General features: G+C 32.2%; 2 protein-coding genes and 1 long non-coding RNA gene across 4 annotated transcripts; all 3 read right to left on the bottom strand.

Annotated features, from left to right (window-relative positions):
• Nucleotides 1-7,442: 7,442 nt before the first annotated feature.
• On the bottom strand, nt 7,443-14,522 carry LOC143080590 (uncharacterized). The gene is made up of 2 exons (XR_012979742.1): nt 14,450-14,522; nt 7,443-7,905 (listed from the first exon to the last, which is right to left on the bottom strand). It is a non-coding gene; the product is annotated as an uncharacterized LOC143080590 (long non-coding RNA).
• Nucleotides 14,523-18,335: 3,813 nt separating this feature from the next.
• On the bottom strand, nt 18,336-22,488 carry LOC143080589 (uncharacterized). The gene has a single exon (XM_076256500.1). It carries the CDS (start codon nt 22,435-22,437, stop codon nt 18,931-18,933), a length of 3,507 nt encoding a protein of 1,168 aa, XP_076112615.1. The 5' UTR covers nt 22,438-22,488; the 3' UTR covers nt 18,336-18,930.
• Nucleotides 22,489-30,925: 8,437 nt separating this feature from the next.
• On the bottom strand, nt 30,926-69,340 carry LOC143080588 (uncharacterized). 2 transcript variants are annotated; one of them, XM_076256498.1, is made up of 14 exons: nt 68,727-69,340; nt 63,282-63,381; nt 59,494-59,582; nt 54,698-54,769; nt 52,703-52,763; nt 52,422-52,482; nt 48,072-48,217; nt 46,805-46,879; nt 44,557-44,626; nt 44,016-44,175; nt 41,898-42,001; nt 40,963-41,219; nt 38,125-39,204; nt 30,926-37,302 (listed from the first exon to the last, which is right to left on the bottom strand). In XM_076256498.1, the coding sequence occupies exons 1-14, from the start codon at nt 69,219-69,221 to the stop codon at nt 37,259-37,261; spliced, it is 2,814 nt and encodes a 937-aa protein (XP_076112613.1). In that variant the 5' UTR covers nt 69,222-69,340; the 3' UTR covers nt 30,926-37,258. The 2 variants fall into 2 exon arrangements, with proteins under 2 accessions (XP_076112613.1, XP_076112614.1); XM_076256499.1 differs by lacking the exon at nt 46,805-46,879.
• Between the last annotated feature and the right edge of the window lie 2,749 nt (nt 69,341-72,089).

The following is a 72,089-nucleotide window of genomic DNA, read 5'->3' as shown; positions in this document are numbered from 1 at the left end:
ATCCATATAAGGTCAATATTGGCTGAAGGAGTTATACCTTAAATAAAGAAGAAATCGATGAACAATTTGAGAAAGGTTTGTTTTAAATGAAGTCTTTTTCGAATTACTGACTTCTGAGCTGATGATACTCTCAAGGACTGTAGTCTACCAGCAGATGTATGATGTGATGTATAAATTGAAAACAGCACGTTATAAATTTAATGGGTTTGAGGCGCTTTTCTGGATTTTCCTCCAACGGGAATGCTAAAAGCAGTTTGAAAGCCAAGGATGTTTAAAAACCGAAACAATTTAAGAGCTATATAACCGAACAGACCTGAAAAAAATAATTAGCCAAATCAATCTACGGTCAACATTGGCTGAGGGAGTTGACAACTTAGTTTCTTTATAATGTCAAAATTTATCAAAAAACAATTTTAGTAAGGTTTGTTATAAATCATGTCAGTTTCGAGGTACAATAATACAATATCGTATAACATATGATAGACATATACACTATCCCAATTAAGTACAATTAACGGTATTCAAAATGAAAACAACTCTTTAAAAGTCACATGCGTTCGAATTTTACGTCTGGACAAATCTGCACCAGTAACGCTCAAGGACTTAAATGAACTAAACCTTAATATACAAATACCGAGCCGTGTCAAAAGTCATGCAACCAAAAGAAACGTTATGACATATAAAAGGAAAACAGTTAAATAAAATGATTTAAAATGTCAGCACCTACAATTTGAATACTAAAAGTCTATCCTGTATGATTTGTGAAGTTGACACTGAATATTTATCAACTTGGTACTTTCTAATGAACTTTTTTGTTTAAAGGACAGACGTTCAGGAATGTTTACTCGATAAATATGTGAATGTTTTATATAGCTGCTTAGGTCAGGAAAATGTATTATTCTAAAATTGAAATCGTCTATTGTCATAGACCCTATAATTGAGATGACCACAGGATTCACATGTATATGCCTTAAAATGAGGCGGAGGAAGATGTGTCCCTTTTTCGTTTGGATATTTCAGGAGGATATATGAATAGGAGCACATAAAAAAAGTTTTGATTGTTAACGGACAGAAAATCATAAACATACCATTATGTGAAATTAAAAGACCTAGCTTCGTTGTATTTTATAAGTGTCTGAAAATAATATGAGTCTTATAAAAATCAGAAATGTTGGCAAAGAAACGCACAGTTCATTCCAATAGGAATGATGACATCTTGGTGAAAACTAAATATGTTGTCCAGCAGAAAGCTCCAGGATATTGATCACTTGGTCTTCTATGTAACATGTTATATTCTTTTTGGAAAACACAAACAATCAATTTCTAGCATTATGTACACTTTGCATGTCGATATGTATGGTGGATTATCTTTTATTAGATACTACTGGTCCTAAAAGGTATTTGTATATATCAATAATTACTTTTTTTGCAGCTGCATACTTTATATTTAGGGATTTGAGTATGTACTTCAGTGGAGAGGGCTTACATAGGCTATGCCTGTTGCCCAATCCAAACAGGGGGGATCCAGCCATTTTAAAAAGGGGGGGTTCCTAACCCAGGACAAAGGGGGGGGGGGGTTCCAATTACATGTCCCCATTCAAATGCATTGATCGTTCAAAAAAAAGGGGATTCCAACCCCCGGAACCCCCCCCCCCTCTGGATCCGCGCCTGCCAAATATATTTATTTACGACAGGCGTATGAATTTTCCAGTTCAGGTAGCGGACTAATTGTAATAACAATAGAGTAAGAAGTTCTGTTAGTATTTAAAGTCGTGCGTGCACGAAAAAATATCAATATAATAATAATAGAAAAGTTATCGACAAGGGTGGAGACAATCTAACGAGTAGTGTATTTGTGTATAGGAAGATCAATCTTCAGTATAACAGTTCATGCATTATATATATGTAGAGTTCATATTTTAATTATGCGCTTTTCTTTTGTAGATCGTATGTTAATTGAATGAACTGATGCCATTGTGTATCATTTGAATGAACTGTCTGATACCATTAGTTGGGAAAACTATTTGAGGACATTTGTCTTGTGTTTTATGTGTTTAATAAATTATGAAGATGGTCACCGCACCTGACAGTCTCTATATGGTGTTTTTCTTTATTAATACAGAAACAATTTCACTGCAAATAATTGAGACGTGGGTATTGTTTTTTGTCGTTGGTATTAGGGTGTCGTTAGAAAATAAGGAGCCTAGAGTATATAAATAATTTATTTTCGGTTGAACAGAGTGAATTGAGAAATAATTCAATTTATTTGAATAAAATATTGTTTAAACTAACTGTACTTCAGTTCACCTATGATTATAATGGAAACGATAAGAAAGGATATGACCATGCGTAACTGTTTGTACCCTTAGTTCACGCTTTTAATTCATTTACTCGACAAAAAAAAATGGTTTTCATATTTTCATTCTAAGAATGAGGGTATATTGCATTCACTTGTCTGTTCGGTCGTCTTTTTGATTTAACAGATACCTTCTTCTTGTTAGCCGATATAATATGTTGAATGAACTTATAATATTTCATCACACCTTTTTTCAAATATAAATTAAATAATAGAATTAAATTTATTTTATATCAAAAGGTGAGTAAACGTTGTAAGTGGTGACCACTTTTTTAATCTGTCTAACACAGGTCTGCCTTCTGTGTTTTAAAACTTTGACTTTTTAAATCTGTGGAATGAAGTGTAATCTTTTCTGGACGCATGATTAAACGCACCTCATTCTGTATGTGTTTATTCAATTTTAACCAATTTCTCTGACGTCAGTCTATTGTTCTAACAGTGGATTATTTTTTAAGAATCCACTGACCACCATGTTAACTTAAGATAATTTATGTCATAACTTTAAGCTTTTAACTTACGAAATGTAATCCTCTCAAAAACGAGTGACAGATGAAAGGTTCGAACCCGAGCGTATTTTCGTCAGTGAAGATTGTAGTCTATGCATGATACCACTAGACCACGAGCGCTTATATAAAATAATATTTTAATAACACTCTTAAAGCGTATATTGGTCAATACATGTCAATAAACTGTATTTATGTCTTTTTGATATATAATAAAATAAATAACACCATACAATCAAGGAATTGTAAGTATTACTTATTAGAACAGTTCCTTTATAAAATAAACATCCATGAACACATTACACTTATCACTTTTAACGTACAAGGTCTTCCCCTTTTCATCATAACAATTTTTTACTTTTGGAATTAGTATTATAATGCTATCATACCATCACTTTTTTTTTGTTTGATTATAAATGGTCCAAATATACATCAACATTTAACTGTCTCTAATGTGAATAAATTGTGATAAGCTACAACTGTAAAACTACTTCTTTGACTCTAAAACCAGAAACAAAATCGTCAACTTGTTATGAAAAATGAAACATAAATACCTCTCAGATTAAAAAAGTATTTTGGTAGAGAAAAAAAGTAAAATGAAAAAATAAAATATTCCCGGTCCTAGGTTTGAACTTGGTACTGTTGGTATCCAAGTTGTTTCTTTCTGTGCCAACGACTAGCTGATCTTGGCTATGAACAGATTACATGACATCTATTAAAATTGACATACTTATATATTGTACATTTGTAGCATGAGCAATTCTGATTGGGTTGCAGAATGCGTACCACAAATATTACTAGTTTATTTACTGATTGAAGAGGGATGCCAAATGTAATAACGTTGAAATAATTTAAACATAATGAAAGCGAACCAGTTTACACAATATTTATATATTATTGTTCAATGAAGACCAATCAATGTATTTATTTTGTCATCAACTGTGAGGTGGTTTTATTGTGGCATTTATACTTCATTCAGATTTTAAATAATCTTAGTCCGTTTGTAAATATATTGTAAATCCCAACAAATGAATTGTATTAATACAATTGACTTGCTCATTTGGTTGCTAAATACTATATATGTAAATATTCAAGGTTTTCAAATGTTGGTAACTATTTTTTTTAAACTTTCCAAACAAGATTACAAAAAAATCCGTATAATAATTATATATCTTTTTGAATGAATTATGAATACTAAAATATATTCAATATAAAAAATTTGTAATGATTAAACATTGAATGAAATAATTATTTACAAATATACAATCTGGAATTAATAAGGGTACTAGATAACAATCGATTTAAGTTAAATTAAACTTATATTAAGTTAAATATAAATGTAAACCGTGTGGATCTAACCATTTCCAGCTATTAGAGAATAAAAAAGACAAAATAGAAAATTATTTTCATGAAATTTCGTTGATTCATTGTCAGATGATGAAACAGATAGTCGTTTTACTAGAAATGGGTTAAGCTAGAGAATTGATAAGAAGTAGTAGATTCGAAAACGATAATCAACGTTGATTATCGTTTACGAATCCACTACTTCTTATCAATTCTCTAATACTGAAAGTCAAGAGCTTGTAATTCAGTGATTGTCATTGGTTGCTGTCTGTCTTATTTGGGTTTTTGTTTTTGTTCATTGTTATAACCTTTGCCAGGTCGTTTATGGGTCATTGTTTAAGGGCATATGATACAGTTTTGATCCCATAATGAAATTTTTATGAACATTTGCGAATAGTCTATTTTTTACCTGAGGTAAAATGAGGTAGAAATTTCAGATATATATTTTCTCAAAATTCGGATTTGTAGATCTATGTATTTTTCCTTCCGACAGAAATGCATAACTTTTTTGGTTTAAAAGATAAACACAAGCTGTGTTTAATCAAATCATTTGTTATTTCTGTTTTATATAACTGTCTCATAAATTTATGATTTGTTTTGTTTTAGAAATAACTCAAATTTATCAAATGGTCATGAATGTAGAAAAAACATAATTTTTTGCTGTATATTTATCAAATTTTAAAAAATTGCATTCTTGACTTATTCATGAAAATTGGTACAAATAATCTTCATACGTAATCAAACCGAATATCATTTTAAAAAAGAGGGGTTCATGAACTCGCTTTCAAGATAAATCAGTTTGGGTGATAAAAATCAGTCGAAAAATGCATCTTTTTCCCGATATGTCACAGTTTGACGTCGCGAAAATAACACTTTACGTTAGCAAAGTCATTACTTCCCCTGTAACTGTAGAATAGTTGAACTTGTTACATTGGTATTCATATGATCTCCGTTAAGAATGTTCATGACATTATTACATTTTAAAAGATTTAAAGTTGAATTTCTTCTTATTTTATTTTTGAAAAGTTCAAATAATTAAAAGAATCATATTTCATTTAAGAATATATCATTTTGCTTTTTAAAAACTGTTTAAAGAACATGTTGAACTGTTTGCTGTTTTCCAATTTAGGTCAATTTGAAAATCATTGTACATTCGAATCTCTTAACTCATGATTTTGTAGTCTTTCCTGTTGCAGTGCGCGGCCTTTCTGCTATGAGCCTGTCTCTTAATTGTACCGGTGAGCATTACGGTTGTTGTGTAAAAAAATTTAACATCCAGAATCAACATAATGGAAACTGATTTTTTTCCAATGAATAAACTAATCTATTAAGGTTTTGGATATTTAACATACTAGTTTTATAAGAAATTATTTTGATTCTCGATACAACCCTATTTCTTTCACTGCATGTGAACGACGATTTTCTCTCATCCTGATTCCACACCGTGCATGGTGTACTAATCTAACACAAACAATCTTTTATTAAAATTGAAACATAATGTTATCATCACGCTCTCAGCACGTTAAAGAGCCATTGCAATTATTTGGGGTCCGTAGATGACCAGTTGCATGGCAAAATTTTCGCACGTATTCAGCAAACCCTACTTCCAATGGTAGCTATTCCGCCAGGTTGGCCTACTTCACTTTGCAGTATTAGGATCATGCATGAAATATTCGCCATTGGACGTTTAACAAAAAGAAAAATATCAAACAACAAATTGTTATCTAAATATGGTTCTCGTATTATGAATCATGATTTATGTGAACAGTAAACCATTTCAAATCGTCCACAGATGTTTAGTCTCAAAATGGTAAAGAATATTTAAAAAGAGTATGACATTGCAACTTTGAAAAATGATATTCAAAATTAGTTAATTGCATAACTTTTCAAATATACATAGAGACATGTGCATTATAAGCAAATAAGATAGCAACCCAATGAGACTTCAAGCTAAACGACATTTACTTTACAGACCAGTATCATGTTTATGAACCAAAGCTTGTTCAATGTATACTATCCAAACACATTTGCAAACTTGTGTTTATAATTTACCATGCCATGGTTAAAATCTACTAGAATGAAATTAAGGTATTAGCTAGCGGGAATATTTGAGAGCAAAATCGTACATAATTTTTTTTTTTAATATCTCATAAACAACAAAAATGCTAAGCAAAAACGTACATCACTTGAGAGTTTGGTAGTCATAAATTCTTAAGCTTTTAGAATCAGCTATCCATAATTGACCCTCTCTATATGCAATGGCTGCAGGTGAACTAAGACCATCATTTTTATCTAGTAGTATTTTTTTAAACTGTAACTTTCCATCCAATTGATATATTGTATTAAACTGCATATCGCTCACCAATACGTTGCCGTCGTTATCGTAGCAAAGTCCTTTGCAGACGTATTGTAAGTACGGGCTTTGTCCAGACTTACCCGAGAAGGAATACGAATTTTTCGGTTCGAGGCTATAGGAATAAACATAGTTCCGTATTCCAGTTGTTTGTTCTACGTCATATATTATGCTAAAGTTGTTACTCGAGTGCACCGACATGCAACAACTCTCGCTCTTACTATTTACCAGCGTAAATGATTTCTTTTTTATTCCGTTGGTCTCAAAGACGGTCATTTGTCTTGAATCCTTATTACTCATCCATATGAAAACAGAGTTGTCTGACTTCACGTAATCCATGCATAACGGCATGTACGGATCGGTACTTGTGAAGGGCGTCACATTACCTCTTGCGTCAATTTGATTAATAAAGCTTTTTGTTCGATTAAGGACTAACAAATCTCCATTTTTCAGAACAGCAATGTCGTCCGCTTCTTCAGAATAAGCCGCCTTCTGTATTCCAGAGAAGTTAAGACGGAATAATTTCCTATCTGAAATGAACCATGCGTCAGATGTGTTAACTGGGATAATTTTCGTGACCGGAACTACCAGATCTGCAAGTGGAATCATTGTCACGAGACCTTTCTTATCTACTTCAGTCATAGTGTTGTCGTCTGATAAAAGCTCATGTGAATTGTATGTTTGTGTAGATATATCATTTGTATTTCTCGTGCCACAATCTTCTCCAATACAACCTAATAATGTGTCACCAGACGGCGCATTCAACTGTAACAACGGCCCTACCTTGTCATAGTTTAATTTTAAACATTCTTCGTTAATAGAACATTTTTTTAAGCTACAGTAAAGCCTTGTAAGTGAGTCCCCTGATGCAGGATTTTCCATTTCATTTTCACAAAACTTAACCTCATCCAGAAGGCTATGAACCTGATTCCTGCTTACCTCAAATACTTCCTTTGAAGCTTTTAATAGATTCTTTACCTCTATTTCAATTTTATTCTTCCACTGCAATTCACACTTGTGAATATCCTCTTCTACTTTTGCCTCGTCTTGAACATTTTTTTCATTCGCTTCTTCTAACAGCTTTTTAGTTTCTGCAAGATCATGTTGAGTTGCTGATTTATTATCTGAGCACCAATAATTCACCTTGTTCCTAATAATGTCATTTGATTCGGATAATCCTTTGACCTTATGCTGTTGATGATTCTCTAACAAACACTGAACACATATGATATCTTCACATTCTTTACAAAAGAGGCGCATTTGTTCATGTTGGTGTTGTGAGCAGTTCATTTTTATTTAAATGAATAACTTCTTTATGCAGGCATTGGTTTGCCTCCAGTATCTTGAATCTTAAAATAGAAAAATAATATCCTGTATACACAAAATATAAGACAATTTCAAAACAGTGATCTTGAAACGTAAGAAATAATGTAGATTTGTGATGGAAGACCACCTCATATCTTCTGAAAGTCTTTACTGTCGGCTGTAAAACCGTTACCAGGAGTGAAACCGTACTTTACAATTTCATAACAACTTCCATGCCATATTTTGACACAGATGTTTACACATGTTCTAAGCATCTGCATCATTTAATTTATGTAGTAATCATTCGTGAATTTGGTATCAGGTCGATTCGCCGAGATTACATGTTCGCCCTTGGTCCGTTCGCCCCGAGTTCGTTCGCCCAAAGGTTTGCCCACAGGCGCTTGGGTATACGATACAGATAATTTTTTTATGTTTTTTGATGTTGATTAAAATGTTCAATTTTCTTTATTTATCCAACATATCTATCACTTCTGCAGCATGTCTCACCTAGTTTTGAGTGATTTTACCAACCGTGATAAACTCCCCATTTTACAGTCCACACTTTTGTTGCTTGGTGGCCAGTTTTTTTTAACTATCTACATTTGACAGAAAACTTTCAAGGCGAAGTTGCATTGCACCAAGTTGACCAAACTTAAATAATGAGTGTATAAAATTAATGGCTTGGTACAGGACATTTTAATAAATTGGAGGGTTGAACCTGGTTTTGTGGCTAGCCAAAACCTCCCGCTTTTATGTCAATGTTAAATATAACATTAAAATGACAACTTTACATGACAGGACTCAACTAAAAATAAATGGGAAAACATACATGACAGCGAAACACACAAATGAAAGCTATCAAAAGGTACAAGGCTTATAATTTAATACGCCAGACGTGGGTTTCATATGCATAAAACTCATCAGTGACGCTCGGATAAAAAAAAAACTAGAGGCTCTAAAGAGCCTGTGTCGCTCACCTTGGTCTATGTGAATATTAAACAAAGGAAGCAGATGGATTCATGACAAAATTGTGTTTTGGTGATGGTGATGTGTTTGTACCTCTTACTTTACTAAACAGTCTAACTCTTGCAGCTTACAATTATCTCTATCTATAATGAACTTGGCCCAGTAGTTTCAATGGAAAATATTAATAAAAATTTACAAATTTTATGAAAATTGTTAAAAATTGACTATAAAGGACAATAACTCCTTAGAGGGTCAATTGACCATTTCGGTCAAGTTGACTTATTTGTAAATCTTACTTTGCTGAACATTATTGCTGTTTACAGTTTATCTCTATCTATAATAATATTCAAGATGATAACTAAAACAGCAAAATTTCCTTAAAAAATACTGATTCAGGGGCAGCAACCCAACAACGGGTTGTCCGATTCATCTGAAAATTTCAGGGCAGATAGATCTTGACCTGATAAACAATTTTACTTGGTCAGATTTCCTCTAAATGCTTTGGTTTTTGAGTTATAAGCCAAAAGCTGCATTTTACCCCTATGTTCTATTTTTAGCCATGGCGGCCATCTTGGTTGGTTGGCCGGGTGACCGGACACATTTTTTAAACTAGATAACCCAATGATGATTGTGGCCAAGTTTGGATTAAGGGTGCCCAGTAGTTTCAGAGGAGAAGATTTTTGTAAAAGTTAACGACGACGGACGACGAGCGACGGGCGCAAAGTGATGGGAAAAGCTCACTTGGCCCTTCGGGCCAGGTGAAAAAAAGGCCGAAAGCTAAAACAAGTACATTTTTAAAGTTAGAGCATTGAGGACCAAAATTCCAAAAAGTTGTGCCAAATACGGCTGCGGTTATCTGCCTGGGGTAAGAAAAACCTTAGTATTTATAATAATTCATACTTTACAGTAAAAATGGCTATATAATAGATATACATGTTAGATATACCGAAGTGGTGACTAATAACTACAGAATAAAAATGAATACGTAAAACAACCTTAATCAGCACATAAAATAAAACTCCAAAAGGGGAGAGGGGTTATGATTTTGTTTTCTAAAATATGTTCTGATCCCCAATTTGATTTTTTAAAAATGTTCTGGTCAAACTTATGATTGATAGCGTTGAAAAACTAAATAAATCGATCGCGCTATGCAAAAAAAAGTTTCCGATAGAAACAAAAAAATATTATACACCCCCCCCCCCCTTCCTCCCCGGCCAACCATCAATCACATCCCCACAGTTAATGCTTTTCAAACGAGAAGTCTTTAAAGGCGGGATTGGAGAGTAAAATAACAAAAAAAAATGTCAGTTAACACACTCCACTAAAAATAGATGAAGTTAACTCACTAGAAGAATAAAGGAATATTTACCATTCATACAATGATTATGATATACACTGGTGTAATTCGGTTTAACGAGAGAAATGATCGTGAAAGAATATCTAACGGTGGTCAAGTATTGCTAGACGATCGTGAAAGCTCTGGTACTGGATCGTGAAAGACATTTAATCAAGAAGACATATGAAAGGTCACTAAATAATCTAATTTATGTATTTACACAGACTTTACAACAAAATAAAAATGTCTGTCAAAATGGTTCAACATTATGATCAGTATGTATGTGAGGAAATCCAGTTTTAAAAGTACAATAGTTTTTACAAAACAACAAAAGGCAGATCGCTTCTCGACATTTCAATGACATAAAAAATGTATACAAACATGATTTGTTCACAAATTCGAATAAAATAAACTACTGTTCTCCGAATAAGGGCATTCTTTTTGAATGAATCAAATGGTTATCATAGTTATCTTGTATAAGCATAATCTGAAACTTGGTAAAAAAAGGAAATATTTAAACAAAATTGATTTTTCGGATCGTGAAAAATCCCGTACCGCTTTTTGAAGATCGTGAAAAGGATCGTGAAATATATGATGCTACGAAGACGTTCAAATTATTCTTCAATTATATGATAATTAATATTTCATGGAGGAAAGTTTAGTTTTGTGGTCAAGTCCGTATCGCGGTTTCGCTAAGCTATAGGATAACTGTCTTTTGTGTTGATTGTAAGGTGTACATTTTCTACTTCTGCAAGGTTTCAAATAACTTTGACCCTATTATCATGCATCATTTGGTCGTGTTCGTTTTATGTTGTTTGACCTTTCGCTTATATACCTGTATGATATAGCACCACGACATTTGGTGTATGGTGTACATGTCTGCCTGCATGTTTTATATATATGACGTCATTTGAAATGAAAGTAAGATGTCTATGTCTGGCTGTCGTCAGGGTTCATATACTTTCGAACTTATGTTCCGAATTAATTTACCAAACACACCTTTTACATTTGTCAGTTTCTAAGGTACTGTAAGTATCGGCACACCTATATTTGGTGTACGGTATGTTTGAAGAGATCTGTTTGGCATGGTTCATCTGACTTTGACCTCGTTTTATGAATCAGTGACAATCTTAAAGTGTATTTGACAATTCTAGTAAAATATGTTCCGAATTAATTGACCAAACATACCTTTTACATTTGTCAGTTTCTAAGGTACCGTAAGTATCGGTACACCTATATTTGGTGTACGGTATGTTTAGAGATCTGCTTGGCATGATTCATCTGACCTTGACCTCTTTTTATGAATCATTGACAATCTTAAGTGTATTTGACAATTCTTGTAAAACCTTTAATTTTACAGACGTTCAACAAAATATATACTATCATAAGTAAAGCAGACGAGAAAGATCAGCATTTGCGCTCTGGTATTCTTTAGTCTGTAGTATATAGTTACCTCATTGGAAATCAACCCACATCTGCTACGTTGTATACATGTATAAAGATACATAGAATTTAAGAAAGTACTGTTGCACAAAACGAACAAAATGTTGTTATCGTTTATTCTCAAATTGTTCATGAAAGCTGCTGTGTTTGTTATAATTTTTGGTTGATGGTTAACATTTTGGTGTAAACGTTGCATACCCATTTTATTGGCTAAATAGTGGAGGTCTGCCTGAATTGTACTTGACCGATTCTCAAAGCTGTATTTTTCGCACTGATTAAGGCACGTTTTTAGTTGGGCTTTTTTTTGTTAACTTTCGAGGTTAAGTGTTGTATTTGAAAAAAAAGAAGCTTTAATGTTCATTCTTATCTAGATAGTTACAGGCTTCAACCAGTTGTAGGTATATAAAGTGGTAATAGAAATATTGATTTCTGATTACTAGTATTAAGTCTGATCACGCATTATCTTTCATGATAAAAAAAAATGCGTTGCTTGATCTTTCACGATCAAGTTTGGTGAACATTCAACAAAATTCAAGAATTTCATTAGCAAATTAATAGTTTTAAGGGACGAGCATACTTCTAGTTTACTGTACTATCAGATACACCAAAGATTAAATTTCAAAAATATCATGATATATTGAAATATGACCATTATAGATACAAATAGCGTGTTTTTTTTTAAATTAATAGACATGCATTGCGCCTTTTGTGTTTTTTCATAAAGTACTGCATATTTTCTTTATCTTATTGCACAGTAATTTTAATTAAATTTTAAAAAAATCATGATACATTGAAATATGACCATTATAGATACAAATAGCGTATTTTTGTGGGTTTTTTTTTTAGATTAATAGACATCCATTGCTCCTTTTGTGTTTTTTCATAAAGTACTGCATATTTTCTTTATCTTATTGCACAGTAATTTTAAGAAACTTGAACCATTTTTGACAGACATATTTTTTGTTCGGATTTGTTCCGCGTTTTGAAAATAATGCGACACGGAAATGAATGGCAAAATGCATAAAAGTCAGAAATCGCTAACAAAATACTTGGGAATGAACGAAGAGTTAGACTTAATTTTAAATTATTGTTATCATTTTAACGCAGCTGTTTTTATGTTGAATGTTCGTTAAACCTAATACAGATGGTATCAATTACTCCTTTATACATGTTTTAAAAAAAAAGCATTATTGAGGGCTTACCAAGAAGGGCTGGACAGGGGTAAGGCAAAATCGAAATGAGGAGCAGGAAGCGGAAGGCAAAGGGGAAGGAAGCGAGAGCCAGGGTGCGGGACACCAGAGGAAGTGGGGGATACAAATAGGGATATTCCTGGAAAAAGAATTGAATGACTTTTGTATGGGTTTAAGGGGAAGAGAAGAGGAAGTAGGGGGAAAAGGGATTAAGGGGTTTTGTGAATGGTTTTCTGCATGTATGTCATTGTGTTATATTCCTTGTATAAATCGTGTAAAAAGATGTCTTTAAATTCGATGTCAATTTTAAAACTTTCTGAAAATACTCAAAATAGTAAGGTACATGTATCATATATATTGAATTGTGCTTTAAAAATCTTTAAAGCATAATATTTATGAAACGATTATTAGTTATCACTAGTTAGGCTTAAAATTTAAGTGAATTTTGGGGGCAGGGAGGGTTAGGAATGAAAAGTGAAAAGTGAATAGCGAGACTAAAAAAAGAAATTGCAATTACAGATACGTTATATTTTTTAAACAAACATGTATTTATCATCAATTGCACTTTAGGGTCTACGGGTTAATATTTCAAACGTATAAAGGGCTCATTTCAAAGTGATACAAGTCAATGCAGTTGGTGTTCTGGGTATGAGAAGTGTTGATCTTTTTATTATAGATTTTAGTCCGAAACAATACTTTCGTCTTTTCAATTTTGATCAATAGTTGTCACACTAAATCATCCGGCATTCGTGGAAAATACCGCCAATAAATCTCAGTCAATATTGATTAAAATACAAGAAGCAGAACAAAGTCTTTTTAACATACCGCGACTTTTCAATTTGTAAAATAAAAGGAGGGGACATTTGTAATACTCAACATTGGTGGATTGTTGACCCCCTTTTATTCGATTTTTTATATATTTTATTTTCTTTTTCTTTTTAATTATGTTAACGTTTCATGGTGCTTTTTTGAAATGGCTTGATCGGACGCTGTTAAAGAAATTATGCGTTATGGGCTATGCTCATTGTTGAAGGCCGTACGGTGACCTATAGCTGCCGGTTAATTTCTGTGTCGTTTTGTCACTTGTGAAGAGTTGTCTAAGGGAGCTACCATTTGATTTTTATGGGGGGGGGGGGGGGGGGGGCTAGGATGAAATTTGAAAAAAATAGGCAGGACAGGAGTTTTGAGTAAAAAAATAAGGCAGGATGAGACACTTTGCAAAAAAAAAGGCAGGATGACAATTTAGGTTAAAAAAAGTCAGGATAAACTAATAAAAAAAAGGCAGGACCGAATAGAGTGAAAAATAAAAAGGCAGGACAGAGATTACAACTAAAAAAAAAGGCAGGACAACATTTTTCATCCTAGCCCCCCATAAAAATCAAATGGTAGCTCCCTAATTGGCAATCATACCACATCTTCTTTTTTTATATGTACATAACACTATTGGTAGAAGTGAAGGCGTGCTTTCCAAATACGGTAGATTAACACCCAACACCCCCTCCCCCGCTTTGTTGACAATGATCAGTGACATCAGTGTGGAACTAATTTTATCTGTCAAACAATCTGTTGTCACTTTTTACTGATAAACATGAATCAATAAAGTGAATAAAAAGTCTGTTAAAGTAGTCTATATAATTTTACATGTGTACTTACGTGGACGCGTGGCCGTTTATGACGAATTACCTTATTTCAATTTTTCCCTACATGTCGTAAATGACGGTTCAAGGTTAAATCGATGTTTTCCGGAAATATTCAGCATGTTATCTTTTATCAATCAGTTACAAAAGTGATTAAATATTTTACAATGTTATGATTTGTTATGGATGACAAAATGTAAATGTAAGATAAATCGGTTGTATAATAGGACTCATTGTTCAACGTAAAAATTCTAAAATTAATAGCTAGCTTATCACTTTTTCGTTTTCTCATGTTTTTATTTATAGTGTGATAATAACTTTTTGCACATGTCATATTTAGTAGATCTTAGTATATAATTGATAAAAAAAAATGCATGTAGATAAAGCGGGGTTGAATTTGGCATATTGATCCATATCATATTATATATATGTGAATTCCAAACCATATAAGGGTCTAGATGAGGTAGAAAAAAATGGAGAATAATGGGGGGTGGGGGGGTATCTAGAACAATGAATGATTGTCCACAAATATAATATATAGAAATATGAATGAATGGCCACAATTATATAATATAGACACCTCACCCCTCCTCCCTAGCCCCCACCCTCATAATATGAAAAAAATGAATGTAAAAATTCCCAATGTAAGAAACATTTGTAATTATATTTTGTAAATTATTGTAAATTGTTTCGATTTTCCGCATTGTTAAACATCTCTACTCGTGTTCAACATGTACTTTTTGGTTAAATGTACAAACTTTGACACCTCAAAAAATGTCCGTGCACCTTAAATGATTTGCATTTATGATCAACGCCCGGGGATCAACCACAAAATAATACATGTTTGGAGAAAATAGTTGTACTCTTATTTAAATCTATATACATTCATTGATAACGGTTCAACCGTTGAAACTAAAGGATTTAGATACAAATGGGGGGTAAAAATAAAGGAGACGGGAAATAACATTTGAAGATGTAGAATATTACATTTTTAGCTTTTAAATAGCTTACTACGTTAACAAAATTGTGTTTGATGAAGTTGCAGTAGAAGCATGAAATAAATTCGGTAATATGTTTTTCAATCGTGAAATTTACCAGTAATTTCCTCTTTATGAGTAAATGGTATGAACTATTCTCATTGTTGAAGGCCTTACGATTGCCTATAACTGTTTACGTCCACTTAATTTGAGCTGTGATGGATAGTTGTCTCACTGGCAATCATATCACATCTCCTAGTTTTTATTGAAAAAAGATCCAATTATTATATTATTACCTACACAGCTACTTTTGCATAGGTACTATTTATGTACTAAAAAAATGCAGTACTGGAAATTTACTTTTAATATTTAGTACTATTTCTTTACTTTAAAACTAATGTAATATTTAGGTACTTGTATTTTACAGTACTTGATTTGTACTAAATATTTTGGTACAGAAATAATACAATATTCCATGTTTGAAAATCATAACTTTAAGAGATTTGAAATAGAAAAACTTTCAAAATGCTGAAAATGTAACGATAGTAACCAAAAATCTATAGTACCTAAATTTCAAGTACAAATAAAGTACTGTCAAATACAGGTACCTAAATATTACAATAATTTTAGAGTAACAAAATAGTACTGAATATTAAAAGTAGATTTCCAGTACTACAAATTTTTAGAAATAGTACCTATGCAAAAGTAGCTGTGTAAATGAGCTTATGGGATGAACTATCGCGTTTATATATTCCAAAACCTAAACCAGTGATTCCTAATTTCAAGTACTAGCAGAATTTTGTTAACGTTTTATTTCGACAACTGTTTAACATTTTATTGATATCATATTCCATAGGTTTGTATATGACAAAATTAAATTATGTTGATCGACCGTCCAATCATATTTAGAGAAAAAAATCTATTAATGATCAATTGAAAGACTGACTTCAACATTCTGATTCTCATCGAGCAAAGCTTTTTCTAAAATAGGAATCGTAGATACAAATGTCTTGTTTTGGTTTATTATAATTCTTATTTTGTGGAGAACCACAATGATTCTACCAGAAAATATACCGCAGATGAAGTTATCAAAATGCTGGACTTTTTGATCGACAATATATTTGTTGAGTTTGATGGAATTATATTGTAATAGACGTTCGGTATTCCAATGGGTACTAATTGTGCACCCCTACTGACCGATTTGCTTTTGTACTTAATTTAAGCAAAATTCATTCAGAACGTTCTAAAAGACAAAAAGAAAAAGCACCTTGCAAAAATCACTGAATTACCCATATTTCAGCCAATACTTACATCTCATTAATCCCAGTGAATTTGAAATTAAGTATACTATTGATACAAGAAGGACTGCTTTCATACCATGATCTCTTCATCGAAATTGACACAGATGGACGACTTTACGCTAAAATCTATGAAAAAAGGGACGGTTTTAACTTCTAAATTATCAATTTCCCATTTCTCAGCAGTAACATACTCACTGCCCAATCGTATGGTGATTACATATCTCGTGCATGTTCACACTATAATATACGGACTTAATATACAGGAGTGTGCTCCTTTCGCAGAAACTGCACCAGCAATGAACAATTGCTTACAAATTGATCAATATTCACACCAATCAGGTCGCTGTTGATTTTTTCCGCTTGAATTATTTTACATTTTGCGCGTAAGGGCAATTGATAGCTTGCTACATGGTATGGTTTTTGTTCACAGTTGGAAGTCGTAAGGTTATTATTTTGTTTTGTTCACACATCGTTGTCAATATAATGGGATTTGATGCGACTGTCATACAAGTGAGAGGTTTAACGCTTTAAAACCAGGTTTAATCCACTATTTTCTACAAACGAAAATGTCTGTTCCAAGTCAGGAATATGACAGTTGTTCGCCATTCGTTTGGATTGTTTGAGCTTTTGATTTTGTCGTTAATTAGGGACTTTCTATTTTGAATTTTCCTCGGAGTTCAGTATTTTTTTGTGATTTTACTTCTTTTTTTTTTTAACCTTGAGCATCACTGATAGAAAGAGATTGCACAAAAAGTGCAAAAAATGATATTTGCATGTTGTCATATTATTTTTGCTCAATCGTTTGAACCACGAAGTTATCTTATCGATAGTTGATACCAGTATCTTCAATCAAAAGCTTGCATTGTATTGAATCATAGCTGGAAAAATATCTTTTACAATACATAAAAGGGGAGGCAACGAGCGATGGTGCTGACTGTCGCCAGTAGAGTAACACATAGAATACGGCTTAGAAACACATATTTATTTTTGTGCAGAAGCTGATGGTTTGTTTATTCAATTATAATTCGACTGTGTACACAATGACATACTTCATTGTGTTGACTATATAGGATATTGTCTCTGAATGTAAGTGTTCCCCCTAATTTGTATGTGATTGTTTTCCCCTATATGCCTTGATATAAAGGTATGTAGGGGAAACACATTTCAGAGACAAGTGCTTGTCGTTGACTGGCGTTTTGGTTGAGGTATTACACTTCTCTTGTATTCTATGGAGAGTTTTCTTTTAACGTGTAACGCCATAATACCCCCAAATTGTTCTTACTACCCAGTTTAAGTCAATTATGCAAAACAAAAGTGACGGAAATCTTACAAAAGAGGGGCGAAAAATACTTAAGGAACAGTCAAACTCATAAATCGAAAATAAACTGACAACGCCATGGTTAAAAAAGGAAACGATAAACAGACTAATAATAGTACAGAAGACACACCATAGAAAACTAAAGACTAAGAACTACGAACCCCATCAAAACCTTGGGGTGATCTCAGGTGCTCCGGGAGGGTAAGCAGATCCTGCTCCACGTGCGGCACCCGTTGTGTTGCTCATGTTATTAAAAATCCGGTAAATAGTCTTAGTTTTCTTAGAGAATTAAAATTCGTTTTTTAATCCTTTTATTATGCACGTCTTTTAAACAGATTAAAATCCTGAAGATACACATACAGTGGTCACATTATAAATCAATAAGTAAAATCACAAAAATACTAAACTCCGAGGAAAATTCAAAACTGCAATTCCCTAATCCATACTCTTACTTCAATGAATGAAGTACTAGTAGCAAATTAATAATGTTAAAAACAAAAATCGAAATTTAGAAGAAAAAAGTAGTTATCAAAATACGTCACTGGTAACTATTTCTAACAAAATACACAATGAGCATGGATTAACGTCAGATTTTTTCAAATCTTCGGAAAAAACAAATCTGTTATTCGTCTTTTGTTGTCGGATATGTGCAAATTAAATACTCCTCATAAAATAGCATGGAACGTTATGGTTTTAAAAAATCAAATTTCTGGAACTATATAGAAATTATTAATCAGCTACAAATACATCCAGAAAGGAAACTATTTATTTTTCTTAAATATACAAAAATGAAAATATGTGCAATTTGGGTACCCTGACACTAATATGTAAAGACTATACGTTACACTTGAAACAAAAATCTTACTTTACTTTGAAATATATGAAAACAAGCAAAGAGGAACTAATTAGAACTTTGTTGTCTTTGAGAGAGAATTCCAAGAATAACCTTACAAAATGTTTCAATTCTTGCACAATGTTTTTGAAGTTCTCTTTCTGCTTTACTTGAAGACACTTCGCGAATATGTGTATCAACATAGGAGAAATTATCAATATATGGCATAAAGTATGATGGCAATTGCTTTGACTTTGCTGCTTTCAAAAGGGTGTCATATATCATTGTTGTGACTTTAATGTGACTCAAGTCCTTCAAATTATTTTGTCGAATTAGTACGATTGTATAAAACAAACAGTTTTTCAACATATAGCTTGAAATTTCGTCCTTTGCTTGAACAACATCTCCTCCAACAAAATCATCGTCAAACGTCGTTGAACTTTCATCTTGTGAAATTTCTGATTCTGAACAATTTTCACCCTTTCTTGAACTTTCTTCTTCGTATTCGAAATCTATTGAATGAACGTTATAATCACTCCGAGTATCATTGCTTCTTTCTATCATTTGCAATGACATGCTATCAGATTTTAAGACACCATTTTCTTTTGTTTCTCGTGATTCTAACGTGTTCTCTGTGTTCTCTGTGTTGGTTATATTGCTGTAAACTTGCTGTTCGCAATTTTTTGAACTCGTGCAAGGTGTAAAAGCTGTGTTTTTACTCAAATGTTCTGCTATATTTGTGATTTGTTCGTTACAATCAACATTTCTCCTGCTTGTTGAAGGTTGGTCCTCTTTCGATACAAACAACGTGCGACTGTCAATATTATTATCAACAGTCATTTCAGTAAAGGGTTCTTTAGCATATTTTCCGATAAATTTTTCCATAGGCTCAGCTTTGTTTTCCTTTGGTAAAAATATTTTTCTGATAACATGTGTTTCATCAAGAGCTACTATCCATCCAGCTGCTTTCTGAATTTCTAGTAAATTTTCACTGTTGATAGAATTATCTGAAGATTTTTCACTATCGCCAATTTGATCTTCACCCATTTGGGATATTATACAGGGTTGTAGCTGTTTAATGGTCTTTGTTGTAGTTTTTAACTTACCACTTTTATCGGGATCATCGTCGTTATCATTATTTTCGTCCTCAAAAGATTCTGTGTCAGTAGAACTGTCATTTTCGTCATCACTAAATTGAACAAGTGGACAGAAGTGCCAACTTTTTAAAATCTTAGAAAGAGAAAAACTCTCTCTTAACAAGTCTGGCATCATCTTGATAATCTGAATTTCAGCTGGAGCACTCGATATCCTAACATAACATGACTTCAAAGACGTGGTTGTATGAGGTAAATGAAACAATAGAAAGAATCCTGCCTCCTTTACCTTCGGAGTAAGCAGCTCCATAAAACTATGATCGATATCTCGTGGAATCCAGTTTGGTTTATGAATTGCAGGAACAATATCGATGCTTATGCTGACGCATTTAGCCAACGCTCCATACCACTGAATTCTGAGATTGATTATTGGTTTGTCGTCTGGAAATCCTAGAAGTCCGTCGAAATAAATGTCCTCGGAAGACCAAATGTCCGCCCTATTCACTGCACTGGTTGTTAGATCTTGAAATCTCTCGCGAACAATGTCTGACTGTAATACATCGCTTTGATCAACAAACGATACCAAATCGTGACTTTTGTGGTAATTTTTTAATTTCAAAATTGCAAATCCAGTTTCTAGAAGATCATCTGTTTGAATAACCTCGCATTGGCTGTTAAAGTATGATAAACAAAAAACAAAATCCATTTCGACTGGATCCCCTATTTGAGTACATTCTGCTGAACTTCCGGTTGGGAAAATAGTGCATTGAAATCGACTATCCATTTCACCAATAACATTAGCGATTCTGGTCATGAGTTCATGGACATCAGACTTTATTTTCGATGTATCACTTAAATTATCGGTAAAGCCTGTTTTTGGTGACGATATCAACAATTGTAATAAATCTTCAGCATTATCATCTATTCCAACACTACTCAATGTTTCCTGCATATTGTTTGCATTCTGATGATTAATCATAGACCGAACATAGATAGCGCTCTTCTCATATATTTTTCGTTTTTCTGTAGTAGCCATATTAACGCCATGATTATGATCATTTTCTAACAGTTGGAATACGTCACAGTTACCATGATGAATGGCAAGATCATATGGTGTGTATCCATGTTGGTCGACTAGATCTTTCCTTGCGCTGTTTTCAAGCAAAACTTTTATCATATTGAGATCCGAATGCCACGCCCCATAATGCAACAGTGAGGATCCATATCTGTCTACAACATTTACATCTACTCCGTGATCAAGAAAAAGTGTTGCCAATGGGGGATGTATTGATAAACTAGATTGCAACGTCATTCCCATAGGTGGAAATTCTAATGGAGTATACAAACAGTTGTTTGTTAGAGGAGAACGACCAAACTTATCTTTCACGTTAAGTTGTACGCCATATTCACATAGGCTTTTAAATGAGTGTATGGTTCGTACTCTAAACAAAACAGTTTGCCCAAAGATGTCTGTTATGTTCACATCTGCGCCTGCTCTTAAAAAGACGTCAACAAGTTCGTCGCGTTCTCTGAGAGCACCTTTCGCGAGTGGAGTGATGCCAAGACTATCCTTGTTATTTACATCAGCCCCTCTCTCGATCATGCAATTAATGGTTTCCATTTTAAATTGTTCGCCATCTGCATAAGTTTCGAATGCAGAATTGCCATTGTTATTTAGTTCGTTTAAAAGACGAACCAATACAACAGGCTCAACCGCAGTTAATCTACCAATCAAGTAGTCTCTAATCATTTTGTCCTTGGCTTCAATTATATCGGCAAAGTTTGTCTGTTCCTTTATGCTTTCGTTTGTGTTTGAAACCATAATATGGAAAACTGTAAATCCATCGTTGTCTTTCAGTTCATGATTAATATCCTTTCCATTTTGAAGCAAGAATGCCAGAATTTCTGGAATAAGATTACAGTAATTTTGGAAAACTTTATGAAGAGGCGTCTCCCCCATTTGGTCTTGTGCATTAATGTTAACATCTCTCTCAATTAGTAGCATGGCACATCTTTTAAACTGATCCATATTGTCAAAGCATGTTGTTTCAATCAAATGATGTAGTGCATTCCTACCAGAATGGTCCACTTCGTTTGTACCCAAACGCTGACTCTGTAATAGAACCTCCAGCTTTTTTTCAAAATTAAACTGTGCTGCCATATGTAAAGCATTCATGCCATGCGAATCTTTAGCATTGATATCAAGATCTGCATGAATTAATGCTTCCAGCACATCCACATTTACAGCTGAATTTCGGGTAGCATGAATAACTGGATCAATTTGAAAGTTTTTAGTGTCAATATGTAATTTAGGGTCTATTAGGAGCTGGACCATATCAACGTCGTTGTTATCAATTGCCATGACTAAAGGATATTCGCTGGACACTTCCAATTTATCAACGTGTACTCTTTCTAACAATTGTTTAACTTTTTCGTAATTGCCTTCTTTTACGAACATCGATAATGATTTAGTCCAATCCATTGCTCACCGGCATATACAAAAATTTAAGTCATATAAAAAGTAGCTGATGAAGGTCTGCAAAGATAATATTTCATCGTCATAAAAAAAAAATACATATAGAAGGTAAAGCTATCATGAAAAGTAGAAAAGTTGATATTATTTACGATTATCCAGGTCTTATTTATATAGATTAATAAGTATACTGTTGTAATAACCTTCATTAGTCTGCTATTGAGGTGAATTAATATCGATGAAATTTGTTTTATTATTTGTTAAAATGTTGCTAAATTGTAATTTTATACTTCTATGAAAATTAGACAATCTCTCTCAGTATTAGATTGATTTTTTTTTTATACTGAGTATTAGTTAGTTTTGGTAAGGGTATCTTAATTCTTGGACAATAAAATGTCTCATTGGATAAATTCAGTTTGCGATCTATGAGTTTGATATAATAAAATTAACGGTACCAATTTTCTTGCAATGTCCCTTTGGTATCTTTCATCACTCTTTTAAATCTATTATCCTGTATTGTGTCGATTTTTTAATTGAAACTTTTAATTCATTTCACAAATACGGCTGTCCTGACCTTATAATAAAAAGTTTGATTCAGAACTAAACTGATTTTTTTATTGTGAATTTTCAATATTATTTATAATCGTAATGGTAACTCCTTTATATGCGGCATATAACTCCAAGATAATACGATATTCTAGAGCTTATGTTTCGCATAATGTTGTCATAATGAGGGTAACTGCTTATACAAAAGAAGCTTATGAACTTATGAATTTACGAAGTTATCGACACCAAAGATTTATCAGCACCGCCCTTGCGTTATTGCGTATACAGATTGTGTGTCAAAGATGGTCATGAATGTATTCTATTTGTAGTCGCCACAATTCAGTTTTTCATTACTAGTTTATTCCTTAATTCGAATTGTCACGTAAAGATACGTAACGATACTAAAGGTACAAGCAAACTCATGTCAAAAACAAGTTGACAATGCAACCCAAAATGGCAAAAAAAAAAAACAACGACCGATGTACAAACAACAATACACAAAACACAACACAAAAAACTAAAGACAGAGCAACAAAAATCCCCACCAAAAACTGGATAATCTAAGGAGCTTTGGAAGGGTGTGCAGATCCTGCTGATGACCGAATGGTGGTTACGACAATCAAAACATATTCATTTTCATTATTTAAATGCAAACTCTGTAATAACTGGGGGTGTATACTACATATACTGGCGCTGCTAGAAATAAAACGTTCACTATAGGGACGCTGAAATCATCCCTTTTGTCGCAAGGTATTGTTCTCAACCAACCTTCGTAGCCATTTTCCAAATGCAGGTGAAGATATGCGGTAGACTTAACTTGTATCTATTGTATCCTTAATTTCAAGTTCAATGAGATGGATGCGGTCAAGCTAGTTACCAAAATTTGCATAATTTAGTTTATAGTTTAAAAAAGTATGATACTAGTTTCTTTTTAATTTTTCACATTAAAATACTGTATGTCTTGAATAAAGATCAATAAAGAAACACGTTGTTTAAAAAAAAAAGGTCCGTCGGTTCCCATGAAAATTTCGATTGTTTGTTCATGCATTCAACATCTCCAAACGTTCATGCATGTCACAAAAATACTGAACTCTAATCGGAAAGTCCATAATCACATGGCAAAATCAAATGACAAAACACACCAAAAACGAATGGACAAGAACTGTCAAATTCCTGACTTGGTACAGGCATTTTCAAACGCAGAACATGGTGGATTAAATCTGGTTTAATAGCGCTAAACCTCTCTCTTTGTTGACAGCCTCGTCAAATTCCGTTATATTTACAATGATGCGTGAACTTAACAGACATAATAAATAAAATAGTTAAAATATGGGTACAGCAGTCATCATCGTGTAACAATTTTAAAAGGAACAATTTAACAGAACGCAAACACATCTATCTACAAACACATTCATTGATTCGCGTGTCTGACGTCAGAAAATTTTATACGTCACATATTTTGGTCGTTCAATGTTTATACAAACAATTTTAAAATTTCACATGGACAATGTTAGCCTACAGGGTTAAAAAATCAAAAAATCAAAAGTATGTAAGAAATAATTTCAGAAACTGACCGAGATTTGAAATAGTCTAGAGTAAAGTGTAGAAAAGTGTAGAAAAGATAATGATTTGATACTATTTTATGATAAACGATCCATGTCAAATCTAAAACATTTTAAGTTCACGGCCGACACTCGGCTAACCGAGAGATTGGTCGGTTAATCTATATTGAGTATGCGGCTATATGGGCGATTGGTCTGTTAATCGGGTTGGTTATACGTCTGTTAAGAGTAAAACGCTTAATTTAATGTTAAACTCTATTAAATATACAGATTTTTGGCATGTTATAAGAACCAAATCAAAAAAAGAAAAGTGTCTGACAAAATGATATATATTATAGAACATTTTGCACTTGTAAAAACATTTCTTAGTCTGCGCAGTTTTCAGTAAAACTAAAAGGCGTCGCGCAAGTATGTAGTATTTATGCTTATACGCATAGCAATTTTTTTAATAAAAGGCGAAACAAACAAATTTAGATATCATTTAAAGGACAAAAAATAGTACTGTGGTTCTAAAAAATAAATTGACATTAGTAAATATTTCATAATTGTAAAATAACGTGAATAATACCACGTTTTAGTGAAAATTATGGGAATAAAGTCTGTTAATGGGTTGGACAATTGAAATTGTGTCAGTTAAGAGTTATTTAGCCACGACAATAATTTTGCAACCTTTATATTTCCCCCTTGAAAAATTTAAGAATGAGATGTTCCTGAGTAAACAAAAATGACAATACGGTGCCACAGTATCCTAGAAAGAGCATTTTTATTTTGACTTTCTTTGCATTTTATTGAAGGGTGTGTCACTTCAATATAGCGTGATATGAATTGGCCTCTGGAATATGCATGAATTTTTTATTGACGTTTTCAATCAGCCTTACTTTTTGTGTCTGTTCGAAGTAGCACGTTCTCAATTCCGACTGAAAGTGTCTTTCTAATACAACACAGGGTACATATAACGTGTTCTCATTCACATATGAACATGATATTTGTCACTGGACGTTAAACCCTAATTCGTCAGCATCATCAAATTGGTTCTTTTCTTCTATTACTTAATTCTATGTGGTTTACAAATCACTCTAAAGGAAAAAACGGAAAGGAGCGAATGCAGCTACATTTGGTTATTTTAAGTTTCAATTCATTTTATTCCGTTTAGTTCCTTTCTACATAAGTGCAGAGGAGAACTACAGTTGTCTATGGTGGCCGGTGAAGTCCATTTCGCGTTTTCGCGATTTCGCCTTTCATATTCTATAGGGCGAAAACGCGAGGTCGAAAACGCGAAAACGCGACTGAAGTCGAAAACGAGAAATCGGTTTCGCGTTTTCACGTTTTCGACTTCGCAATTTCGCGTTTTTGCCATATAGAATATGTAAGGCGAAAACGCTAAAGCGCTATAAAGCGCAAAATGGCATTAACCTGCCACCATAGTTGTCCGCATGTAAACTTCTAGAATTTGTCACCAATATAAGTACATCGCAATCCGTTACTGTTTCAACAGCCATCGGTGTTTCATGTGTGTATTCTTAAACAAGTATTATTTTTCTCTCGTTTTTAGCAATGTATCACTCTCTACTGTCCTTAAATATGATTCTATATTCTGCGTTTCCATCCAGATTCTCTTGTATACCATGAGGGTCCGGATTCGGGGTATTGTTTATTTCTGTATTCTTTAAATTGTTAAGTCATTTTTTTCTACATTTTATTTATCTTACTCATTATTCTTTCTTTATTTTTCATATTTTGTCATCCCAATATATTTTACTTACTGATGTTTAGTTACATTACGACGTTTATCTCTGATTTATATACTGGTTACCAATGTAGATGACAAATTTGTGTCATTCATGACAATTAAACAGAATCAACATCATTCTTGGATGAAATTAATATTACTTTAATATTACACTTTTTGAAATCATTTTTATCAATTTTCAATTTCATGTGTTGTTTCCGTATACATGTATGTTATGTTTCATTGCTCATGTGTTGTTTTCGTATATTTTAGCCGCTCGTCTTGAGCCTACTCATTTGATCCGATAACACCCCATATAGCAATAAAATTATACTTTTATTGCCATTCATAACTCTTAACAGACCAATTAACAGACCGGGTTTTATACATCCGACCCATTAACAGACCAGGTTTTAAATAAAGATTGATTTATGTCACCAAAATACAGATTTTCGTGTAGATTTTTCACACAATGATATCTATATGGTTAACAAACATAATGCCTTTCTTTTTTCGATGTTCAAAATATTGAATGCAAGTAAATTTAACCAATGTGTCATTTTGTGTACATTTTATGTGTGTAAAATGTGTATAAATTTATTGATGAGTAACCCGCCTTTTCATTTTATAGATCGTACATCGAAGCTAGAAAAATAATAACTACACCACTGAATTCAGTACATTGAATTGTTTTGTTAGACATGAATACTTTTTATGATAAAAATATATTTAGAAAGTTATACAATGAAACATGCTGAACTTTCAATGATTTTCTCGATAACACCTGATTAACAGACTTTAGCCAACCCGATTAACAGACCAACCGTCGATATAGCCGCATACTCAATATAGATTAACCGACCAATCTCTCGGTTAGCCGAGTGTCGGCCGTGAAGTTACTAAATGGTTATCAGAAGCTAAACATGAAAATGAAATGATTGAAAAGAATAGAATGGACAATCAAGTGTACGTATAACTAAAGTCTACGGTACCACGTATAATCAATTACGGAATATTTACAGACTCGGTCAGAGAAATATGAAATTTTGATATGTCAACATGGTCAATAACAAAATCGAATAATCCAACCATTTTCCATATACGAAAATGTCTGTACCAACTCAGAAATGGGAAAGTTGTTATCAATTCGTTTGATGTGTTTGAGCTTTTGATTTTTCCTTTTGATTTGGGACTTTCCGTTTTGAATTTTCCTCAAAGTTTGGTATTTTGTTGTTGTACTCTTTTTTACAGGCAGCGTAATGTTCTTACCTGTTTTGTTACTTGTAAAATTCCATTAAAGGAACAGATGACTCATTTATGATAAGGAAGTAGTTCAAATATCAAAACAGGAAGTGAACAAAACCGATCAATTAGCTAATTCTTTTAATAAATGGTATCATCATTATCATTAAAAACAGTTCGCAGCTCATATTTGGTGTTGTATTTTTTTCTTTTACTTGATTAACAAGAAATAATAAATTTTAGTTACAGTAATTTAAATATGAAAAGGACATTCATTCATATGTGAAACGGTAGCTATTTTTAAATTCCAATTTTAATTTCTGAAAGTTGTTTTAACATGTATTTACATTGACTTTTCTTGTTTGGTTTAATGTACACACATTTATTAAGAGTCGGCAGATATTTGCCTCGTATATATCAACTTAAATCAAGGAACAAATGTTGATTTGAAATATGAATTTAAAGATTATTCCTACAAAAATTCAAAGCAGTCAATCAGACAATAACAATTAAATGTATGTCAAGATGAAAAAGACTTGAAAAAAATACAGTCCTTAGTCGACGAATATAAAAGTATCCATGATTAAATGAAATAATTGGTAGATTAAATGATCAATTTCTATCGGAATTGCTGCATCCTCTCGATCTCTGAATCTTTATTCATATTCCCTGCTTAAATTTCCTTTCATAGATGATGTTTCTATTCTTCTGCAAGTTGATGCATGCATCCAATATTTGTTTCTATGTATGTCACATTGGTGTGTATTTTTGTTGCACTTCTGTATTTCTGTTATTCCGTCGATTTCCTCTTATAGTTTCGTGTTTCATTCGGTTTTAGTTTGAAACCCTGATTTGTTTTCTCTCAATCGATTTATTACTTTTGAACAGCAGTATACATCTGTTGCCTTTATTCAACATTATAAATATTGTCCAGTATGGTATAAACAAGGTTTTGCACTTATTCAATGTTTTTAACTGTGTAAATCTGTTGTGAATAAGAGGGGTGTTTAGTTGTTTTTTCGTTTGATTTGTTTGCACTTTTGATTTTTGCCATTTGATAAGGGACTTTCCTATTTAAATTTCCATACAGTTCGGTACTTTTGGTATTTTACTTTTTGCTAAATATGTCTTTTTTTAGCATCCTCTAGACCTCTGTAAATTTCTTTTCATTTATAATTGTAGGGTTTATCAAAACCAAATGTTTCTTATAGTCTGCCAATAAATGCTTGCAAAATTTGTGATCATACGAACACAGCAAAATAATCATATTTGCTTTGAAGGAAACATGTCAAACATGTTAAACAGAGCAATCACTTATAAAATGATCAGGGAAAAATTGAAGATATAGCTGTATCTAATCCTTGAAGTTTTCTGCTGGTCTTAGTTCAAGATAAACAGAAGTGAGTTGTATTTTACTCAATATATAATACTGTTATCACAGAGATATGTCTCGCCTTTTTGTAATTTTGATATGATGCAAATGTTGAAATTAAAATAGCAATACTTTCACATGTAAGTAATGCAAATATTCAAAGTCGATGAAATCAGGACTGAAGGTACATGGCTAAACAATCTCCATGGAATGAGATGTGCCAATGCTAATACAACTGCATACCAAATATCATTGACTTATTATAAGTTATTACCTTTAAACAAACCTAAACACAAACATTTAACTTGTAAACTGTAAGAGATTCAAAGTCAATAAACCATGATCAAAGGTGGTGCTATATAATCTCCATGGAAACGATACTTTCAAATGCCAATACATTTGCATACCAAATATCATTGATTTAACATTATAGTGCCTAACAAGATTTTGTGAGGTAGACGAAATTGACTTTAAAACGATCGTATTGACTTTTGATGTGCAGAAATAGGCAGATCGGACATATTTTGACTTTAGTTACTTACTTCTTAAGTTTGGGATTAATTGTAATCAACATATTCCAATGAGACTGAAAAATGCTTTTTTTTATTATGATAAATAATAATTTTACCTGCCGTAGTCGTGCGTAAAATATATTTCGGTATTTCTCTTACGAAAATGACTTGTTTAATGGAACAAAACGTATTATTTGTAAACTTTCTCTTTACTCTTCACAATAGACTTTTAAAAAATAACCTTTCAACTGTATATTCCGAAAATTTTGTGAAAATCGAATAAGTGGCAATTCTTACCTTTCATACCTTAACTTTCATTGATAAAACATAATATTGACTCGTCCAGTATCCAGTTTGAAGGTCATTTTAGTTACCGTACACATTCATGCACGTTCTAATTAATCAATAGTCATATATGAAAAGCATAAACAAGTTTGAAGGTAAACTAATAACAACTTAATCCAATCAAATTGCCTACGATTCAATAACAATGACCAGTCCACATCATAAAAATGTATAGGGGTAAACTGGGTAGGGAGAAAATGTCAGATATATTAAGTTCATTATTTTGCAATAACGAGTAAAAATTTGTTAACCAATAGATTTGTTATAATTTCATAAACATGTCGTTATGTATTGGTATAGTTTTTGGATCTTTCATTAGCGTATTTAAGGCTGTAGAAAGTTTGGCCTTCAAAAGTCAACATAATCATTGACTTTATAAAGAAAATTCGCCTTTTTAAAACATTGAATGTTTCACAAATAATACGCGACAACAAAGCAAAATCATTTCTTAAAACACTGCAAAAAAAAATAATTCTGATAGATGCAGTGGCATTGTCATAAATTGCACTGGAGTGAACAGTGGTACATCAAACGTCGAATTCCCTCGCACAATGTTATCACACACTATAGCAGTTCATCTTAAACTGATATAATCACAAACTAATACATGTAAACTAAGCAAACGATTCAAAGTCATTAGACCATGACTGAGGGGATGGGGCCAAATATTCTCCATGGAAATGAGATGTGCTAATGCTTATACAACTGAACACCAATTAACATTGGCCTACCACTAATGGTCCCCCTTGAACTGACCTAACCACAAACTAATACATGTTAACTTAGCAAAATTTTCAATGTCTATAGACCATGACTAAGGGGGCGGAGCCAAATAATCTCCATGGAAATGAGATATGTCAATGCTTATACAACTGCATACCAAATATCATTGACCTACCACTAGTGGTTGCCCATAAATTTACCTAATCACAAACTAATACATGTAAACTATGAAAAGTTTCAAAGTCAATAGACCTTGACTGAGGGGGCCGGGCAAAATAATCTCCATGGTAATGAGATGTGCCAATGCTAATACAACTGCATACCAAATATCATTGACCTACCACTAGTGGTTCACCATGAACTAGACCTAATCACAAACTAATACATTGTTGACACTGCGATCGCCGCCGGAAACAGCATACCTATGTCTCGCTTTTTGACTCTGTCAAGGCGAGACAAAACACAGTTTTTATTTAATTCTTTATTTTTTATCTTTTTTTTTTACATGAATTGGTTTTTATGCATAAAATACATACATACTGATATTCTTAAAAATGAAGAATGACTGGTCAAACAGGCGTTTTATAATTAACACAACTATCCAATGTACAATCAGCCAATATTTGAGCAATGCATTATAATAAATTAAAACAATGGGGTAAGCATTTGATATTACTGGCAGTCAAAACAAAAAGTAAATTTCATGTGATGTGAAGTACAACTTTGAAATTTCCTACTGATTTGCCCTCCCCTTTTTGTTATCATTCACTCAATGATCAAAATCAATACGAATGTTTGCCCTTAGCTTAAAGTTTTTGTTATAACAATCATCAGGAATGCTCAAAATATAAAATATGGATAAAATTCTAATGTGCATTAAATTAAGTATACAATATTTGTTTTACATTCCAAACACTACCACTTTTAAGACTTTTTGTGAAGAAGTCAATGGTGTGTAACAACAGTATAAAACTGAACAAAATATTTGAAAATGCGTGCACCTCCTTATGCTACACTTTTCTTCCCTTTTTCTATAGTCCTGAATGTGTCTGTAATAGTTTTCCAAGGATATTGTTTAAAAAATACACATTCATTCCTTTTTCTACCACATGTCACATTTCAATTCTAATTTTTTCATCAAATATAACTCTTCAAGCCTTCCCCATAAATCTTTTTGATAGTTTCCTCCTTAAAATTTCTATTAGGTGATTTTTCCCCCTTGTTTTTTACATTCATCTCATACCATGCTTAGTCCTTATATAATTTTAACTGCCTGTAATATCACATTTCAGTATTATAAAGGACATGTAATCATATCCCAGTAAATACAATATCTAAACAACTTCCCTTCTAAAAAATCATTAAAATCATACAACCAAGATTGTTGATACATTTTTCATATACATATACAAAACCTGTTTTATAAATGATTATGTACAGACATGTTATTGCAACCAGTCATATTATGTTTTCAGAAAAAAAGCTTTAAAAACTTGTACCTGTATTCTAATCTATGACTATACTTGGTATGAAAAAAGTATCTGCAACCATATCCTGATTTCAGCTAGCTTTATTTAAGTATGCACACAACACATCATTTTCACTTTGTTTTGTAAAGACCATTTAATGATTTTAGTGAAATCTAAAAAGAAATGGTATCAAAATATTTAATTCTAAATTTTAAGTTGTCTAAAATACAATTTACAAGTCTTTAAAGTCTGTATCTTAAGTTTGCTGCTAACTTGCACATGATAAGTAAAAACACAAAAAATAATGTGTATTGATATGATACATGGGTGATGGATTACAAGGTTTGTCTTATTCTCCTAATTCTTTTTTTTTTTAAACTGACTAAACGCAGTAAATTCTATGGTCCAGGAGTTTATTATGAAAAGCAATCTGGATAATGCATCAGAATCACTGCAAGTTGTTCAAATTACAGATAATATTTTCACAATCTTAACCAAAAGAATACCACTTCAGAAAATAAGTATGCTAAAAATTTCAGCACAGATGCTAACAATTTCAGATTAATAATTTCATCTTATATTTTATATGCTACAATCGTTGAATACACAAAATTGCCATTTATTTCTGAACACTATTAGCATTTTAAAATGAAATTTCTAGGTAAATATTTCACAATTTCTAAGAGGTTTCCTCCAAGCAAATCATGACATTAAAAAAGTGGAAATATAAACTTCAAGACCATTTCTCGACTCTTACTTTTAATCACATTTTGAAAACCATTAGGTGGATATGAGTACATTGTATAATATAGAACCAAATTAGTTCTTGTCCCAATTTTTGCATTACTTTTCAGTGAAGTAAATGTTATAAAATTGATGGCACTACATTATTAAGATAGGAACATTAAAGAAAATAATACCCCTTATGTCCCATTATCTCTAGAAAGTTATTTTAGTATACAAAAAATATATATAAATGCTCAGCAAGTATACCCATCAAATCAAAAAAACATCACTGCCCAAGTTGCAAATTTTCAACAACAAAATTTCAAACAACCTTCCCACGACATTAAGCCACCTGACTGCAATTTGAACGTAAATATACTTTATTAGCACCTTGATTACCAGTATTTGCAAGTAAGCTCATAGGACTAGAATATAAGAAGATATGCATGTATGCAAACACAAAACATAAAGGTTTCATGTATGTATCAATATTCTGTCAATCAAATTGTTTTCTAAATAAACAATTTGATTTTTTTTTTTAGTTTTTTAATAATTTTTAGTTTCAAATATATTTGTTATTTTTATCATTACATGGATTTTTGAATACATTCAACATATGCATGGACATTAAAAGAACTATAAATATTCAAAAACATAAATAAAACCAGAAGAATTCAATCCATAAAATTTTAAACTGCACCATGCTGTAAAATATCTCTCATTATGAATATTAAGATTAAAATAATTTTATGTCGCAAAATAAACATTGTGCATGTACCTCATGAATATTTATTTTCAATGTTCAATGGATTGATAAATAGAATCTAGATTAATGACAAATTAAAACAAAAGTTGTAACAAAGAAATGTCTTACCAAAGTAACTTATTATGATGAATATTCATGAAGGTCTTTAATGTAAAGACCAAACTCAACATATCATACTTTTTAAGGGAAATATAAGGGGTACAAGAAATCAAAACTCATTTAAGCATTCATTTTGAAGTGCTCAAGCCACAAATGAATATTTGACTAAATCAGATTAGTCAGGAGACCACCAATAGACTAATGGATTTTAAAACTTGGCAAAAATTATTAGTGATGTAAAAAAATAACCCAACATAAAGATCTTGTTAAACAATAAATCATGCTTTTCAGATCAAGGTCAGGAAGCACCTTATAGGAATGCAATTACAATCTTCTAAGGAGGGGAGACAACGCTATCTTTTTATGATTCTCCTTAAAAATTATCTGACAGGACATATACAAGACTCACAATATTAACTTGGGTAACAAATATATTATAAGGCTTTAAAATGCATAAAACCATTTGATGACACTTTAAATTCCTATCTTTATACATAAATAAGGATTTCACCAAGTCAGCTTGCTAATGCATATAAATGTCTGTTTAACAACGCTTTGTCATCAAAAATCAATACTGAACAGTGCAGGAATAATTTTCAATATTTATTTACAAAGAATTATCAAGGTTTTAAAAAAAAATCAGGCTCAATGGAACATTATCATTTTTTTTTTGGTGAAAATAAATTAATTCTAATGTGTTAAGCCATTAATTGGCAACAATATGTACTGTAACTAACTTACTTGTAGTGTATAATAAAATCGTGTAAGATGTATAAATACAAAATGATACTGGCAACAGTTCTTTAGAACTGACTGACTGTCATAGAAATGGGCTTGGAGGCTATAATCTAATTATTCAACTCATCATCTTTTTCATAACAAAAGGTTTAAACCAAATCATGACATGATCAGTCCATAATCAGCTGGTCTCTTGAAGAAGGGCTGGCTGTTCCCTTGAGGATGGCTTGAAGACATGTAACAGGTAAACAGGGACATCAATTAATTTAGAATATACATAGACGTTTAGAACATTTAGTAATTTAATTTAATGTCTACAACATGCTGTATAGCTATCCTTCTTTATCATAACTGCATTTGGGGGGGGGGGGGCAACCTGACAAAACTTCCGATAAAAAATCCCTACATTGTATTTTATACTTTAAGGCCTCAATAAACAAATACATTGAGAAATCACATTATTCATCAATTTAAAAACAAAAGCACTAAAATATATGTACATTAAACATGTTTGATACAATATCTAAAATGTCACCATAAAAATATGAGATCACGGATTTTAAGACATGGAAAAATCAACATTATATTTACATAAAACTTCACGGTCATGTTATGGACAGTTCTAGAACATGATGGCTGTTTAATGGACTATTCTGAATAAAACTGAAAATAATACATATATAAAAAGTTATCTCCTGTTCACTTTAAATGGTGTATCGAAATTCAGTTACGGACACAAATACCTATTTAATTTGAATCGAGCAATCCCCTGTACATAAATATTATGAATAAACTCATTTGCATATTATTCAACATATGTTCCTACTTTAACATTTTTTTTCTCTTGAATGCAATGTTATTTGACAAGATTCAGTTGAAAAATTAATAATTTGATAAAAAAGTATATAAAAATCTTGATTTTATTACAAATGTACATTCATTTTACAATTAAAACAACAAAATGAGAGCCAATAACAAAATTCCTTAGCCAATTCAGACAAGATTCAAAATAATTGTGCATCGATACTAGGAAACTGAAATCCTTCAACTTCAAGTATCAACTGAAATTCAAAATTTAGTTTAGATCTAAAATGTTAACAATGAGATCGAAATTCATATTCTTAAACTGACTAGAACCCTGGTCAATGTTATCAGTATTTGCATCACATTTAACATGGGAAACCATACATACATACTCAAATATACATAACAAGGTATTCACATGCACATTTTACTAAAAATTCACACTTATTTGATTTAAAACTAAAAGTTCTTTTTCTGGTCTTATTGAAAGTTGCAAATATTCTTATTTATGAGAAGAGGAAAAGCCATTTCTTTTGTTATGACCATAACCTACATCAGAGAGCACTTCGGTAAGGGGTTATTATGTCGTTATGACCATAACCTATATCAGAGAGCACTAAGGTAATGGGCTATTATGCAAGTTATTATACTTGCTGCCTCCTTCTGGTGAAAAAAAGAAAATATGCTGTTCAAGCCTAAAATAATTTTAATTCATAAATTAAATCTATTGCTTAACTGGCAGGCATCCCCTTTGCTATCATGCTAAATAACACGTTAGTTAAAAAAATTCTTGTATAGGACTATTTTGAAGAATTATCACTGAGTTATTACATCATTCATGGCACAAAAATATCACAAAGTTTATGACAAAGCACTTACCATTTAATTACAAAATCTGATTATATGTTTAAAACAAAAAAAGAGCACTAATACTTCAAATTGCACTAACCTAGGATTATTTGAGTGGAGGAAAAACCCCAATATCAACAAGGCTTTTATGGGGACTTCAGAGTATATCTGAATAATTAGAAAAACTATGTGATATTTTATGATTCTTAACCTCGAGTTGAAAAGTTCATTTGCCTATACTTTGCGTTTTCCTCTGAAGCATGTAAAAAATACTGAAATCAATAAATTAACACAAAAATTTGTTGTAAATTAACTCTTCAGCACACTTTGTGCAACACAGCCAAAGAAAACATCTTATAAAATAATGATAAAAGATTAAAAAAAAAATCTTGACATATTTCAAATGTTACAATAATACTAATGTGATTAACAAATTATCATGTGCACTTTAAATAATGGGAGAACTTTACTCAATTATGCAACAATACTACAGTTTGCAAGTTATGATTATATAGAAAATTTAAGCTCAGAAGAGTTATTTATCAGAACAAAATACTTAATTTAAGTACTAAATCAATTCTCTAACATTTAAGTATATCTAAATAAAAAGCTATTTAGAACTTTATCAAATCTTATAAGTACTCTTATAGCAGAATGTACAGTTTAAAATCAAATATTAAATATTGACTTATACCACTTCTAATTTATAAATTGCTTTTTTATAGACTTAACTGCTTTTTTAGCATATTAAACATGTTAAAGGAACAAGGTCTTTTTGATTTTTTTCTGGGTTCTGAAATAACTGCCCCTTTTATTAAATAAAAATCCCTTCTTATGTTATATCAGCTATAAAAAAAATCTTCTGCATTAAAACATTCATTAGTGGCACCGTTCAAGGACAATTACTTTTCTTGACCAATCAAACTCCTTAAATCATTCAGCTGCAGAAATATTCACACCACAACATAATTTACACATCACAATATAATCATCATTTACACTGGCATAAATCATTAAAATCATGATTAAACAAAGATTCAAACACTAGTAAAAACTGATTCATTCAAAAATTACATCTATACACTCTCAAAACATGATTAAACAAATATGTCATTTATCGCACTGATTTGTAAGAATAATCACAATTTAAAAACAGTCACATGACCAAATCACATGATTAAAATATGGAGAATGGGATATCACAGAGATCCCAGAAAGTCTGGTATAAAACCACTCTCCACGTTCACTTTCTCAGAGAAAATGTTCTTGGTAAATACATAAAATGTTTTTTTCTTTGAGGATAAATGTTAGCCTTGGGTGATCTGTAGTTGTTTTTCTCCTTTGCTAGTCAATCCGAATTTGATTTAGGATCATATTTTAAATGAAAAGAAGCTGAAAAAGATTAAGTAAATATTAGTTACTATCAAACAAGATAAACATTTGTTATCATTATATAATTATAGAAATACAAAGTAAATATTTATTATTTTTTTATCTAACATATATAATAAACAATTCTATTTGATAACAAATCATCACATGACATGAAGTAATTCATCATAAATAGAAGCAACACTGGCTGTTCTGGACAAAAAACAGTTACTTTGTATTCTTTTTACATATTTTATCTATTTTCAAATTTAAGTGCTTAGACCTGTTGTTGTTATTATATAATGCACTCTATATTATATTCATTTATTATCATAGCAATGAAAGTTGTATTGGACAAATCTGCTCAAATTAAAACAATCACCTCTTGTACAATACCATGGATTGTCTTTAATAACCTTGTGATTATCTTAAACAATAACTTAAATTGTCTTGATTTATAACCTTGTGTTAAATATTTTAAGCAATCAAATGAATCCCACATTTAGTTTAATCGTTTAATAATAAGTTATTATATTTTCATTATCTCAATATTGAAATCTTGGAATTCATAGATTTAGATTAATACTTAATGTTTTTGTTTTTACAGGACCTTGGGACTAGATATATCCCTATTGATACCTGAAGAAGATCAGATTTTAATTTCCCTTTTCAGAATCTAAAGGACTATGAGTTAACTCATTGTTCATACACCAAAATAAAAATAACACTACATCATTGGCTGAATTTCAATTGTTTAACCCGTTTTAAACCAATCACAATCTTTAAGTGTACGCTTTTGAAAATATTACCCAGAATGCACTAGGTTATGAAATGGCAAATTACCTGACATGGATTCCATGGAGCTTTCTTTACACTCGGAGGATACATGATCAGTTGACCCACAGTTGGAACAAGTTGCAGAAGTGGTTCTTGGAGGCTTTCCAGCATTGTAGCCTGCACTGTTCCGACGTTGTAACGCAACTGGAGGAAAACAGCTATACTGAGCCCCGACTACATTTGGATATGGATGATGATTGATTGCTTGAAGGTAACTCGGAGGTATTCCATTTGATATTGGATAATGGAAATGTGGATGATGATAATATGGGTGGTGAACTATCCCGTTTGGATTTGCATTCATAAAAGGTGGAAACATCATTTGATTCTGTAGGTAATGATGATTTGGTAAGTGGACTTGATATGAGGGAACTTGATGGCTTCCCGTACACCCACAGGAAGTACACTGGGCATGACTGATGTGTCCATTAGGTCCAGAACAAGTTACAGGATTACCATTTGGCAATGGACTCTGATTTCCAGATCCGTTTTGTGAATCTTGATTAGGTGAAAGACCAGGATCTGATATTGATGGGGCCAAACCACTATTTCGAATATTGCCATTTAAGCTGTTTTGAAGATTCGCTGCCATAACAGGAGTCGCTGATGCAGTGACAGAACACATTAAGTTGCGGCCATTTCCACTGACTGTTGGAGATCTGATCATTGGAATCTGACCAGGCATTACTGGCCTACGGGTCAGTTCTGGACCATTGCTGCTGCTATTTGATGCTACAGTTGTAGTCAAAGTTTGGTTATCACATCGTTGGTACGGATAGGCATATCCAATACGACGTCCACCAACAGTGTCTGGCATACTGATTAATGTCTTATTTGGAAAACTCATATTAGTATGAGTAGGCTGAGCTTTGTAAGAGTTGTTAGGAATAATTAAACGCACGAAAGGCCCTTGTGTTGGAGTCGGATCTGACTGGTATCCACTACCACTACTGCTGTGCCCATGTACATTCTCAAAGGCATTGTGAACAGCTTGGAGAGGAGCTTCACTATTCATTTCCTCTGGGTTCTGACTAGGATTATGAACTTCCTTCTTACCATCCAGAAATGGAGAATCTACTCTATTTCCTACAAAACAAATAATGTGATATAAATGTTGACACACAAAAAGAAAAGAAACTATTAAAACATTATAACAGTGAATCAACACCAGGACCCTGGCTTCTCTTGCTTAAATTGTCTGTTGTTCATCCAGTGGTTAAATTTAACCCTTTTTAAAATCCTAAATAAAATGATTGAGATTTAAACTTGCTTCAGACATCTGTTAAAATGTTAAGCAAGAATACTTTTGTCTAAAAATATGATTCCCAGTTTTTACTAGATTGGAAAGGTCATTTGACATTTGATACAACATATTCTTCATTTTCTACAGCCACTTGGAATCAAATACTGATTATTCCATTTTACTGTTTTTTAGGTTTATGACTACCAAACAGACATTTTCAAGTCAACATTTTCTTTGCCCTGTCATCTTCTATATTAACAAGAGTGTGTCGATAGTACACAGATGCCCCACTCGAAATTTCATTTTTTATGTTCAGTGGAATGTGAAATTGGGGTCAAAACTGTAATTTGGAATTACAATCAGAAAATGGTCATATCATAGGAAACATGTGTTCTAAGTATCAAGTTGATTGGACTTCAACTTCATCAAATAACTTTAACCTGAAGCAGGACAGACAAACAGACAGATGGCCAAACAAACAGATGCACAGATCGAAAAACATAATGACCCTCATTGGGGCATAATAAAAATAAATTAAAAATGTGTCCATGGGACACAGATGAAGCACATGCTTGCATATGATTTAAAGCTATAAAGGGACATAATTGAAGAACAGTAAAAGTGACGCTTCTCAAATTCGTACTTGATCTGCATATTGTTATAAATATTGTGTATAAATATTCTCTTTGCAAAATAAAAGTAAAATTTCACAATGCATTTTCTATTTTGCTTTAATTTAAAGGAAAAAGTAAAAGGTTGTTTGCTTTGGGACTGCAGCCAACAGCATTTTACCCCCCATGTTCTGATTGTGAATATCCTACCTTTCTCACTATCCTCTGATGAGCTATCAACACCTTTCTGTGGAGGTTTCTTCTGAGGTACAGGACTAAGAGAGGGACTAGAGTTTACTCCTGTTCTGATTGTGAACTCTACCTTTCTCACTATCCCCTGATGAGCTATCAACACCTTTCTGTGGAGGTTTCTTCTGAGGTACAGGACTAAGAGAGGGACTAGAGTTTACTCCTGTTCTGATTGTGAACTCTACCTTTCTCACTATCCTCTGATGAGCTATCAGCACCTTTCTGTGGAGGTTTCTTCTGAGGTACAGGACTAAGAGAGGGACTAGAGTTTACTCCTGTTCTGATTGTGAACTCTATTTTCTCACTATCCCCTGATGAGCTATCAACACCTTTCTGTGGAGGTTTCTTCTGAGGTACAGGACTTAGAGAGGGACTAGAGTTTACTCCTGTTCTGATTGTGAACTTTACCTTTTTCACTATCCTCTGATGAGCTATCAGCACCTTTCTGTGGAGGTTTCTTCTGAGGTACAGGACTAAGAGAGGGACTAGAGTTTACTCCTGTTCTGCTTGTGAATCTTACCTTTCTCACTATCCTCTGATGAGCTATCAACACCTTTCTGTGGAGGTTTCTTCTGAGGTACAGGACCTAGAGAGGGACTAGAGTTTACTCCTGTTCTGATTGTGAATCTTACCTTTCTCACTATCTTTTGATGAGCTATCACCTTTCTGTGGAGGTTTCTTCTGAGGTACAGGACTAAGAGAGGGACTAGAGTTTACTCCAGTTCTGATTGTGAATCTTACCTTTCTCACTATCCTCTGATGAGCTATCAGCACCTTTCTGTGGAGGTTTCTTCTGAGGTACAGGACTTAGAGAGGGACTAGAGTTCTCTGATGACGAGGTATCTCTGGCAGCTATTACATTGTTTGGAATCGGGAAACGCATCATCGGATACATAGTTTGAGGTGGAGGCATGTACAATGCTTGGTAATGAGACATTGGTCCAGGAATACAATGTTCCATTATTCCATTTGGTAATCTAGTTGGTTGTTGTTTTTCTCTGAAAGAATTAAAAAAAAATTCAAAATACAACATTCAATGAATAGTGGCACACTTTGTTTTGACAGAACTTTATACATATTCATGTATAGTAATGAATCAGACTGCTATATCAATGCACGGTATAACACAATTATGATATCTAGAAATAAGGACAATAAGCACTTAAAAAATCTCAAATTTAATATGTTTTTGTGATATAATGCCATTTTTTTTAACCAGTTTTAACAATTTTGATAATAATCATTGGGAAGCAGTTGTATACATAACATCAATAGAATTATAATATTACAATGATGTTTATTAACAGGGGAAATAGCTTTCACTTGTTAAAAAGAGATGAATGATAAAAATAAATGATCTAAATTAGAATACTTCATTGTTTTCATTTCCTGCTAGATTGTAAAACTTTTTTATATAGCTACAAAAAAACAATTTCCTCATTCACTCTCTGTTTAATTCATTTTGTCATTGTTTTATATACTATTTTCTGCAATTTCGTTTAAAATTAAAATAAATGATTCATGTCATAACTATACCTTATCCCAACTAATTTGCCTAACTGATAGATGGACAGACAGACACACAGACTGACAGACAAATAAATTGCAAACCTCAAGTCCCCTTCAACTTCACCCGTAGGGGAATAATAAAGATAATGTATTATCTGTTATATTACCTTAACCTCTCGTCCAACATGTCCAACTCAGTAGAGAACCTGGTAGCATCTTCCATATTCATACCACATTCCTTAACCATCATATCTATTGGTAAAGCAGTCAACTGAAAACAATAAAGAACAGCATTGCTATAAATAACTTGCTAATTAGTCAAAACAATTTCCAATATATTTCTTCTATCCTGATTGATGCAAAAATGCAGATATTTTGTTGCTATAAACCTTCTGAATATGTTTTATCCCAATCTATCAATAACTGTGAAAGTACAAGGGATTAAAAGGCAGATGTATACTTGGCAATATGCAGCCTTTAATCAATAATTGACATTGAACAAAAGAAATGAAACAATACTGTGCAATTGAATTCAAACTTGATCTGTGTTTTGTGGTAATAAGCATTGTTTACAAGTTTCATAACATTTGGTTGAAGCAAACTTAAGTTAAAGAACTGAAAGCAACTTTGGGACTTACGTACAGATGGACAAAGGTAAAACTTAATGCCCCCTCCGCTACAGACACAGCTACAGTTGGGGCAGAAAAATCAGATAAATTCAACTGCTATATGAGGATTGTAATGATATCCTATGTGAATAATTTTATCGGTTTCCAAGTGCTAAATTGACACTATTCCACGCTGATGCCAGGAATACTTTGTATACCATTTTCTTTTTTCAATTTTGTTAGGACTATATCCTTCAGGGGTTCAAATTAGTGGTGGTCCGAGGTCCGCGACCTTCCACTGTTGCAATCGGACTTTCATTTTAGTTACTAGCTACGTCCGACGTACCTTTGATTTGAAAGAAAATAAAAATTAACTTTGCCGAAATTTCTAAACGATCTCAAAAAATTACTTTCATCTTTATTATTCATGACAGCGATGTTCATTTTGTTCATCCGCTAGCTATATACCGAAAATCGCCGACAAGTAATGTGAAAATCCGAGTAAGATCGTATCTGACTGAAAAACAACATTGAAAAACAATGGGTGCCATATAAGTCCATATAACCGTAAATGAAGAAATAATAATACTGCATCAGTTTCCGAGGGCGGATAGGGGTAATTCCGGGTTTCCCGATCAAATACAATAAAATAAAACCAATCAGGTGACAAAATACAGATATGATGGTGAAATATAAACACTAGAATTGAAAACCAAAAGATATATGGAACAGAAAGAAAAAGCAGGAAATATTTTATACAGAAACTCAAAATTACAAATGTTCATGTCAAAATCCAATCAAATGTGACAGACGTTTTCTTTATCATTAATAAATGTTGATATTACATGTAGATGTTATTATAGTGTAATCATATTACTACAATTCCAAGAGGTAATTTCTTCTCAATTTTGAAGGGCCAGTAAAAATCTGGAAGTTTCTTACTTTATTTTCACAGAGGAACAAATATAATAGTGCAACTAGATATTATAATCTTAAACAACTTTGAATTTGAATTGTGTAAACTTTAATTGTATACTTGGGTATGAATTGAACAATATAAAAAAGAGATACATATAGCCCTTTATATCATGGTAAAATCCAAACATTGTAGTGCCTTGAGTGAGCACTTCTCTTCCAAATCTCACCACTTTATTTTTTAAATTCATAATATACAAGACAATTACACATATTATTCAACATTTTATACAACAGTGACACTGACAATGATTCGAAACAAGCTAACCTAACACCAAAGGCACATTAATTTTGTATCTTACTGAGTTATGAAATATTTCATGTAAAAGTACGACCTGGAATTTAGGTTGTGGACCTTTCAGTTTGGAGTGTCAAAGGTCCTGGACCTTCCAGTACCAAATGTTAATTTGAACCCCTGATCCTTTAACACGATACAATAAAATTTAGTTTGCTGGACATGTTATTTACTGTGGATTCATTTTTGGTGGATATAAACTTTTGTGGTTTAACGAAAACTTGAAATGTTGTGGATAGTTAATTTTATCGTTATATCGAATCCTGCATGCAAGCCTACAGAAAATTTGTCATTCATTAAACATTTGAATTCATGGTTCATCTGTACCCACGAAATCCATGAAAATTGGTATCCAACGAATAATAATGCCTTATTTTTCAATTTATCTTATCACTAGCCTGACTAACCTGTTCTATAGTGAACTTGTCTAGACCACTTCTATATTTCTGTAGTTGAAGTTTATTGACAAGGGCAGTAATCTGATCCATACCAGTATCTCCAGGAGAGTTGGAACGACTGTTGTTTGGTGAAGCATGACCAGAGGACGCTGGAGATTGATAGGGAGGCCTAAAATTATAATTTAAAAAAAAACATATATTAGACATTATCTTTTTTTTTTGATTTTCCATGGCCATCCTTCCAATACCTGTCAATGACTGAAAATGAAAATACAGGTCATGACCTCCACTGCATGACCTGGAATGAGGAAGAATATGTCAGGTCATAACACATACACTTTTTTCAGTTGAATTTTAGTATTTAAGATTTTTTTGTTATAATATCTATAAAATATAACATATACTAGTTCCCTACAAATTTTCACTTTGGCCCTTGCTCTAGCTGGGAATATTCCTTCTTTAAGTAAAGCTATATTTTCTTTCTACTGATACACAAACTTGACTACTACATAAATGAGGGAACTAATGGTCTGTCAGAGTAGAAACCTACCTAAACATAGGTCCAAAATAAGGTACATGTTGTACTGTCATTGGTGATGGTATACAATTCACTGAATCTCCTGAAAAGACAAAAATAATCATCTTGTAATTTTTTTTTCGTTTAAATATTAATATATAAGTTATATTCAAGATACTAAACATTGTGGTACATTCATATGTTTCTATAGAACATTTGGCTTCTTACAATCTCAAATCTGGTATATGTTGAATCTGGTCCATAGCTAAGAAAATAAATTTGAATTTTGTCAGAAACGCTTTATACTGAGGGCTATTCCAGAAAAATGTGTATGGGGGGTTGGAAGGCACATTATATTAATAATACATGGGTGATGGGTATCAGAGCAACTTTTCACACTATAATGCACTATAATTCTCAAATACAATTGTCTGGGTGGCAGTGCTGACAAAAACTGCCTTCCAACACCCCCATACATTTTTTTATGGAATAGCCCTGACAAAATTAGCCATTACTGAGATTATATACTGAGAGTTGTCAGAGCCAGCCAATCTTACCCTAGAATATTTTGCTTGGACAAAAACACAATGTCATGCAAAATGGTATCTCAGTTCATATCAATGATGTTAAAATGAACACTTCAAATAAAGTACTGAAAGATGTCTGCCAAAGTTTATAGTTCAAACAGAAAAAAAATAATAATAATAAAACACGGTACTGTATGTAAAAAAAATCATGCAGCAAATAACTATTAACAAAACAGATATGTTAAATCCAGGAAGTCACAAAAACAACAGATTACTGGTTTACATCTTTTAATAATTCTATCAAAGGAACCAGCTCAAATTTAAACAAGTGCACATACATGTACATGTATAAAATGAAATAGTAAATACAGAAAACTTAAAATCAACCATTTAATCTTACAACTATATAGTTTTGAATTAAAAATGTCATTTAAATCTGTGTGATCTAAAATTGAAAAGCCGTCGTAGGTGATCTTAGAAACCATGTGGCTGATTTGCATTAGAAAAATCCTAATAAGCAATTAATAAAAATAATAAAATGAACAGTGATGTTATAGCTGTTCTTCATCTTCATGCTAGACTTCAATGATAAAAGTAAACATATGATTTTGTCTCAAAACAGAAAAAAAAAAGAAGCAAAATCATGTTAAACATGTTAAATGATTTATGTAATGAGTTAGCTGTGATGAAACTGTCCCCCTGATAGATCATGCAGCACTGTTCTCCAGCTCCAACAATAAGGCAAACAGCAACATGACAATAGATATTCATTCTGGTAAAGTTCTACAATCTAACAACACACTTCTAAACTAACATATGTCAGTTCATATTGGGATAATGTATAGAGATCACTCAATTCATACTACTGATGACTACCTATTAAGATATAGCTATTTTTATGTTAATATTTTTGTATATATAATTTATATAGATATAGATAATGTAACAGAATCTATTCTACCCAAGGTGCGATTGTGAAAAAAAAAGAAAATAACAAAATTACAGAAATTCCTGGAAAATTTAAAACTAAAAATTATAAAACTGAGAGCATGTCAAATGCTATCTATATATTGAGGTGGCAAAAGGAACAAATGTGATGGATTTATATGATGAGGATAAATGTAATTATTGTCTTTTAAATCATTAACTTTTTTATTGCTCTGAATTAAAGAGTGCCTTTCAAATATTTTTTAAAAGGTTGACCGTAAAAAGTTTAAATAATATGTGTGTCTTGAACTTTAAGATAAACTTCTGTCCAAGTTTAATTATACTTTAAAAATCTATCATGTTAAAAAAGTTTATCCCAGACTCTAAATGTCAACCGCCAAAAAAAATAACTCCATCTATCAGCAAAAAACTGAAAAATGAAGAGAAAATATCTTTTAATTTTAAAGTTTCCAAAAAAATGGTTGAAAACTTATTTTATCAGTTAATAAATAAATGCAGTTTAATACACAAATGTCAGAAAACAAAATAAACATACAGTATCTTTTTGTTCTAAATCACTCAATCAGTTATACTTAAGAGTATGATGAACTAAACCTTCTTTAACAATTTAAAGAATTGTGATTAGTATACTGATCTAAGATAGCATATTATATGTAATATATCAATTAATATTTGTGTAAACAATTTTCAGATGGCATATACAATCCTAGAAAGAGTATGAAAACTACACTCGTAGGCATGTGGTAAACACACAAGCTGTACAATGTCAAGCAGTGACACACCACAGTAATTTAAAATCTTCCTACCTTGAGGAAAATTAGAGTTGTATACAGTGAAAGACTGCGTTGGTGTGTAAGGTGTAGTACACATTGATTCCATATCTAAACAAGATTGGACACATTAATTTATATTGTGATCATTAATCTAGGTCACTATGCCCTGATTTGTACTTTCAAATAAAAGTAATAGCATTCTTTGTAATTTTTCAAAATAAAGAAATGTTTAAATCAATGTAAATGATGAATCTAATCATGAAATAGTGGGTTTTTTTATCACAAAATTGAACAGCCAGAAATACAATTTTAACTCGTGTAAAGAAATGACAGAAAAAAAAAAGATGATTTTATTTCAGTGTTCTAGAACTTTTTTACTAGACAGCCTACAAAATATACAATGGCTATAATGCATCTTTTAGTTGAAATAATTAACTTCTTATCTACCACGGGCGATCATACAGTTCACTACTACATACAGCTTATTAGTTAGCTACTGCAGCTGATTTGTAGGCTAACTACCAGAGATATTTTGCAGTGTGATAATTTTTACGGCGGTGCAATTAAATATGAAATTATTAAGCAATTACTGTATAGAAATTAAAAATAAAAAATGCATTTAATTCACAATTGTTTGAATTTTTATATTTCTGATTTTGATCCAATTATGTTCACTAATTAAGTCAATAAATATGTTGAAAAACTAAATTATTTGTCCAAATGTCGTTATCTAACTCTGGTTCCTCCCTTACTATTTCCGATTAACTGATATCACTGCCGATTTAGAAGTAGCCTTCTAACTTCACTTTCGTCTATACTAGACTGCTTAAAACCCTCAAACTCTTCATCTTCTTCCTCCGATTGGAAGAATGAAGCCCATTTAACGGCCATTGTTTCAATCGCATTTCGCAAACAAAAACACGTGTTAAAAACAATGTATTTTAATGTAAACATATTACCTTTCAATGGAAAGGAATATACGAGTTGAAAGTTTATTCATTTGTAAAACCGAATTTGATTGGTTCATTTCGGGATTCCCCCTAGGTATTGTCCAATCTAAAGAGTTTTAACAGTGGTATATTTTACGGGAATATCCGTCAACACGACTGTGCATGCATTGTTTACAGCGGATAGATCAGTCACTGCGAATACACAGTTGATCTTGCAAGCGGATTTATCAGTCACTACGAACTAAACGGTGTTAATTACTGCGTATATATCCGTCAGTGGTAGATAAAGAGTTAACGAGTCATAAAAGCCCCATTCTGCAATTTCAGAACTTTAAAATTACATTATTTACCTTCTGTACTACCTTCGTTAGCATGTGGAATGTCAGGTAAAGCTGATTGTTCAGGTAGTGGTGGGTTATTCTGAAAGTTGTCTCCCTTCCAGAACTGTATGAAATGGTCCGATTCCCTGACATGTTTTGGTAAGCTGGACAAGTAACTACAAAAGATAAATATAATCATTTAACAACAGCAATTCAAATAACTAGAGGCTCTTAAGAGCCTGTGTCGCTCACCTTGGTCTATGTGCATATTAAACAAAGGGCACAGATGGATTCATGACAAAATTGTGTTTTGGTGATGGTGATGTGTTTGTAGATCTAACTTTACTGAACATTCTTGCTACTTACAATTTTCTCTAATAATAAACTTGGCCCATTAGTTACAGGGGAAAATATTTTGTAAAAATTTACAAAAATTGACTATAAAGGGCAATAACTCCTTAAGGGGTCAACTGACCATTTTGGTCATGTTGACTTATTTGTAGATCTTACTTTGCTGAACATTATTGCTGCTTACAGTTTATCTCTATTTATAATAGTATTCAAGGTGATAACCAAAAACGGCAAAATGTCTTTAAAAATTACCAATGGGGGGCAGCAACCCAACAACCAGTTGTCCAAATCATCTGAAAATTTCACCACAGATAGATATTGACTTGATAAACAATTAAACCCTGAAAGATTTGCTCTAAATGCTTTGGTTTCAGAGTTATAAGCCAAAATCTACATTTTACCCCTATGATTTATTTTTAGCAATGGCGGCCATCTTGATTGGTTGGCCGGGTCACCAGACACATTTTTAAACTAGATACCCTAATGATGATTGTGGCCAAGTTTGGTTAAATTTGGCCCCGTAGTTTCACAGGAGAAGATTTTTGTAAAAGTTCGGGACGACGGATGCCAGACGGCAAGTGATGAGAAAAGCTCATTTGGCCCTTTGGGCCAGGTGAGCTAAAAAGTAATATTGAAGTGTTCTCCTGACACCTTGACCAAGTTTGTCTGTTGCATTTGATGAATAGGACAGCTGACAACATTCACCTTAAAAACAAACGTTAAGTAAACATGTTATCTGCAGTTATCTGCATGAAAACAGTCTCCTTCTGCAATTTTAACAAAACAAGTAAAGACTTCGTTCTCTGTAAACAGGTTTAAATCACTTACAAGGCCAAATAAAGTTCAAACATCTTAATCTTCAAATAAGATACCAACATACTCATTACTCAATCTCTCAAACAAGACATAGATTTATAACTATGATTAAGACAGAAAAAATAGCAGCAAACTGACATTTTCTTCAATTTTTCCAAGACTAATGTATTAATTTTCAACCAGGACTAAACTTAAAATATTTCAAAACAACCTTCAGTGTCTAATTTTAATACCAATTTAATCATGCAAATATCAGTATAACACGTTTTTCAGGTTTAATTAAGTATAAAGGTTTCAAGATTAATCTGTTCCCTTTTATTACATACTTCAGGTTTGGGGTTTTTCTTCAAAAGTCAAAAGATCTGCTATTTCACAAAGATAATTCTAAATTTCATTTATTTTCAATCACGTTTTTGAATGATTTTCCTTTATTCAGACAGTTAAATGAACTATATGAAATTGCCTATAGTTATTACATAATATTCATTGACATTTTTATATTAAAAAAAAAAAGTTACTGTTACATAATGTTTATTAAATATTTCTTGTTTACAGCTACCAATTTGAATTATGCAATATGTAATTTTCTGCAGAAAAGTATTTTTGAAATGCAACTTCATTTTTTACCCATGTAAATCCAAATATTGTATATGATACAATCTCTGCCAGCATATGAATGAACTTATTAATCATAAAATTCTTTAAGAAGGGAGGATCTGTGTTTGTTGCTCAACTTATTAAAATAAACTTTTTTCACAACAAAAAACCTTCTTAAGCCGAGATCTCTGATGATTACAAACTAGAGGCTCTCAAAAGCCTGTGTCGCTCACCTTGGTCTATGTGCATTTTAAACAATGGACACAGATAAATTCATGACATAATTGTGTTTTGGTGATGGTGATGTGTTTGTAGATCTTACTTTACTGAACATTCTTGTTGCTACAATTATCTCTATCTATAATGAACTTGGCCCAGTAATTACAGTGGAAAATATTTTCTAAAAATTTACAAAAATTTATGAAAAATGCTAAAAATTAACTATAAAGGGCAATAACTCCTTAAGGGGTCAATTGACAATTTTGGTCATTTGACTTAGTTGTAGATCTTACTTTGCTGAACATTAATGCTGTTTACAGTTTATCTCTATCTATTATAATATTCAAGATAATAACCAAAAACTGCAAAATTTCCTTAAAATTACTAATTGTGGGGCAGCAACCCAACAACAGGGTGTCTGTTTTGTCTGAAAATTTCAGGGCAGAAAGATGTTGACCTGATAAACAATTTTACCCAATGTCAAATTTGCTCTAAATGCTTTGATTTTTGAGTTATAAGCCAAAAACTGCATTTTACCCCATGTTCTATTTTTAGCCATGGCGGCCATCTTGGTTGGTTGGCCGGGTCACCGGACACATTTTTTTCAATTAGATACCCCAAAGATGAATGTGGCCAAGTTTGGATTAATTTGGCCCAGTAGTTTCATAGGAGAAGATTTTTGTAAAAGATTTCTAAGATTTACGAAAAATGGTTAAAAATTGACTATAAAGGTCAATAACTCCTAAAGGGGTCAACTGACCATTTTGGTCATGTTGACTTATTTGTAAATCTAACTTTGCTGAACATTATTGCTGTTTACAGTTTATCTCTATCTATAATAATATTCAAGATAATAACCAAAAACAGCAAAAATTCCCTAAAATTACCAATTCAGGGGCAGCAACTCAACAACGGGTTGTCAGATTCATCTGAAAATTTCAGGGCAGAAAGATCTTGACCTGATAAACAATTTTACCCCTGTCAAATTTGCTCTAAATGCTTTGGTTTTTGAGTTATAAGCCAAAAACTGCATTTTACCCCTAAGTTCTATTTTTAGCCATGGCGGCCATCTTGGTTGGTTGGCCGGGTCACGCCACACATTTTTAAACTAGATACCCCAATAATGATTGTGGACAAGTTTAGATTAATTTGGCACAGTAGTTTCAGAGGAGAAGATTTTTGTAAAAGATTTCTAAAATTTACGAAAAATGGTTAAAAATTGACTATAAAGGTCAATAACTCCTAAAGGGGTCAACTGACCATTCGGGCCAGGTGAGCTAAAAATAACTGCATGAATTGTGCAAACTTCCATAAAATATACAGGTATCCATAACATTTGTCCATGTTTGAATAAAATATATCTTAAAAGGGAGTAACTGAAAATCAAGTGAAAACTATTTGAAAAGGCAGCAAAATGAACTCAAGAGGCAGTCCTTCAGAATAAATCTAAACAAAGGAGTAGGTCTGGTAAGGACCGACTTTGGCCTCAAATATCAGGTTCATCTGATGAAAGATTTTGGCTACTTTTTAAACACTTAAGTGCCTATTTCAGTTGATTCAATTAGTTTATGTAAAAGATTTTTACTGATTTAGTCATTTAAAACGCTCTGATTCAAGCTTAAATGTGAAACATCTTTCAAATATGCCCAAAAAAGTCACTTTTCAGATGGTTTTTGTCAAAAATGAAAGTGGCCACATCTGTGTTCATCCTCAACCTTAATATATGTTATGTATTATCAACAAATACAACTTGCATTTCAATATTAAGAAAAAAACACAAATGCAGCCACTTTCATTTAAGACGGAAACCATCTAAAATTTAACTAAAACGCTAAAATTGTGAAGATATTAGTAATTTAGCACAACTTAATGATGCTAGTACCCGATATATGTGCATTGGCATTGTATTGTCATAACAGCCCATATTTAGGTAGCAGAAGCGTTCTACTTTCCAATAAATAACTAAAAGTTTACATTTTAACAATTTTGTAAAACTGCTATATTTTGGGGATAAAAAAGGGTCTTACCGAACCTTCTCCTTTGAAATTGTTTCACAATTATTTACAAGGAAATCTAAATTTTTTTTTATAAATAAAAAACTACCAGTGTTTCTTTTGCAGGCATCTTAAAAAGGGCTAGGATATCCTGTTTGTATTGTTTTATTAAGTCTTCAGTTAAAAGTTTTTGGGTGTTTGACTACTGTCAGTAATGAATTTGCTCATTGTTGAAGGATGTACAGTGCCATGTAATTGTTTAAACCAAAGTCCTTCCACTTTTAATTGATACATATCTCTATGCAATCATAACACATTTTCTTATTTTTATATTAATATCCAAGTATTTATTTCCATAAGAGTCATGTCACAGGTGTACGACCCTGCATCAATCAGTTCTTACCTTACAAATGAAGTTACTTGCTGATGTCCTTTATCCTGGTTATCATCTTTCTGTGGACTTCCTGATAAGATAAAGATATCCATAGTTTACATACATTTTCTGATCTTAGTCATCAAAAGAACTGAGAATTCTATTCAAATTCCAAAATTTTAAAAACTTACTTTGAAACATTTATGTATAATTTTGCTTACTATAGGTTGATTTACAAATGAGGCTAAATGTATTGAAACAGGAGGTAAGTTGATCAACACTGAGTTTTCTATATATATATGAATACAAACCTAAGTAAAATGACACTCCATCCTGTTTAATGTTATCATCGTCAGGAAACTGCTGATACACCTGTAATAAACACAACAGATTTTTATTATATCATTCTATGTATATATAACATGTAATATTTTACCACTCTATAAATTGATATATTAAACTAAACAAGTTACATATGATTCTATCAGAAAACCAGGTGCTCCTCAGGGCACAGCTTTATACAACCGCAGAAGTCAAACCCTGAACAGTTGGGGCAAGCAAGGACACAACATTCAAGTTTGATATAGCTCTGAATTTGGATTGCAATAAAATTTTTGACATAATATGAGTTTCTGACACAAAACAAATGTCAAGATCTTACAAATCTATTGCCCAATATAGTGCAATTAAAGTTTTCTTCTTTTAACTTTTCAAAAATTTGGAATTTGAGAAATTTGAAAAAATAAAATTGAAAACAACTACAGCCCCCCTTTTTTTTGTAATAAGTCCAAAACCTGACATTTCTTTATACATAATATACAAGAAGTGTAAGGGAGGTAAATCAGAACATACCCAACATTGTATGTTAAATGTTTTAGAATTACCTCCCTTACACTGCTTTTAAATTGTCTTAATTGTCCATTGACCAGAAATACCTTTATTTTTCCCCTTTTTTGCCCCTATTTCCGAAACATTTTGAGCCATAACCTTAAAACTACAAAAATGATTATTTTGGGTCCCCTTTTTGACCCCTAATTCCTAAACTATTGGGACCATAACACCTAAAAATCAATACTAACCTTCCTTTAGTGGTATTGAACCTTCTTGTAAAAAGTTATAGAGATCCATGCACTTAAACACAAGTTATTGTCTGTAAACTAGAAAAATGCTTCTTTTTTGGCCCCTTCTTCCTACATATTTGGGAAAATTAACCCCAAACTGAATCCCAGCCTTCCCTGTGTTATATGGAAACTATGATGGCATGAGTAGATCAAGTAAAACCTATGTAGATACTCAGTAATTAAAGTCTATGTAGATACACAGTAATTAAAGTCTATGTAGATACACAGTAATTAAAGTCTATGTAGATACACAGTAATCAAAGTCTATGTAGATACACAGTAATTAAAGTCTATGTAGATACACAGTAATTAAAGTCTATGTAGATACACAGTAATCAAAGTCTATGTAGATACACAGTAATCAAAGTCTATGTAGATACACAGTAATTAAAGTCTATGTAGATACACAGTAATTAAAGTCTATGTAGATACACAGTAATTAAAGTCTATGTAGATACACAGTAATTAAAGTCTATGTCTGTCAATAATAAATGGTTTCCTTTATGTTGTTCATTTAGACCAAGTTTACACTGACAATAAAGATCGATCTTTACTTGGTCATCTTTACTAAGATCGATCTTTGGTCCAGTGTAAACAGGTAAGATCGATCTTCAATCGGACTTAAAAAATCTACCTCTAGAGGTGGTTTTAAAAAAATCGATCTTATTTGAATAGATCCCACACTACAACATAAAATAAAGGTCAGACCGGTTCCTTTTATGTTGTAGTGTAAACGCACTGGATTAAATAAGATTTCTTGTGCAATGTAAACACAAAATGGTCTTTTTAAGATCGATTCAAATAAAGATCGATTCAATTACTTGGTGGTGTAAATGGGGTCAAAGGTTACTTTCTACCTCAACCTGAGAAGAACTTGCATCTTTACTTTTATCCTGATATAGTTATCTTTATCTGGCAAATATGACCTTTTTTGAACACTTGATGCATAGTTAAAATAAAATCAATCATTCAGACTTAACACAGGCTTTATTTCCATCTTGATATCATTGAACTGCCTGCCAACTGGCTATTCCATATAGAAAGTGCAAAACAAATCAGGACTATGTGAGGCATTTTAATCATTTTAATTGTATAATGAGTTCTGGCCCTTATTAGAAGATCAATTACAGGGATGGCATAAGGATAGAAGTGATATACATGTCCAAATCAATGTTATATTTATACCTTTTGATGAAATTCTCGTAATTCTGGATATGTTTTGTTGACTTCTGTTTTTTCACCATTAGACCAAGAGACCTGTTAAATAATACAAACAAGATATGTAACATGTTCAACGAATAATTGTGAAAACTGTTGATCTTTGTCATTCAGTAATAAAGATTTTTTAATAAACTGTGAATTATATACTTTTGCCATTCAGAATATAAGAATTTTTTTTTTTAACAACGAATTATATTTTTTTTTATTTAGTTTATAAGATGGATTTTTTAACTGTGAATTATAGATAAAATATTACTTTTCTTTTCGTTTCAACTCTATTTTGAACTCAATTTTGTTCATAAACCAGGCCCTGCAGTTTATAAAACACTTGAGTTTCAAGCACTAATATCCCCCTCCAAGTACAGAGTCAAGTTTTATGACCAATATCACAGACTGTCTTGTTCATTTTCAAAGTTCGTAAACATCAAAAGGGAGATAGCTTGCTTTCACCAAATGTTCTATTCAAATTTTATAACAAACAAGAAGTAATTGTAACAGGATGCTGTTACGAAGTCTCCCAAACAAAGCTCCCATAACTCGCCATTCATATGTTCATTTGATTTGATTTTTTGTCCCAAGAATATATATGAGACAATATCTGAAAAAGTCTAGTTTTTGGCAATAAGAAAAAACCCCAAAAAAATTCTTTAGACCCGGTATTTTTATAGCACAAATCGAAGAACACACATTGGGGATCTAGGAACTGTTGTCTGTAATTCAAATAATTGTTTAATAAGGAAACAATGGCAATTTAAAAAATGGTACAAAAAAATCCAGTTCTTTCCTGTTACCAAAGTGAATCAATTTTAAAAAGTTTCTAATGGGAATAAGGAATAAGTTTAAGACACTATTTGTGGTTTACTAGTATATCCTGCAATAGTTTATCAAATGTCAATAATTGATTTTAGCATTTGCAATACAAAAGGTTTAGAAATATACTTAAATATAGTCAGATATGTCGGTAACATGAAAGAATCTGGAGTAACAGGACAACGGTAACAGGACAGAGTTGGTAACAGAAAGGATTTTTCTGCTTTATTTTAAAGTTTAAGAAAAATAAATCATTTTAGATTGGTCACAATTGGAAGATAACAGCAAACAATGTCATTTATCCTTTGAAACTGTATTTGCAAGATGAAAAATCTGCCTAGGTAATGAAAAATTCTAAAATAAATTCCTTTCTGTTACTATCTACTATACTAGAATTGCACAATGTTCTCTGCTGTTATCAAAAGCAAAAAACCTATTTTTTTATTCAATATACTGTATATTATTTTGAAATTTATTTGATATGGTGGTGATAACTTATATTAAATGAAATGGTTGGCATATAGTAGATTAACTTTTCGATTCTTCAGTGAAATTGTCTTGAACATCCTTCCTGTTACTGATGATGGTTATGCTGTTACTTTTGATCAGGTAACATGACAGAACGTAACAGAAAGGAATTACGCGATAGTTTTTGTCCTTTTTATCACATTAAATGTAAGTGTATTTCCTGTGACATATAACTTTTAAAAAGACGATATAAAAACACACTTAATGTTGTGGTGCACACTTAAACATATTCTCAGAAAGTGTAAAAATAGGCTATAACAGGATAGAACACCAATAAGTATTTTTCTAAAAATTCTTACCTTGGATGGGCTTAAATTTGCAAACCTGGCCGCCTTTCCAACTATTTCTTTGTACTAACACATGCAGGGAATGATGCTCTTCACAATACATAAGGGGAAAATAACTCTTGGTCTTGTAAACGTTTCCACAGGTAAAAAAAAAACAGTGGTAACAGGAGGGAAATTACCCTTGGGGACAAATTTTTTTTTTTCTTAAAATTTGCAAAATTTTATTACATGCTATAGTTATAATATAAAAAGACAAATTAGGGGCAAGTTGATTACATAATATATCATATATGTGAGAATCGGACGCCTTTTTAATTAATTTGGATATTATTTGAATGATTTAGTTTAAAAAAAAAACACAGGGGACAACATGATTTTAGGGGGGGTTGAACATTTAAATTACAATATTTTATTGGAAGAAATATAAGAATGAGTGTTTAATTGGCAGGCCATGGTGCATTATATAATTTAGTTTATACTAAAACTTAAAATTTTCAAAAAAGATGGTTGAATAAAAAAATAATTGCTGGTGAAGTGCGGGACATGGAAATTAGACTTTTTCAGATATTGTCTCATATGGCTTACGAGTAGGGATCTCCACCATTTACAAGTATTCAAACAGGAGGGGGTGGTGGTGACCCCCCAGGGAAGTTACCTACATTTCATTTGATTTGTTTTATTGTCCCCTACAAGAATATATATGGTTTTAGGGTGGGGATCTGGACCGTTTACAAGATAATAGCACATTCTCAAATTGAACAGGGTGGGGCGACCCCCAGGAACTTCCCTTTAATTTCATTTCATTTGTTTTATTGTCCCCTACAAGAATATATATGGTTTAGGGGTGGGAATGTTGACCGTTCACAAGTTTTCAAACAAGAGGGGGTGGGGTGACCCCCTCCAGACTTCCCTTTTATTTCATTTCATTTGTTTTATTGTCCCCTACAAGAATATATATGGTTTAGGGGTGGGGATCTGGACCGCTTAAAAGATAATAGTACATTCTCAAATTGAACGGGGTGGGGGTGACCCCCAGGAACTTCCATTTAATTTCATGTGATTTGTTTTATTGTCCATACAAGAATATGTATGGTTTAGGGGTGGGGATGTTGACCGTTTACAAGTTTTCAAACAAGAGGGGGTGGGGTGACCCCCTAGGGACTTCCCTCTTATTTCATTTCATTTGTTTTATTGTCCCCTACAAGAATATATATGGTTTAGGGGTGGGGATGTTGACCGTTTACAAGTTTTCAAACAAGAGGGGGTGGGGTGACCCCCCAGGGACTTCCCTTTAACTTCATTTCATTTGTTTTATTGTCCCCTACAAGAATATATATGGTTTAGGGGTGGGGATCTGGACCATTTACAAGATAATAGCACATTATGAAATTGAACGGGGTGGGGATGACCACCGGGGACCTCCCTTTAATTGCATTTGATTTGTTTTATTGTCCCAATCAGGAATATATATGGTTTAGGGGTGGGGATCTGGATCGGTTACAAGATATAAGCATATTCTCAAATTGAAGGGGGTGGGGATGAACTCCCAGGGACTCCCCTATATTTCATGTGATTTGTTTTCTTGTCCTATAATCATTTCTGAAGACTGCATGTATCTACCACTTACAGTTTTCAAGTTATATTCATTTGAAATTTTTAGAAAATAAAATCCCATAGGGTTCTATAGTAAAACCCTCCCTTCTTTCTACCCCCCAAAATAGCCCTTAATAGACCCCAATGCACAAACGAAAGATTGATGGCTCACCTAGACATATTAGTCTACCATTTTACGAAATCCTAAGTCAATCTGACAAGCGGTTTTGGAGAAACGCTGCGGACAAGTTCATTTTTTAAAGTGGCGGAAGAGGAAGAGGAAGAGGAAGAGGAAGAAGAAGAATAATAAAAATAATAAGAACTGACCAAAAACAATAAGTCTCCAAGCTTTCACCAAATATTCTATTCAAGTTTTATGAAATATGATTAAACCATTCCCTAGTGTTTGCACGGAAGGAAGGACAGACAGAGAGACCTGGTACAACATGTACTGTCAATGATTGGCTTTATATAAAACCAGAAAAGACATCTATATACTAGTCATTCCAGAAGTGAAAGCAAAACTAGTTCATTTGGTAAACTAGAACAGAAACATTTTTTAGTTTCATATTTAGAATATTTTATCCTAGATTTCATACATGGGGTTAAATAAATCACAACTTGTTCTTAAAATAAAAGCCATATAAACATGACTTTTCAAAAAGAAAATACATAAAGAACTCAACTCTATAGTGTCAAAAATCAATAACTATACTTGTTTGTTGTATGATTAAATCATACCTTATTATAAATATATCAAAAGAAAAGTTCTCTTATCAAAATTTAACTATCAATATGAATAAAACTTCCTTTTATTTCAAAACACAACATGTATATTAAAATATATGTTATTCTGTGCCACCCAAAAAATCTATGGTCCTTATTACTTTGAAAGTATTATTAATCTTACATTTTATCACTGCCTGGACATTGAAATATAACATGTACTTATTTGTTAATTAAATCATACATAATAAATCATAATAATTTAGGAAGGACGTCAGAAACATCCCCCCCCCCCCCCCCCGATAAAACTACTGAACTCTTGTCAGGAAGTCAGAAACCCGGATCAAACTACTGAACTCTGACAGGAAGACAATCCTAGTCAATTAAGATCAGAACCAATATGCAGCGTTAACTCACAACCTCAGTGTTGACAATCAAGTGATACGATATATAAGATCAGAACCAATATGCAGCGTTAACTCACAACCTCAGTGTTGACAATCAAGTGATACGATATATAAGATTAGAACCAATATACAGCGTTAACTCACAACCTCAGTGTTGACAATCAAGTGATACGGTAAGATGAACTACTTGAACCACTTAACCCCCAAGATGAACCTCGATACCCTATACATAAAGATAAGATTGATAGTTGATGATGACAAAATGTGTTACAGACAGACAGACAGACATGACAAACAAGTATAAACCTACCTTTGAAGTAGGTCATATAATTATATATGAACATAACCTAGATCTCATTTCTTAAAGGGAAATAAGTAACTAACATGATAACTTGAATAAGACACAAACCTGTATCCGATATTCCTGTTTTCTGTCATGTCTCCTGTGTATCTTATCTTGTTTTAATACATCTATCACATCTACGCTTGTAATAAAACCTACAAAACAGTAAAGTCACATTCAATCATCGAATTATTTCCTAAGTTTTTATTTCATTTTAACACAACCTATTTATTTAGGAACATTTGGATAATGAACCTTTTCCTGACATGCCTGACAAAAAAAAACTGTTTTTTTAACATCAACTATATTTAATTTTATGAGAAAATGTTTTCCTAGCAGAAGTACTGTCATGACATGCTTTGAAATATGTCGTTAAATTTTTTTTTAACATCCCTAGCAGTATCCATCCTGCTGTATGCAGACATCATGAGGCAATGTATCATTTGCAAATAAAATCTTCAAAGAAATCTCTTCTTGAAGTTGGATTTCTGAGTTAATGAATATGATTGAGATTCACAAGCTAGTCATTCATCATAACATATTATACAAAACCAAATACTACTTAGACTTATCAATACAGAGCTATTGGAAAGTCAAACCTTTTACAATCTAACATGAATATACAACTTTATATAAACACCATAATTGTCTACTGCAGTTACAGCTTTTACATTAATGCTAGCAAGACAAATCTTTGTTTGGCTTGCTTGCTTTGTGTGTATCAATGTTTGCTCAAGCATGGCAATTAAGATAGGCGGGGTTTCAGCTTGTATACATCATACTTAAATTTTATTGGACGTTATTTTTTAGGTTAAGGACACTAAATTTTAAAACATCACATGACAAATATTCTCACATGTTTCCTTACCTGTAAATATACAATACAGTCGGGATTCTACTTCGTCAAAATTATCTCCCCATTACGGCAGTACATTTTCACAATCGTAGAAATGGAAACCAAAATTTTTTCGAAGATATGCATTTTCATCATCCAACTTAAAGATTGTCGTCAAATACTTTTAGTAAAATAGCTATTCGAACACACCTACTCTGATTTTGTGATTCATTGGATAGGTATTTCACTTGACCCCTACATTTCATCTTTTAGTATTGTGATTTTTTTATGTTATAAAGTCAACCTGTAGCTTTGCTATATAAAAATGATAGAATCTGAAGCGAGATGATGTATCAAATACTCTTCCTTTGTACGTTTTCAAGACAGAATATTCATCTCAAACACACCCTAACATAAAAAAAGGTGCACTCGATTTTCTCTTTTCGATACAATTGTTACCCATTTATTGGAATTTTTTCTTGAGTTACATAAATGAAAGGGCAGACACAGAAACAACTGAACTAATAGATTGATATGTTATAAAAAAAAAAAAAACAATATTAAGTTTATATTTTTCTTTCATTGACCAATTATTGTATTTTTACAGGTGAGGAAACATGTGAGAATATTTGTCATGTGATGTTTTAAAATTAAGTGTACTTAACCTCAAACGTAACGTCCAATAAAATTTAAGTATGATGTATACAAGCTGAAGCCCCGCCTATCTTAATTGCCATGCTTGAGCAAACATTGATACACACAAAGCAAGCAAGCCAAACAAAGATTTGTCTTGCTAGCATTAATGTAAAAGCTGTAAAAGATAGTTCAGTACTGTTATCATGTACATGTAATTACATGTATGTTTAAACTGTTTTAATGAAGAAAATTTGAAGTTGCTTATCTTTCTTACATATGACTGGGTTATAAACATGATAAATATAACATAGTGCTGATTTTTAAATAAATTGTTTTCCTGTTTAACATTTACAATGGTTTTGTAATTGCTGCATTGAGATTTTCTAATTTACTGTTGGCATGGTTTGCATACATTTCAATTAAAAAACGCACCATATACATGCAATAACAATTACAATGTATAGCGTATATTCTTGTTTTTAAGTAGATTTACAAAACTGTTTTATGATTTTAATCTTACGACCGTTTAGAAATCATTCCTATGCAACAAATTACAGCAATGAAAATTATGTAATATTGAAGGATTGGTTGTACAGAAACTGTTGACTGTGTAGAATTTAAATCATAAACCAAATCCACCGATTTCAGGCCAAAAGAAAATGTAATGTTAGGTGTACAGAGCAAGAAATGTTGAATCTACGTATACTGTTCAGGATTCCATGCCATATCCTTATTAATTGTGTTCGATCTTTAATTGTCAATTTCAAAGCAATTTTGGGAATATCAGGATGAAAATGTCACCAAGATGTCAGCACAATAGATGTCACTAGTGGAAATACATTAGACATGCTAGAAGAATCAAATTTTTAATTTCTCAGATTTAGATTATATTAATGACAACAATTTCAGTACCAAAAAAATATATATGCAATTGATGTAAAAAGTTTGGCAAAAGAGCTTACAGGGCAGACCTTTACATCAAAAGAACTTGTTTCTTTTCTCTACCCTATAAACATGTACAGGATGTTATCATAATATGTTCATTATTTTCAATTTGTTTGTATTGACATACATTCACTTGTAAGTTTATATTGAATGCTACTTTTTTAGTAATGCAAATTTGTCATGTTTTATGTAATCTGAGTATGAAAGTTTCTTTGGAATACTAGTATCATTGACTATCAGAAAAGTCTCAAACTGTTAGTGTACAATGTCAGGGTAGCTATAGGGAGTTATGTAATAACTGTTGGCCTTCATCTGCACACCCACGTCATTTGTAACAGTTTTTTGTACATGCCATCTAACAGTGATTTTGTTGATTTTATAACACATTGACAGACAAATAAACAAACAAATAATCACAGAATTGGCAAGAAGGTTTCAATTAGATAATAGGGAGAAAAGTTTAGGGAATATTCCGTGTGTAACTGTAAATGTCGTAAGTTAACATATAGATTTCACTCAAGATATATCTAAAATACCAACAGCAACACTTTAACTGTAAGATGATAAGGCTCTCACTTTCCTTTATGTATTAAACAACAGCTTACAGACAAAATCTCTCACTAAGAATGTCCAAAAACAAGAAAACAAAAAGTGACCCAGTAGAACATAAAGAAAACATTTCGTTTCCTTGTAATACTTAACTTTTTACAGACCTCAATGAATTGAGGGATCATTTACAGCTAATTATGCAAAACAATCAATTGCTGTATCTAGGACATCTATTTATTTTTAGCAATATACTCTACCATTGAGTCATCTATTTTCCTAAGTGTCTCAAATTAAAGTAGAGGTACTTATAGTAATTGACAATAGACCATTCTTTGCAATATACACCACTTGATTTCAATCACAATACAATTCACATTATTCTTTTGAAAGCAGAATCTTAGAAGTGTTAGAAAATATCTTTAATTAGCTCTTGACAGCCTTACAATTGCATGTACATTTTATTTTGATGGAAGGATGCAATTATTTCTCCCACAAGAGCACTGAAGCATAGATTTATTATGGTTAAACTTGGTCGTGCAGGAAACACCAGAATCAAAATCGTTTTTTCCCTTTTTTGTTTTTTTTAGGAGATACAGGAAATTTCTACTTCAATTCCACAGTTATTCAGAATGGCAATAATATCAAATGTACCTAATAGTTTCAACATTTATAATGAAGCCAGTTCTTTGATGTTGTCATAGTTATATGTTTCCCATCACATGTGGATATTATTTTCAAGCACTATTTGTTTATCAATTTCTATCTCCTACCACTAGTCATGCTAGTCTACAGTTGATACTTTGTGTGTAAAAAAAAACAGCTGGGTACCCATTTCTTAAAAACTAAAAATAACTGATTTTTGTACATAAATAAGGTCGTTAGTACCTACCTTTTTGATGATTAGGTGGACTATGAACTTTGCTGGCAACAGAACATGTATAGCACTGAGTGGCTGTCGGGTTTGGTGAATGCCGATCATTGTCATTTGTCTACAATAGAAATCAAAGGTTTTTAATTAACAGGAATAAAAACCTAAAGTGAATACATTTGTGTAAGTGCTTCAAATTACGAACGCAATATAAAAACCTAAAGTGAATATATTACTTTAATGCTTTCTATTACATGTATTACAATTTACAAACTCAATACAATTACTTGTCAGTAATAAAAAAGCATATATCTATATGATTTGGCATTTACACATTTATTTTAATGATTACTATTGATTCAGTATCAATCTATAGGTACAAAAAGGAAACTTATCTGTCAGAATGAATTACCTAAGAGGAAAGCAAGGTTTTGATTGAAGTATTTCTATAACAACAAAACAACAAATAATGCTACATACTGTGCAGATCCTGATGGGTAGTTAAAGTCGTTAAACACCCCGTAATATTAACAAATACAATGTACTCTTCACAATTTAACACCAATATCATACTTTCTTGTGAAGACTTTCATTAAATTCAGAATGATTATATTAGAGGTAAACCTAAAGTACTTAAATATATCCACCAATGCATTTATACATGACCATGTCAAACAGTCGTACAATGTACAATGAATCTTTTCATAATTAAAAATTGAATAAAAATATCAAGAAGGATGCAAAAACCTACAGCTACATTTGTACCTCATGCAATTTATTATATAAAATGCAGTTTGTTTGCATATACATGTAACAATTCGTGCATGGCTAATCCTATTTAGTTGGGTTATTTTTCGTCATACATTTCTGATCAATTTTTCCAGAATTCTAAATTATTCCAGATTAAAATAATTCCTTTTTCTTTTGAATAGATAAATGAAGTGTCCTACAAATATTTTATCTTGAAACATATTTACCTAATTCATTTGTAATTTGAAACAAATGAATCATTTTAAAATAGCTTTTTTATCTGACACACTTTCAAAGTAGGATAAAATGAGATAAAAACACTGTATGATAAATTAAATACAACATAGACATTTGTACATACATATTTATGGCAATTATTATGTCAAAATGTTCGATGATGTATTTTTGCATCAGTTGTTGGGGGAACTGCAAAAGTCACAAAACTTACATCTTTTCTATTATTCTTTTCCCAGATGTCAACATTTGATGTCAAAAGCATGTCAGACAAACATAACTTAAATGGGCTACTTTAAAACGGGTTAATGGAGCTCCTCTTTAAAAATTCAGTTGGGTAATATGATGTAATTCTTTTACTCAAGTGATGCATGCTACACGACACATTTTGATTATTTTGCACCTTTTTATGCACTATTTGTAATTCATATAGATTACTTATCATTCTAATTAATGCATGTAGTGTTATGAATGTTGCAAGATGTATTAAGTGTCAAAACTATTTTCCTAATGTTTAATCATTTTCATCATGTTTAATGCATGTTGCAAAATTCTGTTTGCAATGCAGACTTGTTTTTGTCAGTCCTAGACCAAATTTCATTTCATTCAACATGTTCAAGAACATTACAATGTAAGGTGCCATGATTGTTTACATGGGAGAAGAAAATGAAAATCATACATCTATCAAAGAACATTATTTTGTGCATGTTGTGGTGCATAGATGTTTGATTTGGTAGTTCACTAGTTGGCTATTGGTTTTAACTTGATGAATTAATAAGGATCATTACTGATATATGTTGCTGATATTTATATTTGAATATGAGCAAATTATCCCCTAAACATGCTAAAATACCTATATTCATAAGTTTTCTTCAAAATCTTACTGGAGAATAAACAGTCAACACTGAGCATCTGCAACTTGTAGGAAAGAATTTTTGAATCGATAAGCTGCTGCTTTAAGCAGACAAGATTTCAAAGCCTTTTTACCTTTATCCTTTTTTTTTTGAATACTATACACATGCACGTACAATGTAGCCACCATTCAACAATTCTTGATATTTGGTAAAGACACATGTGCACTTGTGTACAAAATGTATGCATGCATGGATCAAGAAATAATTCATGGCAGCGGAAGATTTGTTTTCATTTAATCATGGGTTGGGCATTAAAATTAGAATATTTTACCCTGAGTGTTAGCGTAAATGCCAAACCCATGTTTAAATGAAAACAAATCTAGGGCTGCCATGAATGAATTCCATTCTAATCTATAGGTCAAATTCAGTAAATTTGTTAACCGTGAAAGCCCTATACCAAAAAAATGTATACACACGATACTGTGTTGGCTGTTCCGTTTTACCCACATATAATGTTAGTAATATTATATAATTCAATAACATTTTTTTTTAATCTCATTTTTCATCGATATATTTTCTTCCAATGTAATTTTATTGCATTTTGAAGTGTACAAGACACTTTAAAACTTCCCTTCATAACATGAATAACATTTGATTTTTTATCTATGGAAACATACTTGTGACATCACCTTGTTTGGTTGCCATGCTAAGACAATAACATCCTTTTGCGGAATTTTCATTTTGTGAAATTTACCACGAAAAATAAATTGAAATGGACTGATTTGTTTATTTTGTGTCATTGTCACATTCCCCTTTTCCATTCTGCATTCTGATACATGTACATGTATATATGTAAAATGTACATGAAATCTGCTCTTTGGTTGTGTTGTTGCAGGGCTCTCACTAGGGTGAGTCCATGAGCCCCTAACAAAAATCTTGGATACTCCCCTGAAAGGTCTAATACACATTGTTTCTGAAGATCTGCACAACTACAGTCCTTTAGGTTTGCCCAATAGGGCTCTTCACGGTTACTTCGGCCATATTGGATAGGGGGCAGATTTTTTAGAAAGAGGTGGAAATAGTATGAAAGTATGGGAAATTCTACATTGTATGTGTGTTTCCAAGCAACTGCTCTGTTTTAATGATGTTTTCCCGTATTTTTCACACCATTTTTACCTCCATTATGAAAATCGGTATCAGGTCCGTTCACCCTAGTAACATGTTCGCCCTGGGTCCGTTCGCCCCGAGTTCATTAGCCCATAGAGTCTGTTCGCCCTACTAAAAAAATATCAATATTCAGGGCATTGAAGTTGAATAAACTTGATCAGATATTTCTATGGTACATATTCTTGAAATTTGGCCAAATAAAAAAGTATGCATGGTATGTGTGGTTCCAGTTACATCTGAAAAAAAGTTAGGGTAGGTAGGTAGGGATTTTTTTTTATTTTATGGTTTTTTTTTTACATTGAGTCTATGGGAGCAACATTCTGACTTTAACTGTGCTTAATGAAAAATGACAATAAAATCTTTAGGGTAGGCTATTTTTAAGCCGTAAAAGTAGGGACGGTAGGGTTACTGGAACCACACATATTTTTATTTGGCCTTTACAGAAACATGGAAATATTTAAAAGTTTATGGCTTGTTTAGGATAATTAAGTGTTCAATGACAAAATAATTCAGATCACTGATTATTGTGATACTTGTCTTTTAATGGATAAATAATAAAAACAAACGTTTTGTTTTTGATAAAGTATTCAGCTTGAAATTAATAAAAACAATGATGTACTACTGTAAATCATACCACGGATTTACAAGTTCATTTATTTTTATACTCTGAGGCTAGTCTCAGTTTGACTGCATACATTCAAGTGTTTTACGGTCATTACAAGTGTTTTAGGATAATAACAGTGTTATTCGGTCATTCGAGGTACCGCCCCTCCTACCCCTCAAAATACATGTATCAATAAAAATAATTACATTGTATTTCAGTATTCTACTCTGCAAATCAAATGGAAAATGATTAATTGATTGCGGCAATATAAATATCTTCAACAAACTTTAACATATTTTATTCAAATACTTAAAATTATGCGAGGCTTAAATTAAAATATTGTTTGTTTGCCCTTTACCGACCGACCCTATAAATTCGTTCCGCCTGAAAATCTTTTATTTGTATTTATCAGCAAGATTTTATTTTATTTTATTTTTTTGTTCCTACCAAAAATCTTTTATTTGTATTTCCCGCTCAAAACTTTTTTACCGGAATCCTCGGGTTTTATCTTTATCGTGAAAGGTCTAGTCCGTTTGGTATCACGTGAGCGTTTGACATGAACACTTGCATTTATTTAGAGTTTCAAAGCATTTGTTTGAAATCGATGTTGAACGCTTTGAAATCATGATATGACTGACGTACGTTAACTCTGTATCTTTATACTTGAAGAGCAGGGTTCATTTACAAAAAAGTTTGTTTAATACAAAATTATCAACGTGTGTACAAACCGTAGTATTTTGTGTAAACGAACGTTGTATTCTATGTAGGGATGGCCCTTTGCATTGTGATCCGTAGATCAGGAAGATTATGTTAACGATGCCTTCGACCAGCATTGTTATATTATTTATATCTGACATGAACCAAAGGTGACAAAAGCCTGTGAAGTGGAGAATATTTGGCAGTAAAATCGCCCAAGTTTTCCATACAGATCATTTATAAATGCGATGTAAAATATGTGACAATTGAGTTTAAGTCTTGTAGCAATTTTATTAGAAACATAGGCACACACGGAAATTCATGATTTAAACACTCTAGGGACTTTTTCTACTAGTAATGTATGTCTGCCCGGACATATTTTACCAGGACAAAGTTACCTCTTACAGAGAACCTTTAGGTAGAGGTAAGCGTACAAGGTACGTAGTACAGAATATTAGTGCAAGTTAAAACTCTTCAAAGTTCCAGGCATATATAAACGTTGAAAATATGCGGCACAGCTCTATATTTTGATATTTGAAAGCAAAATAGTAGTGCATATGAATTAACTTCACATTCTACATGATATTTTTTTTCGAAGCGTAGTCCCAGAAACTTATTAGGAAAAGCAAAACAGACAAAAATGACATTATGCAGATTTTGTATCTATCAAATAAAATATTATACCTACCTGCCTACCCATGAAAAAAAATATACCGAGCCAAGTTATTTTTTTGGGGAAAAAAATAAAATATTTTACCTACCTACCTACCCTGTTTCAAAACATAGGGTCGGAAAAGGGCAAACAAACAATATTTTAATTTAGGCCCGACTGAACAACAATTAGAAAAAAAATAAAAATCAGGGTGAATGGACCCTTGGCGAACAGATACTAGGGCAAATGTGAATCAGGGCGAATGGACCCGGATTCATACAAATCTGCCCCCCATCCAATATGGCTGAACTAACCGTGAAGAGCCCTTTTCATTATATAACAAATGTGCTTGTTTTAATATGTAATACCTTATATAATGCAGATGAAGTGTATAAATGTAAAACATTTGAGTCACATGAAAATAAAGGACTGAGGACGATAGCCTGAAGTGAAACTAATAAAATAACTATTATAACTAACATGTTGAAATCATTATGACTTTTATGTACCTTAGCATAGATGTTGTGCAACTGTTGTTCAACTTTCTTGTAATACTCTGTAAAAACAGTTCTTTGGTGAAAAGTAAAAGCTGGGTGATACTTTGCCATTGTTAGCACCAATAAAATAATATCAATAGTTTTCTTGTCTGTTGAGTTAGAAATGTGAAATGCACTTTTAGAATTTTCCTCCAACAAGCTAAAAATAATGTTTGCACATGGAGTGTTCACTGAATGTAAAAGCGATAGATTAAATGCCATCCCTTCTATCAACGTTTTTTCGTCGACATTTCTATATTTCTTCAATTCGGTCTGATTGTTAGCTTTATTTTCATGTTCCCTGAGGTGATTAAAATCCTTTTTGGCCAGATCCTCGACAACAGAACCTATAAACCTCAACTCCGGAGGCAGACACATTCGCAACATTCCATAAATGTAGTCTATTCGTAGGTGGGGACTAAGGCTTCCGAATTTGGCACAGAGTTCGTCTAATTCCTTACACACCATTGTGATGTGTGAAATAATTTTTCTTTCCAGATAATCGCTATAAAGTTAAAATATTCATCTGTCTGAAGACAGATTCGCCATTGACATGATTAGACCTACATCCGGGTATTCTTGAGGTTAGCCAATAAGTTTTGATAAATCCATTCTTTTCAATAATATATATTTCATAAAAAGATCTATTTAATTCTCTTTCTGTAATAAAACACTTGGGGTTACATAGTCTATTCAAAAAATTTCATAAAGAATTGCAAAATAAAATAGAATCTATAAATTTTTTTATTGAAGGGGAATAACTCGTGATGTACAGCATGAAACTTTTTTTAACTAAATGTTTTCCTAAAATATTTCCACTACATTAGTAATTAAACAGTAGATCGTTCCGTAAAAAATACATAAAATATCTTAATAAGAAAACTATAAGCATATGTTAGATTTTTATTCACACATTTTAACTCATTCACATTTTCATAAAATGTTAAATAATTCTACGAAATGCTACTTTTACTTTCAGTCTTATTCATTTATTTCGGTAAAAGATTGGGACGTATCCAAATAGTATAGCAAATAGCTAGTAGGAGGTCATTAGGGGACGACCATTTGATATTCTGGGGGGGGGGGGGGGGGGGTAGGATTTTGAAAATAAATAACTCGGCCTTGATAATCACAAAAATAAATGGTTTGTTTGTTCTGTGGTAGTTTGAAAATAAATTACCTAACTTGCAATGTATTGAAAATAAATAACTGAGCTGGCCTATTCGAAAGTATGAGATGGCAACAGATTCTTCATAAATTCATCTCTTTTCCAAAAAAAGATCGGGAAATACTTCCCAAATCTTTTAATAATAAAAGTATGACTTTTATTTAAATATACTTGAAATGTGTAAAAATTGCGCGGTTTCATTTAACTTAAGGTATATTGTTTAGGAATACTTACCTCACTTTTATTTATTTACAGGGCCGTAACTACATTGAGGCAAATGCCTCATGTAGGAAATTTCAAAACCAAACGCTTGTCTCCATATCAAATTGTGTTCCCAGTGAGAGCCTTGCAAGAAGCAATTTCTGTTCTCCCTCAGACGTAGCCCCTGATTTTACGGGATCAATGTTTCTTATTTATTTGTCTTTTATTTATTGATTGCCCTTCTGTATTGGTTAGTGTTGCATTCAACTTGTAATTTAGTGATTTTGTTATTAACTTGATCATGAGTTTAACTAAAGACCAGCAGCCACAGACTTAACTACATGTATATATGTGAATTATACTTTTTTGCTTTATCATGCATATTGGTCTTCTGATGTTGTCCCTAGAAACTTTTAAGTCTTAAACTAAATCTATACATTTTGCTTTGAGACCAAAATATTGTCAAAAAATATCAAACAGAACTTGCATTTTCAGATTGAGAAAGGGTCTAGGGAACATTCCAGAAAGCATGAGTTTGTATCATTTGTTCTATAGCTTCTTGGGCCTTTAGCGGTTTCAAAACTTCAAAAAAACTTTTGCCTCGCTCCGCTCGACAAAACATGATTGCCAATACTTTTAATAGAGACTAGTTACAATCAAAATGTAATACTGTGTATGCAATACATGTATATGCAGTTGGGACTATACAAGATTCATTTCTGCACAGGATGATGATTAATCGGATTAAATGGTACATACTGACTTGACATGTATTATCTATAATAAACAAATAATTTAAAAATTGTATGTTTTCCAATATTATAAATATAGTTGTGAAAATAATTAACCAGTCCCTTGCTTTAATGAAAATGAAAAATCTTGCTTCAGTAGTGCAGAAAATAGATAATATGTCCTCTTAGTTTACAAAAATAAATAACCGATTCAAAACAAATCCCCCCCCCCCCCCCCCCCCCGAATATGAAATGGTCGTCCCCTTACTAGAGTTCGGTAACAGACTTCTAGCTGATATAGCTGATATTATTCATATAAAAAACAAAAATATGTTGCTTGACACTGAAGCAAAAAAGATTTTTAAAATTTTCTCAGTCTTATGCTGAGTTCACACGTAATTCGAATTCGATTCGCATTAACTAATTCGAATTAGTTTAATTCGCATTCGAAACGTTTTACGTCCTAACGTCAATTCTAATTCGAATTGCAATGCGCGTCAAATTCGCTTTACTGTCCAAACGACGTTAACTTTTAATTCGTATTAACAAAAACGTATTTTTAATGCGAATTGACTAATTCGAATTTGTTAATTCGAATCAATTCGAATTAAAAAGGAAGAGTGTGTGAACGATCAGCGAATTCGATTCGCATTCAATTCGAATTAAGTGTCTGTATGGACGAGATATTAGTACTGTTTATGACGTCTTTGCACTTGGGTAAATCCTTTGGATGGTGTACTGATTAATAATTTAGTTTTAGATGCATGATTTTTATTAAAGTTTTTGTGACTTTGAATTAGTTGTTAGTAACTGCGAGTACTCCCAGATCTATACTTGTTAGGTTTTTTTGTTGGGTTGTACAAGTCAGTCCTCCGCCATATCCATTCTGGGTCTTTGTTAGGCCTCTGTACATTTCTATTTGTATCCATCTGATAAGTGCAGCCTATTTCAACTGATTTTTTATAGTTCGTTCTTATGTTGTACGTTTATCATTGACTCACGAATATTATTTCTGGGCATTTGTCGTATAGAATAGATAATATATTTTAAAGGGTTAAAATTTTGCAAATTCTATCTTACTACGTTATGAATTTCATATCTTAATTGTTGATATAAAGTTTGTTTCTTGAATTTTGTTGATTAAATCTAATTACAATACTATTTGTTTATTCATATATGATACTGTAAAACCAGAACACATTCCAGACACACACCATTCATTATCGTTTTCATAAA

This window comes from Mytilus galloprovincialis, chromosome 6, assembly GCF_965363235.1.
Source record: "Mytilus galloprovincialis chromosome 6, xbMytGall1.hap1.1, whole genome shotgun sequence".
Lineage (NCBI taxonomy): Eukaryota > Metazoa > Mollusca > Bivalvia > Mytilida > Mytilidae > Mytilus > Mytilus galloprovincialis.
Note: the sequence above shows the minus strand (reverse complement) of the source record. Positions and strands in the feature narration are given on the sequence as shown.

Coding starts and splice junctions, on each gene's coding strand:
- LOC143080589 (XM_076256500.1), bottom strand. CDS start 22,437: ATGGATTGGACTAAATCATTATCGATGTTCGTAAAAGAAGGCAATTAC.
- LOC143080588 (XM_076256498.1), bottom strand. CDS start 69,221: ATGGTGTGTAAGGAATTAGACGAACTCTGTGCCAAATTCGGAAGCCTT. Junction 44,627..46,804: donor CAACTCTAATTTTCCTCAAG/GTAGGAAGATTT, acceptor TTGTCTTTTCAG/GAGATTCAGTGAATTGTATA. Junction 42,002..44,015: donor ACAAGTTCACTATAGAACAG/GTTAGTCAGGCT, acceptor TATTGTTTTCAG/TTGACTGCTTTACCAATAGA.